The following is a 62,244-nucleotide window of genomic DNA, read 5'->3' as shown; positions in this document are numbered from 1 at the left end:
TTGAAGTGTTAATTAGTTGGTATATTCATTAGTTGAGATTAAAATCGAAGTGAAAATCTCATTATTGTAATATTTTGTAAGTAATGACGTAAAGCGAGAGAAAGAGACTGTCGTGAATTCGAATCTATCCATTAAAAAAATTGTGTCACTTTATATTCATCGGAGAGATAGGAAAATCTTTCCAGCGATGGTAACACCGATAACAAACCAAAAATTAATAAGAAAGACGGCATTAGACTCGCACCGTGTCACGATGGATATAACCCATAATAATTTATTCTTTTAATAAGTAATAAGCATGCAGAATGACTACTAAATGGTAAATGGCAACTAAATCATGTAATACCCATAATAGTACTCATGGGTTGCCATTTTGGAAGACAAACATTTCAAGGATGTCCTGTAATTTCTCTGCCTAGTCTCACACAACCGAAACACAGATACAGTAAAGCTAACTGCTGAGACTGTGGTACTCATGCAAGTACTTTTTACAAAATCTACCTCAGTAAATCTAGGATATGTTTTTTATTTTAAATGTTTTCCTAAAAAGAAAATACAGCATCTCGTTCAACTAATAACTATTTCTTTTGTACTGTTTTATTATATTTAATTACTAGAACTAGAGCAACCCACCCACTTATTCTTTGTCAGTCAGTAATTTATTTTAGTTATTATTATTGATAAAAACAAAATATGACTGCCTATATTTCAGTATGACTTTCTATTCCAACAATATTATTCAATTAACAACTTTAGCGTATGCACTGAAATTGTTACATAACGCGTCCCATATCATTTATATACAACATAGGGTTGCCAACCGTAATTTATTTAGAAATTACAATACACGAAAATAGAGAATACGAAAATAGAGACTTACATAATGTAACTGCATAAAATAACTACCACGGCATACTTTGTACCTCTGTTTCACCTATATCGAACAACAAACTGCTTATTTTGCTTTCTAAGATGTAATTGTCTAAGATTTGATTGAGGATCATGTTAGGCAGTGAAATTACGGGATAGGTAGTAAGATGACATCATAGCGGTACATGGTAAAGCATGAATCCTTACCGGAACCTGATGATAGGTGATGTTGACCTTATAGATGATGATTATGACGATGCCTCAGTTTGCCATTTCAAATTCTAGAGTATAAAATTAATTATTCATATAGGACATTTTCTGCCTATTATGCACGTAATCTTGTTATCACTAACTTTACAGTCCAGTTCAATTAAAAAGTATCAGCAAGAAATTCAGCTGGTATATTATTCGCGACTTGTGCGTATAACCTCGTCCTAACGATCTCTGAGCCTACGCAGGATTTGCACAGATCTTAATGTCTAATTTAAATTACAAAGAAAAAGAGTAACTCAACCCGTTAGATCGTTTTATTCAGTGAATTCTAAGGTTATGTTGTTTCGCCGACAGTAACTAACAGACAACCCTATGTACATATTATTATGAGTGAACTGTACAAGCGAGTCAGTCGGTCGCATTGTGTCACACTACACAAGAAACAATAGTTTACAGATACATCTATACTAACATTATAAAGGTAAAGTATTTTTATCTATTTGTAACCTTTTTACGACTAAACAAGTGAATAGAAGATTTTTTCTGAACTGGTTAATTCCTAGTGAAATTGTCACAATGAGCTTACTGACCTAATTTTATCCTTATGCTAGCTTGTAGGGTACCAGAGAGTCTACCAGATATCATTAAATAAGCGGGTGTACTATTCCATATTCATCCTTAAACATTTTTATTTATACTCTTTATTGCACTAATTACAGAAGAATTACAATGTCCCCATTTTAGAAAGTTATTATACTATAAATAAACATACCTACAGAATATAAATTATTACCACATTTTAATGTTAGTCTAGATAAATAAAAATCAAATATAATAGATAATGTACACAAGTTATTAAGTGCTAAAGTTAATCAGTCAGTACATTACGCTACGTAATTTGATGCGTTATGAATAACTTCATTGACGTGATGGTGGCAATAGGTTAGATCATTTGGTTGACCTTTTGATGTGTAATTTGACACTTTCAGTCATTTATTATGATGTGATCATAATATTTACTAATTAACGTTGACAGTTAAGTCACTTGGGAACCACAAGATCGAATATGGTATCAAACTTGTGAATTTTAACAAGACTTTAAAAGAAGTATTTAATGAATTAATTATAATCACTGAACTTAAGATATTTCTTTAAAAAATTGTATTAATAAGTTTTTTTAAGCAATTATGGAGTTTCGTAGGGCTCGTGGCAAAGTTATGAGATAAAGCTCTCCGTTTATTTTAGAATGGTACGTTGTAATTTCTTAAATTAATAAACCACTTTTAATTTATTGAGTTTTTTTTTAAACACATTTTATGATTTTTTACATCCTCCGCCGTCCTTGTCACTGCTGGTCTTATTTGTGGAATTCCCTTTATTCCAAATGTAACAAACGTCACATATTATGCATTCCACCAGTAAATAAGCAGATGAATTGGAAATAAGATATAAGATTTTCGTTTATAGTTCAAATTTCGTGTTATATTAGATTTTGAAATGTGACGTGACAAAATATAAGACTCCTCCCAAACCTTGTCACACAATTCCACAATTTGTCGAACCACTCCCCCATATCAAACTGTGACAAATTATTAATGGCGCCTTACTTTATAAATTTCGGGCGAATTTTACTTCATCTTCATAGCTACTTTCGTCTTCAACTAGTGCCTCGCCTGCATTCCAATAATTAAGCTCCGGTAAGACCATCATTCCAACATCATCCAAAAATCATTGAACACTTGATTCCCTATAACAGGAAAATGTGGGCCAACTATTACAACACTAACCAAATGACTTGGTCTTCAGCGCTTAATTCATAGTCATAATATGCGTGTTATTTTTAATTAACTAAGTCATTTTAAAATTATACTTTCTCTGAGCAGTAGAATCAGATTTGAATGGTCTGTCTCGACTGCGCCTTTGTATTCAAATTAGGCATGAAGATGTGTGCAAATCCTGGGCAGGCGCAGAGATCGTTAGGACTAGACTATACGGACAAGTCTCGAATAGTATCCCAATAAAACCAATTGAATTTCTTGACAATATTTTTTAAATGGAGTATCTAACCGAATTGGACCGTAGGGTTAGTAATAAAAAAAATATGAGCATAATAGCAAAAACAAAAAATGTATTGTGTTTATACTCTAGAATTTTTACTATTATTTTTCTCACTGATAATTTTCCAGTTTTTATAATATTCAGATAAATAGATACATTCTATTTAGTATTGGCTGACCCAAACAACTTCGTCTGTATTATATTTTCCCCTTTTAACATTTTTCATTGCAGTTCCGTACCTAGTAATTGCGTGATGTTATATAGACTATGACACTAAGAAATAGCATGACTTACTATTGATAAAATAATTTTCTAATTTGGTTCAGTAGATCCAGAGATTACCCCCTATATGTACACAAACTCACAAACTTTACCTCTTTATAATATCCCATAGTATAGATTACTTAAAATGATTATATTAAACAATCTGACTAAACAAAATGATAGCCGTCGCATAAACAACACCACGAATGTTACTAAATGCATTGTACTGTTAAAACGATTTTCCAACGAATATATATTTTATTACTACTTAAATATTTACGGGAATTTTAAACATTATGTTTTCGTCTTTCGCGACAATTGTTTTTTTTTTGCGATTTTCACATATTGAGTGAGTGTATCCACGCCTTTATATTAGCAAGTCGTATCACAGATTAAATAATAGTTCTGTACTAATTCAACGTGACAGGTTCTATGTTGAATTATCTAACCTTATGTTCTTGTCTATGGTAATGTAACCTGGGTATTACCAATACAATTAAGTCCCGGATCAACTTTCCTAGTCACTAATTGCTTATGTATGATTTGTTGTATATTTTTCCGTCGCCTATTTACATACTGGAAGAGTTACCATTCCAGAGAACTAGTGTTTTTTTAGAGGATGATAATGGAATGGTTTACACTGGCGGGGCACCAGTGGAGAATGATAGGATGAACATGAAGTCAGATCATTTAGCCCAACGTGACAAATTCACCGGGAATTTATCACGATGGTTTGTTTGTTTGTTTGTTTGTAATACTTTATTGTACAATAATATTATAAACAAAAGGACATAATTAACTTAGAAAAAAAAACATGCGTACAATGGCGGACTTATCCCAGAAATAACTTTCTTCAAAGTCAGTATTTCTGAGTTACTGAGAGGAATTGCGCAGTGGTGGAAATAGGTACAATAAATAATGGATGGTTTCTCAGGGGGACAAACCGCGTGGAGGCGACCTGACATTGTACATTGCTAGCAATGGGGTCATTAGTCCACATTACTAACAATCCCAATTGTAGCAGAGAAAAAAATCTCAAAGATTGGTCTTATAAAATATATTTTTGATTTGTATAAGAAAACGGGACTAATTTAAGACCCGAATTTTCCAACATACATTATACTAAATACGCACATAAATAGTACAATTCAGATGTATATAATAACCAATAGTTTTTATTTTAAACAAGATATATATTATAAAAATAAGAAATTGACTTCATGGTTAAAACACACACACCCAATATTTTTTTCGATTTTAATCGCAGACTGATCTATTAGGTAATTGCACTAGGGTGACCCAAAAAGATATGATTGCAATATTATTGCTTTTTTGTAGCACAAACGATGTTACGACTCAACTAATGGTAAGCTACTGTCGTGTCTCTATAGCGAATGATATACCATGTCAGGTCGACCTTCACGCGGTCCCCTATGGTAACATCGTGGTTAATCTCTAGTGAAATTACCATTATGGACTAACTGATCTGACTGCATTCATGCTTCTCGACGTTTATTAAAAATATATATTTAGGCATATGGAACGACTATGAAACCACAGTATATATCCACAGTAATTTAAAAGATTCTTGTGCAGTTCAATATTCACTGAATCTTTTAAATTATTGTGAAAACCGTAGGTACCTATATTGAAAAGGACAGCTTGTTTTTTAAGATATATTTATAGCGAACACTTTTCTTAGTTATAAAATTTCCATCAATGTTTACATTATATTCATAAAAATACATAAATTAAAGAAATCAATGCTCATTATAAGAATCAATCAACACTATAAATAACCGGCGATTGTCTAATCAATTAACATAAGTCGTTGACTAAATAAATCATCTAACGACCTTCTAATGTTTATATGACTGTATTATTTCAAACATTATATCCACTAACCTTAGTGGACTTTATAAAAGATTTGTCAAACACAAAATCCGTGTTTCTACTAAACGCTCTAATGTATTAGTGATAAAAATGTGTTTAAGTACAATCGAAAAGTAAGATTACAGCCAGAAAAAATAATATTAACAACCCTTGGCAATTCACACTGTGCCAATAGATATATTAATAAAAAAGTAAATAAAGAACAAATTTAAATTAGCACAGCTAAACGTAACATTGTATATTTATTTTCAAAACATAATTTTACAGCTTCAGTTATCTCTGAATGTTGGTTCTATTGACGAGCTCAGTTATCTAGCGGTTTAACACGCAGATTTGCTTACGATAGTCGCACGTGGATTCCTCGCCCGATGCAAAATATTTGTATGCATCAGTATGATTCATTGATCAGGGTGTTCTCTATGGATATTACGTATGTATTTACAAAAACAATATACTTATGTGAGTATTTCTATCAGTTGTCTAATAAACATAAAAAAAACTCTGCTTAACTTGTGTGACTTGTCCAGAATTATTTATATTACTATTATTATTAATTCAAGTACTGTATTTTTATAATGCTTTTTATACTTCGTTTTGTATTAGTGTTAATGTATATTTATCGTATCTGGAACATCCGCATCACTTACATACCGATCAAAATCATAACTCTCCTTTTTATATTGTCATAGTCGGGAAAAGAAATGGAATCATTTCTCTTTTAAAACCTTAGTTCTCGACAGTACATATCTGTCGGGTGTAAGGTCACAAGCGACATAGCTTCTGACCCTGACGTTGTGTGAAATTAGCCTTATGTGCAGTATCTATTGGCTAATACTATTGTACCAAGTGCCAGAAGTTAATTGAGGTGGATAGACTACTGTAGCTCTTTATGTATATCCTACGTCTGACAATAAACTGCAATAACTCCAAAAATAAATCTTTGGGAAATAGGCTCTAATGTTAAAGATTTAAAGTCTTATACCCAAAATGAGTAATGTTGTAGTTAATTAAGTGTGGAATTAATGGAACGCTTAACAATACCTAAAAATCATTAACTAAAAACTAAAATTTTTGTGAAATGAACTTTAAAGTCAAAGCAATAAATTTGGTTTTCTAAAATTCGTATTAGTAGTTAACCCAGTTTAATATTAAGAAAACCAATTTTTTGTGAGTGCATCAGGGGTAGTTGTTTGAAACTTTAAAACAAATTGACATTAATCCGAGAGATGGCGGTAAGCTCGTCACAAGTAGATAGGTTTTGACTACCCGATTTGGGATAGCAGTCGTGAAGGTATGTTATTTCACTTTTTTTACTCTTTTTTTACTTTTAACCAATAGGTGTATACTGTGTATAATGTATATTATATACAGAGACGTTCTACCATAACTCTTTAACATAGTAGAGTTACTTATGCCCTTTAACTAGTGATGTTGATGATTTTTTATTGTAATCACCTAAAATTACTTGAATAATATGATAGTTGAGAAATTTTAACAGTTATTCGTTGTTTACGAAATCACTTATTATTAATATTCATTGTTATTGATTTTTTATTTAATTCTAGTATCTAAGTTATGGTGGTGACCTCGCTGATTATTATTAACAGCACTACTATAATTTCCGATGGTCGCAGATTTGATCGCCACACAATACATTTGTATTTATAAATTGTATTGCCCTGGTAGTTTTAGGTCAGTTTACTATTTCCAATAGTACAATCTCTGCTTAGTTTACAACTAGATGGCGCTTATATATCATATTATCTCTATATAGTATAAAATAAAGTTGCTTCCACTGTCTATTCGCTTAAATCTTTTAAACTACGCAATGTACTTTAATGCAATTTTTAGCAAGAAAGAGTTCTACGAGAGAAAGTTTTATATGTATTGTACATGTATACTCGTACGAAGCCAGGGCGGGTAGCTAGTATACAATAAATGAGAGTATTAATAGTTTATTTTGCATTCTGTTAAAAAATAAACAGGCAAAGGAAACAGTGCACAGAGGCGAATTCATACAATAGGTGTGCAATCTATTGACAAATGAATATTAGTCCACAGGCAATAATGTACGAAATGAAGAAAGATGATACAATAGCATACTAAAACAATTTAGTATATAACCTCAAACAATATTACGGCATTCTTATAGATATGCGAGTACAGTAGAACCGCAGATCAGAGAGACAATATCTACGAAATATAACCTATTTGCAGTGTTGCCAGGTGAACATCTTTACTCCCCCTTAAATTATGTTATAAAATCCCCCAAAAAATGGTTGTGGAGAACAGTAGTGGTATCTTTCATTTTAGATAAGAAGCATGACCTATTTATTAATCCTCCATAAAAAGAGCTAATATTAGTACTGATTATTTCCCAATAAAATCATGTTGATTTTGTTTTTATCACTTACTACTTTTATGGTTTACATACTTATTTTTCTTAGAACTGATTATGTTCTTGTTTTTAGTTGTCTTTACTCCTTTATTAAAAAGAACCTAACCTACTCTCGTATGCCCTTTATTTACAATGACAATCCCTGTCATAGAAAATGTATTGTATAGAAATTGTTTTCCTTCTTCCAAAAATTCCCCCAAACAATTGTTTTTCGAAATCGCCACAATATCTCCTCAAATTTTGGAAAACCACCCTCAATCTGGCATCACTGCCTATTTGATGTATTAGAAAATTCAAATGCATTAAATGAGGAACATTTTAATGATTTTGTAATGTTGGACGGTGCGTAATATACGCAATTGAATAGTAATACCTCTCATAGAGAATGTAGGTTAAAGTTCGAATCATATTTTATCATTGGACATCTTATGCTAGCTAATGGTGTCCGTATTACTGTAATAATTACATATTATGTACAGAGTAAGTTACGTTATTTTTACGTATTATGTTTCTTTTTTATGTAATTGCAATGGTAAACAAGGTGAGTTCAATTGATGGGAGATGGCCACCATCTGAATATGAAGTAATAAGGACAGCGTGTGATTTCACGCCCGTGTCATTTATTCGCTCATGTTGCTATTATGCCTTTCGATATCTCAATCATTAAACAGAGGAATGTAAAGGATTGTTTATAATACATTTTTTTCGGACTACACCAATGCTGTTGGCCGCGGCTGGCTTTTTCAGCTTCATCGAACGATAGGGGGCGAGTGTAGATGGCACTCAAACCCATGGAAGGACTTATGGAGCAGCTGAATGCCAACTCCCGCCTGACAGATACGACTTTAGTCTGAGAGCACCGCCTAGGGGTTCGAACTACGTAATTTTTAACAGTTTAAGAAATTACGACAGGCCTTCGTAATTTCTATGCCCATTTGAATTTGACGGGGGGTCGATCAGATGGGCGCCCAATTACTAATCTACCATTTCAGGACGATGCCCACGTGTTCTCCCTGGAAATCATCGTGACGACGCCAGCGGTTATCGGACATGACTTCATGATCATCCTATGGCCTGCCAGCACAAATCGTTAGAGCACCTGTCCATGATGCTGTTCAACTGTTCATGAATAGGTGACGATTACCACTTACCATCAGATGGCTTGTTGGACATTCCTATTACATAAAAAACATAATTAAACCCGGTATATCACCTTTTTATTTGTTTAAATCTGACATATCCACCAATCGGCTATCAAATGATATCATACGTAGACATGTTAATGGGTATCATCAAATTTCACCATACAGTTCACTATAAATAATTGTTTAACAATTAAAAACGAAAGTGATTTTCCCAAGGTGGGGCGATGTTCGATCAATTCAATTTCACTCGTTAGTTACACAAATTATTGTAGAAACCAGTAGAAACTAATTTTAATGTAGAAGTGATCTGCTGTCAGTTGATTTGGTAATGCAGCATGGCAATGTGGAAGGTCACCCATCACTTATATAGTATTTTTAGAGTTCCGAACAAAATGGAATAATATTTTTTATTATTTAAATAAAATGTTTTATTTTTAAATTAGGATGACCTACCTGACTTAGCTTTAAATAAAAATAGAAATAGAAAATTATGTTTAAGCCTTATTAATTATTCATGCTCTCAACCAATGCTGTCTTATCACAAGAACCTTGTGTGTTTCTCCTTTAGTTATTGTTTAGTAAACTTAATGCACTTATAGCAAGAAACATAAAGCTGTATCAGATTGGAAAAGTTTTTTTTTTATTTCAAATTTAGATTACTGGATGTTGTTTAAGAAAAAATAATCACCGGAACCACTGCACCAATTTAAAACATTCTTTCAGCGTTTGAAACATGTACATTATTTCAGAGTGACAATATATGTATTTACATTTACAAAGTTATGAGCACCCGCGCTAAAACGGGGCGAATAAATAAATAAATTAAATAAGAATACAATACCCTTCTTTATACTTGTACCTTTGGTACAGGTACTACTTATGTTGACATTTCGTCTGTCTGTCCTCTAATATCATTTAGATTTCAGATTTGGATGATTATCATCTACGGTCGTATATGTTACAAAAGCATCATAGTTTTCTACCACTTTCTGTCTTGAACTCTACCCAAATTTGTCTGGAAGAGATTGCTTATGCGATGAGACCGCTTTTTGTACCTTATAAGTAATAAGATACAAAAAGCGATATCGTTTAATTTTTTTTATAATTTACTTCTGGTACTATAAAAAAAAAGTAATAAATAAATACCCTGAATGCTATCAACGAGTCGTAAAGTTCAAGTCTGGCCGACTGTAATGGAATGTCATAGTTTCAAAGCAGGTTGCCAAGTGTGAGTATGGTTTTCAAAGCAGTGGTATTACTACACTGCATAACAACCCTAATAAACTATTATTCTACGGAATCACAATGAACATTGGAAACGTATAAAGTATAACGATTACATACTCTGTAGTTGTACTTTCATCTATCCGTCATTCGATTTAGTATTTAATTACGTTTAATGAACTTTCTAATCGTTTTCTCGATAACCAACAAAAAAAAGCGAACATAAACAAAGACATTAGCGCCTGTTGTAAATTAATAGCAATAATATATTAAAAACATTTGTAAAAGTAATTCAGGATTTTAATTCGTTACTTAAAAAACAAAAAAATTCGCTTAACAGTTTGTAAGCTTATAATATTTAATTGAAAATAATAAATTAGTAATAACCCATAAGTTAAATATAAAAAAAAGCAAAAACTATGTTTCCGCCCGGGATCGAACCGGGGGCCTTCTGCGTGTTAGGCAGATGTGATAACCGCTACACCACGGAAACGATGGTTGTAAAGTCGAATATTTTGTTTACTATTCATAGTCTAACGTTAGGTTAAAGAAATAGATATAAAATTATTTTATAGTACGTTCATGACTTTTTGATTTTCTATTACTTAGAACTCAAGTTTTGTAATTTCATGGAAATTTCCCAATACAGTGAATCAATAAATAATTACGACCAGATAACACAGCCAAAAACAAGCCTCAACATTTTTAATAATTACATGATTTTTTTTTTCTTTCATTACAAAAAAAATCATTAATTTGTTTTGCATGTAAAGTGCTTCTGTATGATGATATCTCAATAATAAATTTTATATTTATATACTAGAGGTACTACTACTACTATCAATATTGTTAGAGGTTTTTACAAAAATGTATTTACAAGATAAACTAAATAATTCTCTCAAATTTTGTAATTATAATTAGGAATGTTAAAACTTACTGTATGTATCATAATATATTTACTTTGGTATTCCAAATGACATTCGTATAAATGGCATACATATCAAGTGCCTCATGAAATAATAAACACAATTAAATACAAAATAATTATTATAAGCATTGTACACATTATACAAATCATTTATTTGCCATAATAATATTTTAGAGACCAGGAAGTTAGTAACAGGGTCGAAATATCGGGAGGCCTCAAATAATATTAACATGGTAAACTAAATATTTTGTTTACATAATGTGTACAATTGTACAGCTGTGAAGAAAGTTGTGTATTGTATAAGTAAAAAAACCTAAGGTAAAAGTTGGCATAACCAATAACATTGTATAATAAAAAAATATTTGAAACATGTTCCAACCAAATTTATATACATAAAGAAAATTTTTTGTGAGAAAATATTAGAAGTTCTCAGAATAAAATGCTTATTGAAAACATATCATTTATAACATATATTTTGGTAGAAATGCATTAAGTATAATTTTGTGCCTTATAAGCATGTATAAAAAAATAGTAATCGTTTGGTCCACACATTTAGCTTAGATATGAATGTATATTTTATAATCATTATTTACAGGTACATTATGTAAAAAATATTTAGATATGTATTTTGAAATCATTTGTTCGATTGAAAAGATTTTATTTGCATCGATATTTAAAGTACAAAACATTATTTATATATGAAATATTAACAGCATTATTACTGCATACATTGGTAGAAAAATTATATTAATTTTCTTAATTGCTGTCTATATTTTTATGTTTCTTGCCAGTGTCATATAGAATTTCAACAGGTCCGAAAAAGTATGTTCATTAAAAGCAGATATACATTCCAAATTTAATATTTTATTTCTATTACATGTCAATATAAAATAATTAAGTACCATCCTACTTAATACCTACAGGTGTAAAATATAAAAATGATAATTAGCACACATATATTATTTTTAAACATAATAGGTACTTAAAAAATTATAATAAACCGTGACTATTTTATATTCCTGATGAATGGAATGGAATCATAAGTTTATAAATGATTAAAAAAGCATAAATGGTGTACAAATAAAAATATAGGCCACATATAGATTAATTCCTTTTTAATATAGCTATTTAGTTTACGGTAAATGTAATATAAGTACTCCAGATTACATTTTATTTTACATTACAGAAAGCTCTTTATTTTCTTAATACAGATGAATAATATATTTTTTAAACTAAAATTGATATTTGCTAAATTAATTGGAAAATAGAAAAATTTTATAGATAATCATTCTAGAAAACTAGAGTGTAATTAAATATTTTTCTACTCAATTCATGAAAAGACATGTTGTCAATTTCATAAATTTTTAATACCATTCTTTAATATTTTTAATTAATGCCCTGTTTTGTAATATTTTTACAAACAAAGATATACAAATTCATCTGATTTTTTTAATCAAAAAGGTTGAATTAGTACTAACAATGGACTACTCTAGATAATGCAACATAACTATGTTTTGTGTCCAAATCATAGTATCCCACTGGTCCAGCATCACAGTCAGCACATGTCAAATACTTATATGCTTCCACCTGATGCGTAAAACCAATATTTTCAAAGATATACATGTTTTCAACATAGTAATATCCATTTAACATTTCCTTTTGGATTTCACCTTCTTTCCTGTTGATATCCTGTTGCATTAGTGGCAGTTCTTTCTGTAAATTTAAATTTAGAATTATTTAGTTTCTTAAATATTTCTATATTAATTAATTAGTAAAAACAACAAAGCAAAATTTGAACATAGATCAATTCATAATTGAGATAGAAAAGTAATTAAATGATTAATTACTTAAGTTAAAGAAACGTAAATACTTAAGAAACTTACCTTCTGTGCAATGTATTTAGCAGTTAGCTTTTCTAATATTTTGGAACCACAGAATTGACACTTAACAGTCATCTTGTTTTTGCCGTTCTCCACATATTCTTTCTGATCGTCTTCCCCTGACGTGCTATTATTTTCCGTTTCAGACATTTTTAACAATAAAATAATGAATAAAGATCTTATAGTGTATCAGAAATTTTCATTAGAAAAATGTTCAGATATTATCAACGTATATTAACTACGTACTTATAACAGTTAAATGAAGCTAATTATTTCAATTTCAGTAAAAGTACAATTAAGAATACTTTTTAGTATACTTTTTCAATTCCATTTACATTACATTTATTTATCAATTTTGACATTATTAATTGAAATTGACATTTTGACTATGGCAACTGAAAGGCGGATTATTCTGACTGACAGTATTGATCAATCAATAAATTGACATATAGGTTTGCCTTGTGGTTGACATTAACTACATTACCTTTATAGAATAAAAGATTATTTTTACCCCTTATATTTCAGATCCAAAATTTATTTTAGACATTATTTTAAAACAAGAAAAGCTAGAATAAAATTGATTTGGATTATTATATTGTAGTTTAATTAAGATAGCTTCTTGAGGATTGAAAAAAAAGAAATCTATGTTTGCAATTACTTACAAATGGCATATTTTGCAGTACTAAAAATACAGATATTTGTATTAAAAAATAATGTGTTATGTGTAAATTTTGTTTCAAAAACTTCAAACTAGGTATATGCTAGATAAACCTGTATAACTCTTACATATCCGACAGCGATGTCTTGCTGTAAAACTGACAGCAAAATACAGATTAAAATGATAATCAGAGACTTTATACTCAGAGTCAGAGAGACAATCTGTAAAAGTGTAAATATGGCGACCCAAAACAAATATAATTTAATCAATTTTATTATTATTGTCTTAATAAAACTTTTGTAATTATCTAATTTATTGGTTTAGTTTCTTATGCTACCGAATAATACTCCTTAGCTTCATATTATTATAGTATATAAAATGGCGGAATTAAAAATATGTAGGATATGTTTACGTACAGAATCGAAAATATATAAATTCGATCGATTCCAGCTCAAGTATTACTATGAAGAAATTATGGCCTTAAAAGTTAGTATTTTAATTCATGTATTAAATTACTGTCTCTGCTTGTCAGCTGCTTGCTGTAATTTTAATAATTAATTAAATTTAGTCATACTAATTTTTGTTAATTATACCTTAATAAATATAGAATTCACAATACTTACCTTAATAGTTGCTTGATTGAAGTCGTCAAGGAGGAAACGTGAAATACGGGCGGTATTTCACGTTTCCTCCTTGATGACTTCGGTGGTTTACTAGTTTAGCAAACCGCCTTACCTCCAATGATCATGGGTTCGATTTCTTTCACAATGCAATCTTATATTTATAAGTATAATTTCTTTTAGTCTGGGTGTTTTCTATGTACATTATATATGTAATAGCTGTCGCGCTATATATTATTCTGATATACATATAAGCTTTATTGCTATAAAGTTTCATCAAAATCTGTTTAGTAGTTTTTGTGTGAAATAGTAAGAAATGACATGATGAAAAATTGTTTACAATAAAAATTGTTTGAGTATTTCTAACTGTTATTTCATACCCATAACACAAGTTCTGCTTAGGTCAAGACTAGATAGCTTGCATGAATTGTCCATGGTTATTATCCCCTGTCTCATTCAAACGGGGATCGAAATTATGACCACCTGGCTAAGGTTCGAACCTCTAGCTGTACCCTCAGACTTAAGTTGTATCCATCAGACAGAAGTTGGTCTTTAGCCTATTCATAAGAGCTTCTGCTTGTTTGGAGTGCCATCTACACTCGCCCCATATTGGTTGATGTAGCTGTAAATAGAAGCTTTGATGTAGCAGCATTAAAATAGGTAAAAAAATGACAGCCAGTTTTCAATAATTATGTTTTATTTTAGGTTAATATGGCAGATGGTCTACCACAATACTTCTGTTATGAATGTGCAACACTATTACACAAATTTCACAAGTTCAAGGAAAAATGCTATATTGGACAAAAAGTATTCAAAGAAATATTATGGAGAGGGCCTGTAGGTATATGACTTGTGTTATTTTAAGATTCATGTAAAAAGAGGGTAGTTATAAGTTTTATATGTCTGTGTGTTTGTCTATGGCTTATATTCTAAGGGAATAGACTAGTCATGATGCGGTATGAGATGGTTTTAGCTAATAATTTATTTATTCAGAAATTTACTTAAAATCTTTATTTTATTACTATTGTTCAATAATTTTATTTCATAGATGTTAAAGTGCTAAAAATGTGCTGACCCTTGTATTTCAGCTATTGAATTATTTTTTCATTTTTATTAGAGCTGTTTTCTTAATTTGAAATGCTAATAAATCATTATTTTTTAGTTATATAAATGACATTTAATGTTTGAATACAAAAATTTAATAATATAAGTTTACACCTGTATATCCTGTGAATTTAATCATCTAAGGTTTTTATGTGTTCCCTTCATTATTACTGGATCAGTGTTAAATTATTATTAGAATTAGTGGATAAGGGACCTAAAGCCAGAACAATATTATTACTATTACAGATAACCTATGAAGCAGTGTACCAAGTAGACAGAAAGGATAGATATCTCCAATCCTCATTAGACATAATTACTGTAAATACGCATAAAGTAAAAACTTATTTAATTAAAGTCAATACCAATGATCCTTCAACTGATGACAATGAATTTGAAGCAATAAATGAAGATGATTGTTATAGTGACCATAAAGATCCAGATATTGACCCAGTATACAATGATACAGATCATAATTTAGAGGCAAATGAACATATCAGTGATATAGCAGACATAAAAAATGAAGTAGAAGAAGAAATTTTAAGTAACAAAGAAACAGATATGAAATTACCTTGTAGCCCAACAAATATTTTTGTAGACGATAAGAAAGACATTGTACAAATTAAAACTAAAGAGATTAAACTTAAAAGAAAGAATTCTGTGGTAGCAATAACACCAAGTAAGAAGAGAATCTCATTTAGAGGTAATAATAAAAAGACAAATATACTTGAGGGTAAAAACTGGAAGAAGATCACATTGGCTGAAGAAGAGGCAACTAAAGAATTCAGAGCCAGATCTGAGGATCCAAAGTACATAGGTGCAGCATTCAAATGTACAGATTGTTTTAAAGGCTTCTCCAAACAGGAGATGTTAAATAGGCATAAAAAGTTAAGGCATAATGAGGTATTGAGTTTGCATTACATATCTATACATATAAATAAAATTGCAGTGTCTGTTTGTAATATTGAAATTACCGTTTTTTACTACATGCATATGAATATAAATACGGTACATACACCAAAATGACATTTTTTACAAATTTTGTCTGTCTGTCTGTCTGTTTGTTCCGGCTAATCTCTGAAATGGCGGGACCGATTTTGTAGGGACTTATTTTGGCAGGTAGCTGATGTAATAAGGAGTAACTTAAGCTACTTTAATTTTAGAAAAATAAAGTTTAATTCCACGCGGACGAAGTCGCGGGTACAGCTAGTTTAAAATAAAATCAGGATATTATTATTTCTATAGATCTATTTCTGACACTTGTGAAACCTTATATGTACATAGGTAGACTTTTTACAAATTTGTTTAGGTTGAAGTTCATGCTTGGCAGTTGAAATTATAATAATAATCTCAGGACAATTCACACAGCGCCATCTAGTCCCAAGTTAAGCTAGCTAAAGCTTTTGTTACTGGTACTAGATAACTGATACAAGTACCTAGAATATTTTTTTTTCGTAAATACATACATATTATACATAGTAAATATGCAGACCGATACAAACAATTATACTCATGAATACAAATGTTTGTGCCGTGCGAGGAATCGAACCCGCGACCATCGGTCGTAAAGTGGTGTGCTAGACCACTAGACCACCGAGGTCGTCATCAAATTGGTCGTGACATATGTATATTTCAGCTGCCAAGCAGTTTGCTTTGTGATCAGTTTTGATTATAAGCCAGTGAAATCACAGGATATGGAAGCATCCTCTGCAATGGCAAAGCATGAATTGTACCATGCGCATGACATTAGAATGTGACATCCATGGCACTGGACAAGCATATAGATAATGCCTTCTACTTACCATCAGGTGTTTACTATACTAATTTACATTATACCAACATTAACATAGCTTAAATCTTATACTTTGGACTGTAAAATTAAGTAACATAATTTAATTTACTATGAATATTTAAACTTTAGAAATATAAATTTCTTATTGATTGCGAATTTTGTCTAACCTGTATTGGTACTTTGTATTAATTGTTTATTCTTAGAAACACTTAATACTAACTAGGTAAGCTAACTTTATATGAACTCACAACCATGTAATTGCCGCATACATACACATTTAAACACGAATTGTGTTGCATGCTCAAATAACTGAGTTAAAAAAGCGCGCGCAAATGTAGTAACCGCTGGATTCCTCTCAAGTTTAAAGAGTAAAGTTGTTTACCATGATAATCTAATTTACATATATCTACTACAAATCCTAAATGGGGCAAAAGTGACATTTGTGAACTGTCATTATGATGAAATATCCTATCCTCATGATCAGTATTATATACTCGTTATATTGTTTGAAGCAAATATCACGCATTGGCGTCTGCAGACTACCCATGATTACAATCCTTGATAGGCCCACATTTCGTAATTCATATTCGTCCATATTAAATTAATTACAGTTTATTTTCAACAGATATCTTATTCCTATGAATGTCGCTTCTGTCGTATGACATTTTCAATGGACTGCTATTTAAGAAAACACATGCGACAGCACTATACCAAATATCAGTGTCTTCGGTGCGACAGGATCTGCCCATTAGAGTAAGTGATAAATTATTTATGACGTTATTTTAAGCAATATGTAAGCTTTGATGAGAAGAATAAACGTATTAAAGTCGAATTTTGTAATATTTTTTTGTAAAAAAAGAATTACGTAGTCCGACGGCCGTTGCTGGCCTGTACAATTTCACGGACGAAAAATGGAGGCGAGAGAGATGGCATTCCAAACCCGCGAAAGAATTTATCGTGTGTTTGGCAGAGAATTCCTCCCTCACGGATACGACTTTAGAACCAACGCTCATAACAAATAAAAAACCTTTTTAATAGAAAATAAAACATCCAAGTAGTATTCCTACGGAGCCGTTATTGCCGTAATAATAATAATAGTTATTTTAAATAAATGAAATTTTTTTTTATTATTCCTGATTCAATAATAATAATTTTAATTATATATTAATCACTAGATAGTATAAAACAAAGTCGCTATCGCTGTCTGTCCGTCCCTATGTATGCTTAAATTGTTAATACTACGCAACGGATTTTGAAGCGTTTTTTTTAATAGATAGAGTGAGGAAGGTTTATATTTGATTCAAGAGGAAGGTTCATATGTAGAATAAATGCATAGTATTTTAAAGAAACACTGAAATTAGACGTTTCTAATGTGATGTCGTAAATAACATCACATTAGAAACGTATAAATCACATTATTTGTGCTTCCATTGCAAACGCTGGCTGAACCCCACGAGATAAATCGAAAATAATGTACTACAGTATTGTACACCTTAAAAAGGTTAACAAAAAAGTCCGCGATGGTATATGTCTATCTCTTAAGGATAACCCACAATAAAAAAAATCTCCTTTACATTATACCAAGAAAAATGGTTTATTTACGAAGTGAATTTACAGCATTAATTTTTAGCCAATTAAGTACCTTAAATATATTGACCATTTAATATACATAAATATGGCCCTTTGCAGCCTGTAATTTAAATGAATATTTCCGAAGATATTACAGATTTAAAATGCAGGGATCGCAGGGTCAAACTTTCAACGTTGAGCGTTTTCGGCAACACAGAATCAGTAAACTTCACGTATATGTATAATATTTTTGTCATTTTCCTTATATTTCAGGAGCACAGCTTTGTTGCATGAAGAATATCATAGTGGTATCCTGAGGAAATGCATTCATTGCAATGAAGAATTTCGGTGAGAAGTTCCGCTTTTAATTACAGTCCCTATAGTGCAACACATTGTTAAAAATGTAATATGTGGTAACAGAGTAAAAGTGATCTTCAACCTCTCTTTTCTTCCAATAGTCGCGGGTTCGATCCCTCTTACAATGGAAACATTTGTATTCATGGGTATAATTGTTTGTATTGGTCTGAGTGTTATCTATGTATATTATACATGTATTGACAAAAAAAGTATTTATGTATTTCCATCAGCTGTATAGTAACCATAACACAAGCTCTGCTTGGGACTATATAGCGTTGTGTAAATTTCTGGGGTTATTATTATTATAATAACAAAATACAAATCAATAACTCAAAATGGAACCCTATATTCAGTCGACTGGCGAAAATACTAGTATTAAGCGAAGTTCTAATTGCCAGTAATAAGACAAAGCAAGTTACTCGGTAACTGAAGTGAATGGGACAGAAATGCCCACGTAAAATACTTTATAGAGTGTACCTAGGTCAATTGGATTGCGTTATTTGATTTATACAGTGATATTTATCATTTAATAATTTCTTATAGGCATATGTCAACGTACTACACGCATTTACGCACGCACAGAAGCGAACACGTGTGCACGCTGTGCGGCGTCTCGTTTGTTAGTGAGGCGGGGCTGCATCAGCATAAGAAGGTCAAGCACGTCAGCAATGAAATTGTTAGTGTTACATATCGATTATATATTACTAGTTGTTGCCTGTGACTTCGTCTACTTTTCACCCAATGTGGAAAAATTCCTTCCGTTCCTGAGGCCCGTAATTTTTGTTTTTTTATTAATAATATTTTTTTGTTTTTATTTAACAGAAAAACGTGATATTCATAATTATTGCTGAAAAATATATCAATTTATATATCTGACTGACTCTCCTGTGGAGGTAACACTGATATCAAACTAAAAGTTAATTCGAGGGATGAGGCAAACAATGTTTGTCATGTCAAGTGTTTCGTTCACCACGACGTCGACTATTAATAATGCCTCTGACCAAAGCATTATCTGGGATATATTTTATTTATTTATTTCAGTAACTCTAATACACGTAAGACGTAGTAAAAAGTACATATGGCGGACTTAACACCTATTGGCATTTTCTACGAGACAACAATGTTTTGTGCTGAGATTACAAACAAACAACTTATTGTTGGCAATGCAAATAATATTAATAATATATATTTTTTTTACATATATATTCCTATAAATATACATACACATACCATACATATCTAGTAATCAGGATATTTGTATGGAGTTCGCAATGTTTGCAGGAATGTCCTGATGATGATGAAGATGACGAAGTCAATACGTTCTGTGAACGTTGCAACATACACTTTGAGACGCGGAAGGCATACAAGGAACATCTGTTTCAATCCGTACTACATGCAGATGGTGAAAGGTATGTTTGTTTTCAAATTTTTTTTTAATTTAAAAAATATGTAGAAACATTTTAGTCAGTTATGCAAGTAAACATTTTTCACTACCCTTCTATTCAGACTGAATAGATTTAATTTAGAAGAATCGACTAGAAACTTGCTCTAATTTTTATTATAATTCAAATTATTAACATTTATTGCTTATATTAATGTCTTACATTGAATGAAAATACCATGCATAATTGTTTAGTGAGAAATATGTTTTAAGTTTATTTAAAAGTACTTCCAAAATTCCATACCTTTACAAACATTTTACAATAATATTTCTTTTATGTATCTGAATAATTAATACAAGACAAATAAATTTACAGTCCCCCCTGGTAATTGCTAACTGTCACCTATATACGTGAATAACACTGTCGTATGACATCTGTGGTTACCAAACATGTCAAGCATACCAACACACAAATAAGTGACACAAAACTGAGGCCTATAGAGATTTTTAAATTTGGAGCTATGACCCTATTAAACTAATGCTACCAAAGTGCCAAGTTTGGATCATTGTTACGCGATCTTCCAAGATCACATTGTTACACGATCTTGGAAACATTCGTTTTTAATTCCTGGAGAATTCTTTTTGCTCATTCTATCATCTACCACTGGTGCCTGGCCATCGTATACTGTTAGGGCAAGAACATGCACTATTCTTTTATCGCCCATTAAGAAATGCTTACTTTTTGTTTTCTACTTTATGTAGCTTATTTTAAGGTTTATATTCCTCATTTTTATATTGTACTCTTTTCTAGCAATGAATTACAGGAAGATACATCAATACCCCGTAAAGTACTGAGCAAAAAAGAGCAAGCTAAGGTGAGCCATATGAATGTTTAGTAAATAATATTTTTTTATATATTAGAATTCTATTTCGTATAGAAATATTTAGTTAATAATTGAAATCAACAAAAAAAATCCTATTATTATTATTGGGCTCTATTTTGCCATAAAATTGCAATAGACAAGTATATTGACAAATAATATAATTTTGTTTATCTGTATATAGTTTCGTGTAAGTGAAAGACTTTCTCAACTTACTCCATTATTCTCTGTCTTAACTACACTCATTCAATCTCTTTCTGCTATCTTTAATAACATCCGCCTATGTTTTCCTCTGTCTCCAATACAATTACCACATAATATTTTATAACTATATATAATGTAGGCACTCTCACAGAAATTAATATTTTTTCAGATTACAACTGAATTAAGGAAAAGGTAAGCCTATAATTCTATAAACACACATTATAGTTATGTATACTATTAGGTTGTTTTTGGAAAATATGCAGAGGAATAAGCAGCATTTTCGTTTTTTTTTACTTGTTCAACTTGACCGATGTGTGTGGAATTGTATTTTTTCGCTAAATTTCGCACTCACACTTAATAGTTACGAACTTGCGAAATTATATAGAATCTTAATAATAACCGAGATAGTAAGTATGGTAGTTTGTTATTCTTTCACGCAAAAAATACCGAACGGATTTTGATGAAACTTTACAGTAACATAGCTTATGCATCAGAATAACATATGGGCTATATTTTTTATTAAAATTTAACACGAGTGAAACCGCGGGCACAGCTAGTATAGAAAAGCCTTTATCACTTAGATAATATACTTTTCAAACAGTGAAATATTTTCTCAAATTGGGACAGTGGTTCCGGAGTCTACTTTCATCATACCAAAATCATCTGTCCCTCTTTATGATCTTAGCATAGATATGTAATATTATGTTAGTTGTGGTATAGATTTTAAGTATGTGTTAATACACCACTATATATAATATTTCTTTACAATACAAAGGGTAACACGCAAGTTTGTTGCTCGTTCTTCTTGTGACGATGTAGCTTCTCGAATGAGCGATAGATTAAAAAAGAACACATGAATAAAAAGTGCTTAAATGAAAGGTTATTTGAATAAAGAATCTCCTATTCTATTTTAATAGGAAATCTGATCCTGGCCTAGTAATCACGGGCGCTGTATCTAAATCTAGGCGAAGGAAAACTAAACGACTGCGGACCAAGCCTACAACATGCCACCAAGTGAGTAGATTGGAATGATACTGTAAAAGTCGACTTTGTAAAGACATGACTGCTTCAGAGTTCGGATATAGACTTTGTATAAATTACGCGTTATTTATAGGTTGATGGACTATACACTTCAATGCCCAAGTATATTTCGTAATATGTTAGTATTATAGCCACCAAACAGTGCGTTGTAATCTGTGATTCGGTTGTAGAGTGCAGATTTGGCAGTAAAATTGTAGGATATGGAGACATAATATCTTTGTTGTCCGGAATGGCAAAGCACACCAGCGATATATGTGGCAGTCAGGATACCATTTATGGTATCCTGGCTGCCACATGCTAATGTGGTCTTCATTGTGCTGTTCATGTAATTGGGGATGGTTACAATTTACAATCAGATTGGCTGTCAGCTTAAAAACGGTAGTTGTTGAAAATATTATTTTTGTTTTTCACTTTTTATCGCCCAACGCAAAATGAAGGGTGTAATAAGTTTGATGTGTCCGTATGTTTGCGTTTTTGTCTGTGCATTATAGCTTTTATATAAATGGGCAGACTATAATATTTTTTTTCTATGTAGTCTAACATTGATAAGATAATTATTATTTATATAGTTAATAGAGTGTTAACTGTATTAGCCAAGATCGGACCTTTATTTACCTAAAATTATTTGTCCAGTTAAAAATATAAATAATGTGCATTAAACACGAAAGTTTCAAAATACACTTTATTACTTTATTATTCTGCGGTTACTAATAAATTTATCGTTTTTTTTATTTTAGTGTGGGAAACATTTCGAGACGCAAGCAGCGTGTATGAAGCACCACACTTCGGAACACCCGCGCACTTCGTTCCGGCCGCCCTCCGAGAGGTACATATGTGAAATATGCGGCGCGTCGCTAGCGGCAAGTATATCTATGCTAATACACTAGCCTCTTCCCTACTACCCTCGTTTAAAAGAAACAGCAGATACTCTTGTCTCTCGACCATACGGAGGGCATAGCATCTGCCCACGATGTTATTTCTTTTTAACTTGACGTTCAGTATGATTTTCAGTATTTTATACTCATTTATATATTAAAACTAAAATAAGTTTGTTTTCCAACAGCCTGGAAGTATATCTGTTCATCTGAACATACACACTCGAGAGAAGGTGCACCCTTGTGATATTTGCGGACGGACGTTCCACGCCACCGTCGGTCTGAAGCGACATCTAGTGGTGAGTAGAATGTTTCTTGAGAATGTAACCTCGGTGTATTTTTTTTGTGGATGATAATGGAATGGTGCACCCGCCTGCGCTAACGGTTTACGCTGGCGGGGCACCAGTGGAGGATGATAATATGAGCATGAGGTCAGGTCAGTTAGCCCATCGTGACAAATTCACCAGGAATTTAACACGATGGTTTCCAGGGGGAACCGCGTGGAGGTCGACCTGACATGGTACATTGCTAGCATAAATTAAACCCGTAAATTAAACTGTTATAACACCGAGGTGGTGTTATAACAGTTTAATTTACGGGTTTTTTTTTCGATGATCGCAGATTCAACTCTCGTACTATCCAGACAGTTTTTTTTATCTATATTGGTCCAGACGAATACCAGATACAATTTCCAGGTGTGACACCGTTAGATGTTTGTACGAATGTATTGCAAACCACAGTTGCAACAGAAAGACAGCATCTTCAGATTTAATATGAAATTAACAATATTCTAATTTATACAGATTTTAATATGTAAAGTGCTGTGCACTGTGTATGTAATATATATTGTCAAATAGTACAGCGCCATTTACTGCCAAAGTACAGAGCTTGTATTATTGGCAATAGACAATTGACTTAAATACATGCATATATTCTAAAATACATATAATTGTTTTCCACCAAGATCGAAACCACCTGAAAGTGATGAGTGACAACTGTACTGTTATGTTCTTAACTTAATATTGTTTTTTAAAAATTGTTTCAGACTCATACGGGTGAGAAGCCTTTCGCGTGCACGCTATGCGACAAGAGGTTTACACAAAGCAACAGCATGAAGTTGCACTATCGCACGTTCCATCTGAAACAGCCGTATCCAAAACGGTGCGTATTTTACGATACTATCTTCTTTTTAATGGATGATAATGGAATGGTTTACCCACCAGCGATGATTTACGCTGAAGGCACCAGTGGAGGATGATAGGATGAGCAAGAGGTCAGGTTAGCCCTGGAAATACCAGGGGGAGCCGCTTGAAGATCAACCCTCACATGGTAGCAAGTTGTTAGTCTGTTTGTAATTTCAAATTAACAAGTTTACACTAAATACATGTGGACATATTCTTACATAAAAAAATGTGTGTCTGTTTGTTTGTTCTTACTAATCTTTGAAACGGCTGGACCAATTTTGATTAGACTTTCAATCGCAGTTAGCTAATGTTATAAGAAGTAACTTGGCTTATATTTATAAATATGACATTTATTTTATTAATAAATAATAATGTAGTGGCAAAGTAGATAGAGATAATAGAAGAAACTCAAATATTTCTTCATTCAGGTTTTTTATGTAATTAGAATGGAAAACAAGCTGAAGGTTCACCTGATGGTAAGTGGTAACTGTCACATATACATTAACTACGGACTACACTATGGATATTATATCGTCATTTGACGCCCGTGATATCACTCATGCGTTGCTCATGCTTAGGACTAAGATATCCTATAATTTTACTGACTTATTTGACTTTTACCGATCAACCGTATAAGCTGTGATAGCTTCCAAAGTAAACTGTTTGCCAGCTGATAAAGTGAGACTGAGGTCTGCTTACGCGGGTGCAGATGACTTTTTACAAACTGTACTTCGATTCGGATATGTAAAATGTAATAACTAATTAAAATCTATAATACTACAGAAATAGAAGAAAAAAGAAAGATATTCTACCAGATATGGATGCGGAGGAATCCAAAAGTGACGAAGAGTCTGACAGTATGCCCGAGCCGGAGATCCCCACACAGAAGACGGGTCTCGAACCCGTACCTGTTGCTGCCACTGTGATGAACGGACAAGAAGATGATATGCACTACTTAACATTATCATAAAGGTCAATTTAGTTGGTGGCCCATTTCCCGTTTTGATACATTTTTCTATTGACACCCCGCAGCTGCTAGTCATATCATGATGTTGTAGTCTATATCTTTCCTCAACTAAAAGGCCATCCAACACTAAAAGAATTTTGCCATTAAGACCATTAGTACCTGAGATTAACACAATCACCAGAGGAAGACTGTAAACATTCGTCTGCGTGGATACATTAGTCTGTTTCAGTCGAGATGCAGCTTGGTTTTTAAGATGTGTTTCAGTCAGAGTGAGAATAAAAGAGTAATAATTTTTAACTTAGGTGTGTTAAATTATTATTATTATAGTGTACTATTTAATTAGGTGGTCATATACAGTGAGTGAGATAGCAAAAAAGCGCGCTCCAGTTTGCAACCAGTTTATTTATTGTTGCGATAGCAGATAGCGCCTTGTGCGCAAATCATATGTGATGCTATAGGTATAACTCAACATATGTCTGTCACATTATTAACTATTTGCAGTTGTGATGGTACAAATGCATTAATATTTAAAAGGCGCTCGAGGACTGCCGCGGTAAAGCTATTGCATAGCATTTTTTATCAACTTATGCAATTATAATTATTTATGCAGTATTAATTTTTCTTTGATATTAATTTAAGTTGTTTCTTGATATTAATTCAAGTACACTTTTTGAGCGTGGTGACCGATAAGAAAACAATTTATTATACAGTAATAAAATAATGATACTTTCTTACAAACTGCTGCTTATGTATTCGTCAGATTTCGGAGCAGCTCGTCTCGATCTGTGCGAGCTTCGTACAGTATGTTAGTTGCGTGCGCACACAAACACCGTGCCGAAATCTGCCGAACTGAAACGACGTTAGGCGATGCACGGCTTTCAATGCAACACCGCTGTGCCGGAGTGGGGGGCGTTAGGTTTATTTTCGTACCGGAATTTCTTGATTCGGTCGCCGCATTCAAAGCCCGCGATAAAAGCTATGCAATAGCTTAAAAATATTTATTTAATCAGAATAATGATTCGATCATCCATATATGTTAATGGTTCTATCTCGGTAATAAAAAAAGAACCTTTTCATATATCTGACTATATGTATGTATAAATTGTTCGGGTTTTCCACCCTATATAGTTAATCTCTTGTGACGTTTAGTGAAACCACATCATTACATCTCCGCCCTGGTTTCTCTATACCACATTATTCAGTAAATATTGTAATTTAAAATGTACTCCACACGTTATTGAATGGTACAGATGACAGGTGAAGCTTTGCTATTTATTATTGTAAAAGAACTTAATGTTTCATATATTTGCTTTCCTGGGAAAGTTGTTCGGTTTAATGAATTTTGACTTATATATTATCCATATCAAATAATAGTTTATTTAAATTTATATAAAAGTTATATACATACGCTTTTATTTGAAGCTAATCTGTGCTGCACTGTTTATATTGAATATAATCTGCAACTAGAGCAATGTAAACCATAACCATAACATTTGGCCAAATTAACCATTGTGGCTGAAATATCTGTTAAGGTACAAATAATTTTAGCGACAAGTTTTTACCTGTACATTTTTATGTAACTGGAAACTGAAACAAACTAATACGCCGTCTGGTAGTAAATTGCAACCATCGTTTATATACATGGAGCGCGCCACGGGCAACCCACGGTCATCATGGGGGGCCTACGGTACACGTTTATGCGTTTTCATAGTAGAGGACTACGATGTTATGGCTCTATACGCTGTAATTTCAAATTATCCCATGTGCGTGGTTGACATTGCTGCAGCTGCAGAATTTCTTTTAAAAGAAAATGTATATGTTTTTATTTTGAATAAAAGTTAGGAACTGTGCAGCTTTTTAGGAATTGAATGACATCTGTCACACGAACCATTATACAACGCGCGGAATCTAATTAAGTAATTATTATTTATATATTATTTTATTGTCATTAATCTATTGATGTGGCATTGTCGAATATAAGATAAATTCGATACGTTGTGTTTCATTTCCTATATTATATAATATAAGGAGCATATATTTTAAACGAAAACAGTACAAAACTGAATATTAAATATTCCCAATGTTTTTCAGAATCGAATTAATAATGAAATTACTGCTTAAACTTAATTCTTTTGAAACAGAGAAGATGAATGTTGACGTACGTCTCTTGAACTGGTCGGAGTTTTCCTCTCTGCCACACTATGGACCCAGCACGGTGAATCCATAAAATACTAAAAGTTCGTTTTTTACTCAGAATCAGTAAAAAATTTGGGTACTACTTTGTTCAGCCTCCCTGTTTTTGTTTTTTTTAGGTGGAATTATCGATGCTGAACATCCATCTAGCGATAATATAATGATATTAAAAACTATGTAATATTATGTTATCTGTGTTAAAAACAATATAAAGAGTGACTTTTGCCTTTCCCTGAAATGAGAAAATCCATTCTACTTAAGAAATAACTTGACTGAAGTAGTCAAGAATAGCCCGGATATTCTATGAAAGTCATAAAACGATTTATGTACTAAAGATTAGTGTAACTACTGACTAGGCAGTATAGGCAATGCTCTTCGCCTGGCTAATTTGGACGAATTTTAAAACAACAACAACCGAACCAAAAAATATAAAGAGTGACGGACAGAATGACGGCCATAAGACTCACTCTGTGTATAATTTGTGAAAACAATGTTACAGACAGTCTGTAGTCCTTAAATTTGAACTTAATCTGTGAAGTGAATTATTATCGAATTTAATATTTATATTTGATTGAATTCAATGTGTTGTTTTGTTTTTCACAATTTCTCATATTTCTTTTTTTCTAAATAAGTAACAAGAATTATAAAATGAGTTCTGGATTTATTTCCGAAACAGAAATTATAGAAGCAAGGCGTCGCCGCCAAGAAGAATGGGATAAAGTACGCACCGAAGATCAACCAAAAGGTGAGGTTATTATATTAATGTTATTGATGTAATTAATTATATCTTGCAGTTATATTTATGATAAATAGTTTACGTTTTAAGTTCTCTGCATAATTGTGCCTTTTATTTAAAAATTTACCTAGTGTTAAACAGGTGAATTTAAAAACATTCGAATCCAAGTTAAATGACAGTTTTTATGAGTAGTCTTATCAAATCTTATCAATGTTTTATTTATATATATATTTATATACTAGCGACAACGGCTATGCAAGGGTATTTTAATTGTTTTACATTAAATTAATTGATGTATGAAAATGACACAACGGACGCTAATTATTTTTTAAGATTTTCTTGAATTTACAAAGAGTTGCGACTCCGCACCATCCTATTAATATTATAAACGCGAAAGTATGTGAGTATGTATGGACGTTTGTTACTCTTTCACGAAAAAAACTACTGAACAGATTTTTACGAAACTTTACAGTAATATAGCTTATACATCAGAATAACACATAGGCAAGTGTTATATATATTTTTCAAATATTTATACTTTGCAATACTTTGTGAATAAAGTTTAGTTTAATTATGACTTGTGTATGTATTGTTATATCTTTTAAATTCTATTTAGGTTTTATTCTTTTGTTGTATTGGAACTAACATAGAAGGGAAACATTTCATAATAATATCACTATTGGCTTATTGTCCTGACTTCATCCTAATTCAGTCATTCTGCATTGGTGCACTGCCAGTAATACTAATAGACAATTAGCATGGCCAAGTACTGTAACATATTCACTTAAATAAAAAAATGACGTCAGCAATTTGTATTTATTTCATAGAGGCACCAGAGGAGCCCTACGATACTCGGCCATTGTACCAGCGCCTTGAGGAGCAAAGATTGAAGAAAGAAGCTGAATATGAAGAAGCACATAAACTCAGTGAGTAATTGCCTTTGTGTGATATATGTTTATTAATAAACAGAAAAATTGGAAAAGTTGCACCTTGGGCTGAAAGGATAGTTTGACATTTTTAGGAAACTTTTCAGATGTTTATACATTATATGCTTTACCAAACAAAAACAGTCTAGTTGCTTAGGATTATGATAGAGATTATATGCCTAAGCAACTAGACATTTTTGTTTGTGTATGTTTGTGAGATTAGAGATGTAATAATGTTAAATGCATAAAAATTGGCATAATTTTTTTTTCATTGTTTATGGTCATTATTATTTTTTAAATTATGTAATTTGAAAGTGCAGAATAAAGTTATTTGAGAGGTTTATTACAAGTAAACTAGCGCAGAGCACAGTACTAAATGAACTTTATTAATGACATTAAACTTTCTGGTACCCACTGTTAAATAAACAAAAATAAAAATTGCAATGCTTTCATATACAACTACCTATGTAGAGCTTGAGTACACTTAACTGATAGAAAGCCACAGTTCCATATTCATCAATCAAAAAGGTACTTGATAATGCTACTCTTATGTTCACATGTTACAGAGAATATGATCAGAGGGTTAGATGATGATGAAGTTGGTTTTCTGGATCTGGTGGAGAGAACCAAAGCAAAAGCCGCCCAACAGATATCAATTGAAGAGCAGAAGGAAATGCAGGAGTTCAGGTAGTAAATGTAGCTCAATATTTATTGTAAATATAATAGATTATTGAAGTATTTCCTATGGTATAAACATGCTAAATTCCTGGTTAAAAGTCATCTACTTTCGTGGCAGATATAGAGATGTCTCACCTATTTTAGTTGCTATGCATCTTGCTTTGTAAGTTGTGTTTTAGTTGAATCAATCACATGGTGTGAAGGCATGATATTGTAGACCTCCGGAATGGTTATATGACAGACATTAAGAAATATATTAATAAAAATTGTACAGATGAATTCTATCTTTTTTCATTCCAACTGAAGTAGCTGGTTGAGATAGTGATAAAAAATCTGTCATGCACAAGAGGCTGAAAGGTCTTGTACAAGAATGATGATTAACACTTATCATCTGGTAGGCCATCAGCTTCTTTGCCATTCTAATTAAAAAAGACAGTTAAAAATATAAATCTATCATCCATGACTTTCTTTTTTTAAAGTTTGTTAATGATAACACTCTATTGCAGAGAGCGAGTGTCAAGCCTCGCAGAGAGTGAGGAGATGATCAGACTCCGCGCACAGTTAGCACCCGCTCGTAACACGCAACCCGCGCCACAAACGCAGAAAAATAAACTGCAAGGGGTATGTAACAAAGTCGATTTTTGTGTGACATCTTTCCTCTTGCTTCTCTGCAACTTGGTAGTAATTTCTTGAATAGAGATATTATAGAAGTGTATATCAATAAGCCGGAAAGCGAGCGCTATTTGATTAGATACGCGCGGACCACCGCGCGATCACCAAACTACCAAGTTTTGTCCGTCGGATCAGCACCGTCATGTTTTCCAAAACGTTGACCAAACGTCTTATGTTTCACATAAGGCTCTTTTTTCTATGTAAGTAGAATTTGGACATAGATAGATATTTACTTTATTTACATCAACAGATTCTACAACCGTGCAATTTAAAATAGAAGACTATATAAAAAAGAACAATCGAACACAAATATGTATAAAATTTCATACATGACGAGGAAAGAAAGTTTCCTCATTCTATAATAGCAATGCTATGGGCCAGTGTCTTGTTTGCTCAGGGAGACAAACCACTGTTTCTTATGTGGCACATTATCGTCATTTCAGAAATAAAATCAAAATGTATTGTTGAAGTAACACAACATTTTTTATATTAGTGAAAAGGCAAAGAAGTATCTGTCAGCCAGTTTGCTATACTTAATTTTTTATTATTTTTCATAAATAGGTAATTGTGCGGAAGAGAAAGGCTAGTGATGTTGATAACGATAAACAGGAGACTCCCACGCCAGCCAAGCTCAATGGTGTCATCAGGTAATTTAATACACAATTTATTTATACATACTTCTATACCAATATTATAGAAGTGAAGTTTGTAAATGATAATCTCTGGGTCTACTAAACCTATTTTGACAATTATTATACCAATAAAAAGCCACATTGTTTATGAGTGTCATAGGATATATAACATCACACCGCGACCAACAGGAGCGAAGCTGCAATGAAATATGTTGTTAAAACGAAGAATGTGACTTAAGCGAAGTTGCGCGGGTCAACTAGTTATATATACTCGTATATTTATATTTTTATGTAAAATTGCTGTTTATTTAAACTTGCTGTTCAACTGACATTGCCTGATTATATGGCACGTCTTAAGAGACGTAAAATACCAGACTTATATATATTCTCAATGGAGAATCACCTCTCACGATATCAGATAGTCAACAAATCTGCTTATAGTCTGGAAGACTGATTGCATGATAAAAAAAAAAAAGATGTAAAATTGCAAACCAGCTGACGGCCCACCTTATGGTAAATATACACATATGCATCAGATATGGATGATATTGAAATGATGCACCCACCTGCGCTAACGGTTTACGCGGGGCACTAGTGCAGTTTAATAAAATGAGCATGATGTCAGGTCATAAATTGGCAATTTACAACGATGGTTTCCATGGGGAAGAAGGGGGTTTTCAAGGGGGAAATTTCATCCTGAGATGGTACATTGTTATTATTCCACATTACTAACTATCCCTTTCCCCCAATTAGGTGTATTATAAGGAAGATTAAAACGATTTTTCGGTTGCAGTTCGGTGCCAGTGGGTAGTGCAACAGACGGCGCGCTTCGCTGTGTAGGCGTGCTGCCCGGCCTCGGTCACTACGACACGGACACCTCGAGTGACACAGACGACTCTAGTGACCCAGAATTGGTTGGTAATTATAATAACTGTTGGTCGCCCAGTGGTCGAAATTCCATCATAATAAATTTTAATTATAAGTTAAAGTTCTATTCTCAAAGACTGTCATACGTCTACTTATATGATTAGAGGTTATGTTTGACATTCAGTAAGGCTAGATAAATAATATTAAGGACAAACAAGATTAATGTATTCTCAAATTAACCACAGACTTTAAGAATAAACGTGTATCTATACAATTAATAGAATACTTAAGTACATTTTTTTGTAAATATATAAAAAAGGTGGCTAAAGCGATATAACACTTGAATTGCAATATAGCGACTATTGAAGCCATCAAACTTGTTATTATTTACATTACGGGACTGCTCTAACTATCCGCATTAAGTATAGCCCATTTTACTCGCTAATGTAGCTAATATATGATACCGTACCGGTATCTTAAGTTGCGGAAATCGGTCAAGCCATTCCAGAAATTCGCAAGAACAAACAAACAGACAGACAGTGTACTTACAGTATTAAAAAAAACTTATTTTTTTTATACTACAGTAAGTACACTGTTAATGCATTTAGTGATAAGCCGATAATTTGCAGTTTGCAACAGGTCATAAGTTTTATTTATTGGTATAGATTAGATTATCTAATGTCTTAATGATTAAAAAATAAATTATTTTCAGAATGACAATTGCTGTGTGAAACGCGACCTACTCGGACGGAGGCCGGAACAAACCGGCGAAAAAGCGAGGAAAGACGAAGATAAGAGTTAGACTGTAAATTTTTTATTTAGTAGAAAAAAAAACCGGTAATCTATTCCCTCTCTATCATACAGTTATATCTGGCAGTCTTATTCATAAACTAGTGATGCTAGACTTCGTACGCGTGTACATTTGTAGACCGCCATCTATTGATGGTAATCAAACAATATATAAAGCAGCTATGCATATAACGGCACATTTGATTTGATTAGGAAATTGGCATGAAAATGGTGTCGTATTCAGTAATTTAAATTAATTTATTATTTATATATATAATAGCTTAGCTTCTTTCATTTAACAACATAATCTGTAAATATTTCATGTTAATTCCTCTATCCATTTTTACGTGAAACTATAACACATAAACAGATAGGTTTTATAATATGAATGAAAATATGAAGTTATTATAAGTCTTATATAACAATAAATTCTTATTCAAATGAAATAAAGTAAAAAATAAACATATTCAAATAATATAAAGTAACCTAATGAATTTTTTTACTAATATTCTGAGAATTTCTTCCAAATAGTTTATTTTAATACATGTTTATAGTTATATGACCTCAGTAACAAACTGTACACCTGTGCGAAGCCGTGGCTTGTCGCTGGCAGTACAATAATATTAATTTTAGCATTTAATTTCTGACACCCTTTTAGCAAAGGTTGTATTACTAGAATTCCTATGCTAAAACTTATAGCTCACATATAGTAAAACTAACGCTGCTTCGGTGTTAGTACAAGTTGTTAGTTGTAAAGGGTTTAAAATTGAAAGCCACTAACAATATAATGTAAATTAAGAAATTGCACAGTCACGTGATAAATTTAGTGTGCATACTTCCCGATTCCCACTTAGTTTCTGGATTACAGTAGATCTATTTCGTGTTAATTTTGGATGTTTTCGATATTTATATATGTGATTAAAAGAAAAGAAAATAATCGGAGAACGGAGATTTTGTAGTGTGTTAAGAACAGAAGTAACAAAATAGTACATGTATGGGACTGTATATGGCGTTGGTACAGACAATGATGGTTTTGATTAAAGGTACAGCTAAAAATAATGTAATATAATAGCGCACAGTCGAGCAATGTATGGAAAACTGACAAAACAATTTTCTATACATTGCTTCTTTGTAATCATACAAAAAATATGAAAATAATAATATTTAAAAATAGGAATGTCGTGTCTGCCTTCCGGCCGATGTAAGGAGTCCTGTATAACAGGAACAGAAATTTGATTATTAGTATATTTGTAATTAGATATTTACAGTATTCGACATAACTTTTGGCCTTCTATACCCTTTATATTAAAAAAAACAATTTATGTTTAGAAATGTATGCCTATTACTTGCTTGTACATATTAATGCAGCTCTCCCACTATTACGTGCATGTTGTTCTTGGATTTATTAAATGGTATAAATTTTAGACTGTTTACCGTGTAATGGAAATACCGATATTAAAAAGGAACAACAGGCGACGATAGATTCGTCCCGTGCTTTTGTCTTTAAATATATTCAGTGAATGTGTAAATATTTCACGCAGAAGACTTTGTGGAAAGTCTAGTAGCCTTGTCGTAAGTGTAAGCAATATGTTGACAAATTTTATAATTATTGGATGAATAGTACGACAACGTATAAAACATTAATAATTGTATATTTATTTTTATATATAAGAATATATTGCAAGAAATTTTATATGTGATACTTATAATCTGTTTAATATTTTGTATTAAACCCAGAGGTTTCCCACCGGGTGTGTCGCCATCTTTAATTTCAGGCTAATATTAATTTGTACAATACGAATCATGATTATCCAGTTCTACACTAAAATTATTTGTATTTTTGTAACGAATAAACTCATTAATAACTGGACCGATTTTAAATATTCTTTCATCGTTAGAATGATACATTATCCCTAAGTAATATATTTATTTCTAGATGTTATTAGAGATCCCTACTAAAACTTTCACTCTACGTATATCCTAAAAAAATAAATGTCCGCCCGAGCAAAATCGGGACGGGTCGCTAGTGTTTTAGTCTTGAGAGCACCATGCCCTCTAGTTGTTTTCTACCCGAATTTGTTTAAGAAAAATAAATACGACGTTGACTATTGACAATGCGTCGTTATCTTCGGAAGTACCGACTATTATCTCAGATAGAGATATATTATAATTTGAGTAAAAGTATTTCAGGAATGAGTTTAAAAACTGATTCTATTCATAAGTTACTTGATAATCGAATGGTTTATTCTACCTTTTTCTCTAGTGGCTATGAATGTCTGTCTGTATTGATTAGTTGGCGCTGTTATTTAACTAAACACGGTAGTAGAAAATAAAAATAATACATTACAAAGAAATGCCCTGCCATTGCTATGATTTATGTATTAGAAATTAACGAAGGCGACCTAGAATTTGTTAATATTGTTACTTACGAAGGATGCACCTGTGAATATTATATTCTACGCTATTAGCTGTATATTATGTATTATTTATAAGTTATGCGCAAATAAAGGTTTTGAATATTATTTATGTTTCAATTGCTATGAAAAGAAGGCGTGATGATGATGTAATAGTTACATGATATCGTGATGTCAGTGGTGCTGTTTCACGGTTGGCCATTACTGTTAGGTAGGACATCAACAACGCCCCCCTCTATCATTTAATACGTCTAATAAAACCTTATTAGTTAACAGGTAAATAACTCAATATATATTAAATGAAAAATGGGTACTCCAATAAATGAAATGAAAAACACATTTAAGAAAATATATAGGTATATTTGAATACACATATAACTTAATAATATTAATTATGCATCATTATACATTTATATACAGGATATATTATAGGAAAATATATATGATTAAATCACGAGTCATTTAGAATAATTTATCTCCAAATATTGTATACAGGCTATTGAGAAACCTATGTATCACTTCTACTTTCTATATATCCTTTATATTTAAATATATAATGTAATAAGTACTTTTTCAGACGATATTTATTGTGGCAGCATGAGTATTATACTTAATTTAACATCTATTAACAATAGTTAAGTTTTGAGTATATGATAAAATTATTTTGTAATGTTTCTTTAATATATTTTCTTGAGTATTAACGATTCTTGGTTAGCTTAGCATCACTAATTCTAGGTGGAAGTATAATGATTCTTGCTTATCTATTTTATAACAAATATTTGTAAGTACAGTTTTAAACTAACGCAAATATAACCGTTTTATATAAAAAATAAAACAAATCAATTTATTAATTTGGAAGTAGTTTAGACTTTCTTGCTTAAAATAACATGGTACGAAAAGGACAAAACAATTCATAATTATATTCAGATGCTAGATATAATCATATTTATTATCCAGCAGACTTTGCTACGCTTTTTTGAAGACCAGCGGTTTAGTAATGAAATACGCTATAAATAGATGTCCATCAGATCATTAGTCGTAATCGGGCAACCTTACAACTTACCGCCCGTATATCAGCAGCCTAAGTCGTTGGACGTCTTTACATATAAGTACAGTAAGTACATACATTTCATTGTAATACAAATATGTAAGTACTATTATTACTGTAAATAATTAACTAACTAGTATTAATGTAAACTTTGAGTATTTTTATGTGTTGATCTTGTTAGTGATGCGTCTAGGAGATACATAAGATCTGAATCTGATGCTTCTGGGTGGTCTTCTTTCTTTTTCCTCTTGTTTCTGTGATGTTATAAACATTATTAAATTACTGAGACTTTGTAATAATAAATTATCTCCGTGGGAACCTCTCTATAACTCATTTCTGCAGCCAACCTTACTTTGTAGGAAGTGTCGCTTACAAATATGAGTAGCACCACGGACGTTACGTCGTTTTGTGACGTCTCTTACTATTGGTATTACTTAGCTTGTGAACTATGGTATCAAGTCTGAGTACCCTGTAATTCCACTGCTAAATTTCACTCCTCAAATAGGAACAGTTTATAAACCAACCTGCGGAAACAGGTCGGGCAAGTGCCCACCCATGCAGATAACTTTGTTCAAAGTGTACTTTGGTAAATAACCTCAATATAAAATAATAGATGTTTTATGGTAGGGATATATTCTTTTCTTTTCTGTACCCAAAGGTAATCTGGATGATAATGCTTAGTGATAAGAACGCATTTTGTAACAGCTCATGTATATTTCTTATTTTAATTATTTTCCGTATTTGGTGCAATAAAGTGTATAAATAGAATAAAATATTTATAAATATTAGGGATTGTAAACTTTAGTACAAAAAGGTGAACTTTATGAATTATCAGTGGTCAATTACCATATGAATAGTAATATGTATCACCTATTGAGCCAAACCATATAACTTTTTGTAAATTTATTGGAATAAAACAATCACTATATTTTAAGTAAAGCTCACCACAATAGGCTACGGTAACCATTTATCATCAGATAGGCCGTATCAAGCATACGCCACATTTGCCACCATAGTAGTATGAAAAAAAATACATTACATTGGTTTCACCAACCAAACCAAACCAAATCCCTAAAGCTGTTTCTGAAATTAGATAGCACAAACACACTTCTAAATTTAATTATTTCTATAAATAATATATATGTAAATAGTTACCGCTTGGGATAAGGTTGTTTCAGATGGTATGTGCGATAGTGAAGCTTCATACTTTGAGTTCTTGTAAAACGCTTGTCGCACAAATTACACGATATAGGCCGCTCTCCAGTGTGTACCTGAAAATTATTTTATCATCTTCGTGAGAAAAATTCTTTAGTAATATTATTGCTGAAGATTATTAATTGGCAACCCTAAATATAGAAACTACTAGTCGATCTCTGGTCTAAATTCGACCATAATTAACTTGAATTATAAGTTTCAAAATTATGCAGGTTCAATTGTTAAAGACTATATGTGTGTGTCAAATCAGTTGTAGTGTGTATAAAGTTTTTTTTAATTGATTTAATGTATTTTATATATAATATAAAAAACAATAGCATTCTACATTTTTTCTCTACAACTTGAAGTATGCAAAATTTCATATAGATTTCTTTTCTATATAGATAATATTATGCTGATAAATATATATATTGGGTTATAGCAACACACAAACGATTACCTCTAGTAAAAAATAGTAAGTGTTCAATTAAATTAATTAATATTTTAAATACATTAAATTAATACTTGCCAACATATGCCGCTTGAGTACAACGCTGACGTTGAAAGTACGTCCGCATATATCGCACGGGTACAGTTTCCGCCTTGTGTGTCTGTTTTGATGCGCCGCTATACTGCCCGGCTGTAAGTAAACCAAAAATAGAATATATTAGATTAGAAAGAATAGAAAATCATTTATTGAAATAAAAGTTTATTTTTTAAGAACATTGAAGAACTTTTGAATAGTCACCACTTTTTTTTTTCAGTTTATCGCTCATTAGGAAAACTGTCTAATCACACGAAGAATGAACTAGATGCGTGTTGCTCTTTTAAACAATTTTGTTGTTATTTTACATTTTAAAGTTGAAGTGTGGGAATACAAACTACCAACTAGGACTAATTCATGTAAACAGATTTAGTTTAAAACCAGTTCATATTTTTACCTGGTTTATTCAACTGTTAGTTACACAGCTTTAATGGTCTAGATTACACTGCCTTACTACCAATGCCCGCTTTTTTTTTCATGGATGATAATGGAATGGTGCACCCGACTGTGCTAATGGTTTACGCTGGCGGGGCACCAATGGAGGATGAGATGAGCATGAGGTCAGGTCAGTTTGCCCATCCTGATTAAATAACCAGAAATTAACCACTATGGTTTCCAGGGCCAACCATATGGAGCCTCAATCTAACATTAAGTTAATTGATTTTTTTGTATAAATTAATATTATTTCACTTACCGCTAGTGATACCCCGCATATTTCGCACACATATCTGTCGGTTGTGAAAGCAGTGCGCGGATGCTCCGCTAGGTGGTGCTTCAAGCAGGCGGCTTGTGTCTCAAAGTGTTTACCACACTGCAAATAATAAAGAAATAAACCCATTACCAAACAGGAACAGCAGCCATTTTCATCACTTGCATTGTCATTCGGACTAAAATATTATGAATATGTGCCGAATCACAGCTTATAAGCAAGCTGGCGGTTGAAATAGATGAGAGGGAAATACCCCCACAAACGACTTTGTACAAAGTGTTAAGTACACTTAAAAACACATAAAAATTATACTCACTTGCCGGCACGTGGTCGGTTTCGTTTTCATTCGCATCGGTTTCCTATATTTTGTTTTGCACGTGACATCCGTCACTTCTTCGTCTAAATCTGGTTCCCTGTTAAATACATTTACTCATTAAGTCTATGTAATATAAGACAATTTGATTACGTTACTTTTCATAATTTCCCATTCTAAGCTAGAGAAACATAGTTGACTTTTATTATTTGACGACCTCCGTGGTCTAGCGGTTTAGCACACCGCTTTGCGTCCGATGGTCGCGGGTTCGATTCCTTGCACGGTACAAACATTTGTATTCATGAGTACGATTGTTTGTATCGCTCTGGGTGTTTTCTATATGATATGTATTTATTTACGAAAAAAATATCTATGTATTTGTATCGGTTATCTAGTGCTCATAACACAAGCTTTAGTTACCTTAACTTGGGTCTAGATGGCGCTGTGTGAATAGTCCTTAGATTATTATTATCATAGGAAGACTGTAAAAAGCTAACTAGGGTATTTTTACTTGTTACGTTTAATTTCTCACTATACATATTGTTGATTGTATACTTAAGCCGTGCTTTGATACGGCATAAGTTTTAGTTCTATAATTCTCTGGAAGCTATCTAGTGTACCTCTGTCTCACCTATTTATTTTTAGATTTGCTTATTACGCTATGTGTATATACAACTTTCACCAAGACAAAGTGGAAATATGAATATAAATTTTGTACTTATCATACTAACTATAATTTTTAAAAGATACTTTAGAGTGACATAGTCCCTATACTATATCAATATATACACTGAAGGCGAAGCCGGGTCGGGTTACTGAGCAATATTAATATTATAAATGCGGAAGTCTGTCTGTCTGTTATACTCTCATGACTAAAACATCTAAATGCATTTTAATGAAACTTGGCGTGACGATTTATCTCTTAAAAACAGACCACTAGTTTTCCGGACTTAGAAAAATTAGTGTGATAATATAATAATAATACTTACTCTGCATTATCGACATGTAGCACTGAATGAGATAAATGCTCCTCGTATGCTTTGCGCGTCTCGAAACGTATATCACACCGTTCACAGTACGTGTTCACTTCCTGTTGGTTTGCTTCATCTTCTGAATGCTCCTGCAATAAATGTTTATAATTTATTTTATTAACTTATATGAATGCGATAATATTTAAGTAAAATAGGTTTTTAACTTTTATATACTTTAACTTTAACTTTACTTACTTACTTTAACGTTAACTTTAAAAAACTTTAAGTTTTATATACTTATTTAGATTTTTTTTTAAGATTTTGGCATGGATAAATCAGGCGCAACTCACACATAAAGCTGTGAAGTCACATAATATGAAAGTGTTACAATGTAGTGTATAATCTATTTATATATGTGGATGATTGCCATCCACATATATAAAGGAGTAGTATAGTATTACAGATGTCACATGATAATATGATGTATGTGCCACTTACATTTGAAATTGATAGAGATGTTCAGTGGTTATAGTAAATATAATTTATTTTATCACAGTTTCATATAAGAGATAACTGTTACTTAGCAACAATTACACTAATTTTAAATGTGATGATTATACTTTTTATTCCACAACCAATGTGCTTAATAACAATCAGATGGGTTAGTTATCTATCTATATATAGTAAAAGAGGGGCATGAAATATTTCTTTATTTCGGTATTAGAAACAACATTGCACCGCTAGTTACTATATAAATATAGTAGAGGTATACTTACAACTTCATTGTTTACATGCTTAACTTTCTTGTGCATATGCAGCCCCGCCATACTAACGAACGAGACGCCGCATAATGTGCACACGTGTTCACTTCGGTGCGTGCGCAGATGCGTGTAGTACGTTGATAGATGTCTGAAATATTAATACAATTCTATTATTATCCTTACCTAATTCTAATTACAAGTTTTTACACAAGTAGTGTAACAAACGAGCTCAGGGCCCACCTGATGGTAAGAGGTGCCCTATAAGCATGATCAGCACTACGGACATCACTTTATCATGTGACATTTGTGATACCACTCACATGTAGCCATTCCAGAGCACTAAGACATCTTATCATCATCTTCATATTATCATCTTAGATAAGCATGCCATCATGCCTCTTATTCTGTAATGTAACTGCCTTATCACACACTACAACCGACTGCTTAACGGCTGAAATACAATTTTTAGAGTTTACCTCTGACATTAGTCTCTTTATATAAAGATCAACAAGTCGATTTATAATTGTACAAAAGAGAACTGATCTGTGCACAAATAGACTGAATATGCAAAGTCTATCTCAATAAGTAAATACTTTCAATAAAGTGGACCTGCTAATTACTATAAGTAATTAATAAGCATTTGCTATAAAAAAAAACGTTATCACACAAGGATTTGATAGATTTTGTACCTAAATTCTTTGTTGCAATGGGCACACTTCTTTACATCGCCGGTATGAAACTCCTCATGTAACAATGCGGTTGTTCTGAAACAGATAAAAAACATATAAATTACAAAAATCTCTACTCATAAAGAGTTATATGGTTATTAACTGACTGATCTAGTAATTTTTTAACATCTCATTTACCGTTTACGGTCAACGGTCGCGGGTTTGATACTTAGAGTATGATTATTTGTATTGATATAGGAATTTATTATGTATGAAATGAAATGAAAAACATTGTTCCTCTGACAGAAAAAAAATAATTCTGTGTCTTTGTAATTTTACAGGATATTAACATTATAACGGGTCTAGTAGTTACCATTATTGATAATCGTCTTCTGCCTAGTTGTGAAGGTGTGATTTTTTACTTTAACATATTACTCACTCTAGTGGACAAATGCGTTGGCACCGTTGACATTCATATTTGGTGTAGTGTTGACGCATATGCTTTCTCAGGTAGCAGTCCATTGAGAAATGCATATGACAGAAGCGACATTCAAACCGGTCTGACTGTTGAAGACCAAAATTTAAATTATTAATTGACCTTACATTATTTTATGGTTTAGAGGCTTAGTATAACATCTCAGCTTCTGTTTGTTATGATTTGGGTTGTACAATACTGAAAAATTGTCTTCAAGACTTTATGTTTGAATGTTGTTCTATTTTTACTAAATTGTATGAAGTCAGATCAGAGTTTCTTGTTAGTTCTTTTCAGCTGTATCCCAAACTGATAATAGATTCGTTTGTAATTAGTCCTACATGAATAAAGATATATTTGGAAGGTCTAATCACAGACATAACACACAAGTAGAAGTAAAACCACTTACCTTATTATGTCTTAACTGCCTATGCCTGTTCAACATCTCCTCCTTTGAGAAACCCTTATAACAATCTGTACATTTAAATGCTGCAGCTATATATTTACGATCCTCTGATCTAGCATTAAACTCTTTCTGTGCTTCATCCTCACTCAACGATATCTTCTTCCAATTCTTACCTTCTAGTATATTCATCTTTTTATTTGTTGCTTTAAAAGAATCTTGTTTTTTACTCATTGTCACAGATATTTTAGTATTTTTCCTAATGTCCCTACACTTTTTGATCTTCACTTCTTTCTCTTTTTTTTTTCTTCCTTTCTTTTTCTTTTTACGATTGTCTTTACTTATTATATCTTCTTTATTTTCTATATTTATATCTTTAGAAATATCATTGCATCTTACTTCTACTTTATCATCTATAAACACTACATTAGGGTTGTATATTGGTTGCAGATCTAAATTTTCGTGTATAATATCAGTCTGTTTATTATCTTCTACCTCCATAACAGATTCATCAGTAACTTTATGAGTATTATTACAATCGGGAGAATCATAAACCTCACCTACAGGATCAATGTCAGGATCATTCCAGTCAACATCATTTGACAGTTCATCATCTATGATTTTCTTTAAATTATTTTTATTAGTATGTCTGTTTTCTTTAACAAAATATGTTCTAACGCGATTAGTATAAACAGTGACTATTTCTAATGTTGAATGTAAAGTCTTGCATTGTTTTTTCACTTTGCACACTGCATTGTATGTTATCTAGAAAATAATAAGTTTGTGTCAAAACATTTTAATATCAGAATTTCTGCATCATTAGCGTAAAATTTAAATGAAACAATATAATATTTTTTTAATATTGACAGGTTGATTTAACTACAAAAGTATCAGTAGAGATTTTACCTAACAATATTTATTGATGTTTTATATTTAAATAAATATTATTATGAAAAATCTTGAATACATTGAACTATTAGGGTATTATGAAAATTTTCCTTTTAAACTTAATCTGTTAATTAATATTATAAACTTGAAAAGTTTTATTGAATTTTAGTTTACTATTAGTACTATCCTACTTTATCCTTGATGAACATAGACAATAGAATATTTTCAAAAAGTTAGGGATCCATGTGACAATTTCAAAAATGCAACCCAATATGTGGAAAATATATCAATTAAAATTACACTTATTAGGAAAGTGATATACAACAGTTTTAGAGCGGACATTAATATTAAAGGTTTATGTATATGAAGTGTATTAAAATTCTTGTTAAATAATTTATTTCATAAACAAACAGCAGATTAATGATTTACTAAAGCTCTCGCCATACTTTATTCTGTAAAATACTCATTAAACAACTTATGTTTACAAGTAAATTTAATTGTAGAATTTGAATATTATATTCAATTTATTATTTTGTTCTTCCAAATATTTTATTGTTCCATGAATACTATGAACCAATTACTAATCATTATTATTATTGCAGATAGGGCATGATATTGTGTCTTCATTTGATGGCATTGTGTTCAATATTTTAAAAGTAACATAGTAAGGCCTACTGCAACAATATGCCCTAAAATATTAAATATGTTTAAGTGATTAGTTTTGTTAAAGGGATTTATATGTATTATATATATTTATATATACCAACAGGCTCATTGTGTAGTATATCAGTGAGCAGCTTGAGTCCAATGTGACATTTCTCCTTGAACTTGTGATATTTGTGAAGCATGGTGGCACATTCAACACAGAATGTCTGAGGCAGACCATCTGTTGTAAATACCTGGAAAATAGTAATAAAATTATTTAGACAACAATAATGCACTAAGATAATAGTGCTCTAATACAATGCTATTTTTAATTCCATGGGGCAATTCTTGGTAATACCAACCCCCCCATGCACCCTGACAGGTCAATCTCCATACAGCTATCCCTATCATTCATATGGTTCATTATGGTCATTAGTTAATTTCCGCAATGGACCAATTAACCTGACTTTGTGCTTAACTTATCTCACATCTTATTACCACAGTTAGATGCATCGTAATAAATAAACACAGTTTTACATTTGTAACTAATAAAAAGATACAATGTAAGGAAACTAGATTAATGAGAGGTGTTATTACGAATTAGTAAAATTTATTTCGGAATTTAATTTAATTAATAAATAAATTTCCGAAATAAATTTTACTAATGGGTAATAACAATATAAACTCATATTCATCTCTACATTTTCTATATGCTTATTGTAATAAATTCATTATAAAATTAGCCGGTCAATTCGTTAAAATTACTTAATTAAATTGCAAATAAAGTAGAAAATATAAATATCGTGTTTAATGTTCCGTGTTCATAATCTAATATTAATTAACGAAAATTCTTTAGCAGTCATTGAAGGTTATTAAAAACTTACTTTCGATCCCAAAATTTCTTCGTAATAATTCTTCAGTTGGAATCGATTGCATTCGTAACTTTTTGATCGTGTACGTAAACATATCCTGCATACATTGAGTTCAGACATTTTGTATTAGTCATTGAATATTTTAATAGTTTCTAAATTACTAGAAAATAGTATAAAATATTTAATTGCTTTACCGATACTTATTTTGTAAACAATTATTAGTCAGAGAAATCACAAAATTTGCAATTCAAACATCAAACAATTAAGTGAAGTGGTATTGACATCTGTACAAAAAGTTTTCAATGTCATAGCTGACTGACAGCTGACAGTGGCTGACACAGAGCAGTATGGTGTTTTTAATTACGGAACGAGATCATTATGTTCACAGTCGTAATTGATTTGTTTTTTCTTATGAAAATAATTATTACACTATTAACTGATTTGCAGAAAATTATACACACTGACATCAATATTCAATTATACTTAAAAGGTTCCCAATTAAAAATACAACGGCCCTTATATATTCAAGACATTAATATATTTTATTTGGTATTTTTAACAGTATTTTACTTAATAAAGTCTAAAAAGTTTTAATTATGTAAGACTGTTATTAACAACCACAATTTTGATATGGTAAAATTCATAGGATTCATATTTTGTACGAACAGTTTGAGAATTGCAGGTGCATATGATGCAGTTATAGGTTCGTGAAAGCAACTGTAAAAAAGTTCGTAGGTATAAACTAAAACGAATTCTTACTAATAATGTTACATACCTAATTTTACCCGGGGTTAGTTAGTACATCGTAACAAATTCACCAGAGACCTAATTATACAAACATATTATTAACAATTCCCAATTGTAACGAATGAAAATTGATGGGTTACAATTTTCTATAAAACATTTGAGAGTTGCAGACACGTGTTATGTTATATGATTCACAATTTCAAACGATTCGTTTTTAACAGCAATATTGTAGATTTTAATCCTTTGCATTTGAGATTAGTTAGTAGTACCGTTACTTAATTAATGCCCTAGAATAATCTACGATAGTTTTCAATGGACCTGTATCCTCTGTTGGTACTAATTCAACTTCACATTTGGGATTTTAAATTGAATTTCGTTCTGAAATGACGGCCAGTGGACAAAAACAAATAGACACGATTACACGGCACAAAGAGTTCTAGAGACTGGAGAACTTTGTGAAGCTCTGATTTACATAGCTTGGAATTTATTATTGTAGCTCATTAAGAAACAATATTTATTTAAATAAACTTAATATAAACTTTTTGAAATCTTTTTATTTATTTTACCGCTCATTCTAAATGTTGACTCATTCAAGGAGAAAGAATAACTTGCCCGTTACTTTTTTAAACAGATATTTTTGTATATTTGTATACAACTATAAATAGCCTTGCATATATATTCATAAAACTTAAGAAGCCTTATGTATTTTTATGTAACAATAAAATAAAATGGCAACAAAGCTGACAGCTTAGCTGATAGTAAGTAGTAATCGTTGCTTGTACATATGTATTCATGAACAGCTCTACAAATATGTGATGCCCATTTGACGTTCTACCATTCATATCTTGCCATTCCAGAGGACAAAGATGACATACCTTTCTCCTGTAATTTCACTATCTACAACGCTGTTCAGGGGAAAGGGAGTTTAAAATCGCAAGCTGTTTGACGATTGCCATAGGTGAGACTGAGACGCACGCAGACGAGTTTCTTTTTCTATATATCTTTCTGAGATACAGTTATAAAAATTAGAGTAGTCGTGAACGTACATTTATTTTCATAATAGAACTGGAGTTGGGCGAACAGTTAAATGCAATGTTTGTGTATACCTACAGATAGCGCAATCTCAACCCGACTGATCGACCCGATGGATAGTGACCTTCATAGTTGCATTAACTCGAAATACAGAGACAAGTAGTTTAAATTTACAGCATTAAGTTATCTATGGAGTTAATAAGCGGCTTTGTCCTCGAGAGCATTCAAAGGAAGTCATACCGCCCATTGTCGAAGTTTGAGAAATTTCTAACTATACTGTAAATATAGGTACTTGTGCAAGAACAGTCATAAATTTTGTTTAAAGAACGACTAATTGTTTTACCTTAGCTCTTATTAAAAATAATAAAAAACTATATATAAAAAAAAAAGTAACTACACAGATCAACCTGCGATTGAATAAAAACTTTTACTACAATTTCATTTTTATTAACTCATTGTGTTGTTGAGACTGATGATTGTATAGGTCCTCACACCCTTATATCTATCCTTTTTCCTCTTAGGCGTTTACTATATTACGGTTACGGTCGCACCGCCCTTCAGTGTCAAGGTTTTCACATCTGCAAAGAATTGACCGAAGCCCATCGATCAGTCATCATTTTGATTGCGCCGGATTTTAAATATATTTATTTAGTGATTTTTGCTCCGCTAACTACTGTAACTGCATAACCGCCGCGTGAGGATGCAATTTTATTTATAGTGCATATACTGTTTATGTTTAAGTACGAAGTTTACAAACAAATAAGTGTACAGTGTTTCGGTGATTATCTGCTTCAGGCCTACCTTGCTTAGATTGGAAGAAGACCAATTTGCTGCAGAAGACCAGCAGATAAAATCAAGGTCAGTGAATGGCGCCCGATCTATTATCTTAATTTCATTGTGTTTTCCCTAATCCGCAATTCCGCCTCCACGCAACTGCCTGGTCTTTTGAATGAACTGAATCAACAACTGATTCACAGAGCCCGCCGCCCCTGCGTGCATAGTGCATACATTTTATTTTAGTCTTAGTCTTCTGAGTCCCTGAGAATAAGAAGTAGGACAATTATATATTTATGTTGCATTGTAAAATTATGATTGAGTAAATTCATACATCTTGTTAGGTATAGCAACGTGGAAGAGAGGCGGACGTTTTAATTTAATTCCCTAATATGCTTTTTTTTTCAACATTTGTTTTAACTCGATAACACATTGATTATATTTATTTTCCTTTCTCATTATTTCAGGTAATTTATTAGTAAGTATATTTTTTATTGACATAGGATAAGGCGATGAAGGTGAACGGCGTGTTGATATAATTTTTTTTGTGTTATTAAAAATTGGGTACTTTGATACAAATTAACGATATTAAACGATTTAAAATGAGGTTTACAGCATTCAGTTCATTTAAAGTTTGCGAGTATCGGGATACCTATATTTTTTTTTGTAGAACTAAAAGGTCGTGCACATTTGTATGGTAGATAATATAGTCGTATTTTGAAATGCAAATGGTAGACACATGGTATTATTTAACTTTTAGTAGAAAAGGTAGTTTAAAATACTACTACTTATATTACCAAAGTAATAATAGGAATATCTAAAAGTAAATATTCATCTAATTTTGACATTTTATTGCTTCTATAATTCTATCTTCAGCCATCGTATATTTCGAGTTAAAAGCTTCCGATTTCACTTACCCACGTACGTAGCTGAAGTCTATTTGCCGGAAATCGATAAATTTTGAATAACAGCAGTGCTAATGGAGGTGGACCCAAATAGTATCTGATTGATAGCACAGTGTAATAAATGTTGAGTATTGATAACCGGCGGCTCCTAGAGCTGGATGCCAGACGCGACGAGCTGAAAGCCCGACCACCTGCGGCTATCAGCTATAATTATTTGAGCGGTGTGCTCTCATGCCCGCAATGTGCGAGAATTTTTACACACAAAATAGGCTACATAAGTCACATGCGAGTACATCAACGACAAAATCGGAATTGAAGATAGTCGCCGTGGCCGAAATCGGCCGGGATTACATCATCATCATATTAAAAAAGGAAAAAAGGGCGGGAAAAGTAAAGTTTGGTGGTCGTATTTTTTGAGGAGTATATTATTAATATTTAAATATTGATCAGATAAGTTTTAAACGGTATCTTTAATTACAGTTATTTATCGTGTTATTGTTATTCATTAGTTTCGTAATAGCAGCAAAATTAGGTAAGACTTTGTATTTTATTGATATATGAACCTACCGGAGGACCCCGGGGGTATTGACCCCGAGGTCGCTCTACATGTGTCTACTTGTGTCTGTCCATGTCTTGTGTCTGTCAAAGTCTGTCCATGGAATCTTCATTGTTACTTATAGTTATAAGTAACAATGAAGATTCCATGGACACAGACTGTTTATTTAATTTATCTGATCATTCTGATACAAAAAGTAAACGTAAATTATTGCGGTAAGTTTACATTTAAAATCATCTTCTGTGCAAGTTTCATTATCTTTGTTTATTTGTTCAAGTTACTTGCACTTGTTTCCCGCGGAATGTAGTCATAGAATATTGAATAGTACCTAGGTCTTGTTTCTGTAGTTTGGAGTGTTGCTTATAACTTTGCATACAAACAGCATTACGTAAGCGAAGAAGTTTTTTTAAAGTAGACGTTATCGAGTTGATTCTCAGGTATAATTTTTGAAAATCTCTTCAGACGATTGGAGACTCAACTCATTAATAAGAATTTAAGCAACTTAGGGAATATTAAATTTTTCTTCACGTATTAATATGCTATTAATTTGAAAGATAGTTATAAAACGCTCTAAATTTAGATTTTATGAACTAGCTATCGTATAATGGTTTTATTTTAATTTTTCTGACGTATCTACGTGGAGAAAAGAAAAATATATCATCTTTTTATACGACATTCCATTTCACATTCCGAAACCATCGCAAATGATATGAATATTAAAAGTAACCCTAAAAAACGTAAGATAAAGTGACATCCATCTAGAAAATCGTCACGAAATGTCACATCATCTATTCTGAATTTACATAAAAGTGTCTGGATTGTCGAGGGTCTGTAGGTAGGGAGGGTCAAAGCAATATAATGTAAACCTTCTTGTACCTCGTCACAATAACGTTTTATTGATGATAATCTAAAATGTTTGGGATTTTTTAATACTTGCACTAAAAAAGTATTAAATGTGTTTACATTTTTTAATGAATGACGATAGTATAGACGTCTTCCGATTCAAGGAAAGACAGATACAGGGTTTCCGCAAATCTTTAGGATGGGATGGTTAGGGACTCGGCCGTTTGATCCAGCATCAACTTCAGGGGCAACGACCCTCGGGGAGCAATATGTCTTAGTGAATACCACCGACTTGACTTCATGTTTATCTTTTAATCCTCCACTCCACAGGCAGGGCAATAGAACCACGATGTTTGACTTCGTGGAGGTACATAGTAATATCGAATGTCTACCAAGCAATTGGGCCACTTGTCCTTACAATTTTCCAAAGCACAAATAAATACGTATGTACGTACGTATTACCTACGTATTATTTCTTTTTTTCTAATGCTCAATCTAAAGTTCTTATCTCATATAAACAGTTATATTTAAATACAAACCAATCAATATTCTTATCGCCCTAATGCAACACCACCCATCTTGACAATTACACCCCAAAGTGCTACATCAGCATTCGAAGTCGGCAAATTAACGAATTGTAATTCACGATCCGTTCGACCACGGTTCGATTCTTGCGTGGGACAAATTACACGAAATGTTTACGTAACTTGAATTGCTAATGTTTTGAGATGCGGATAATTTGTAAGGACCCTGTTTTGGGTGTCCCAATTAAAGGAAATAAAGTAGAGTAGGTTATGTAGATGAATAAAGAATCCGAAGCTTCGGTTGTGCGGAATAAATTGTTTGTACCCGTGCGTAATTCTAGTGAATAGTTTTAACATGGTTAGTACTGATTTATAAAAAATAATACTCATAGACAATAAGAATTAATATTTTTTAAATAGAAAGTAATTGTTTAAAACTGTGTAATAAATAAAGCAACTAATAAATCTTTCATAAGTTTTAACATAGACTGTAATAAAATAAAAATACCTGTAAAAATTTCACAATACAATTCCCGACTAGACGATGGTCCCTATAGTCGATTTTATATACAACTAGGTAAGTAATCATTATTGCGTAATTCCGAACGTTTTTTTTTTCTTTTCGAACAACCTTTTTAAATTTGGGCGCAATGTCACTAAAAGGTTGGGTTTGAAAGGATAGAAAGACATGTATTTGATTGAAGCATTCTTAATTTACTTTCTTAGGCAAAGTACCCTATCCTATTTAGATCAACCCTTTTCACCACTTATCGACGAGAATTGTAATGAAAAAAGGAATATTAAATTATTAAGATACTTCAGTAAGTTATTCGTCTGTTTATTTATAAGACATTTAATTATTCTTTTTAAATGAAGTATATTTATATTCTAATATTGGTCCCGTACCTATTATGATAGAATTAAACTTTTTTGTGGAATAAAATATTTAAACTTATCCTGTACCTACATTTATTTAAAAGATAAAACTTCCTTACTGTTTTCTATTCGTGAAATGTTATGAGAGTGGCAAGTGAGACCGGGAGTAGGGGTGAATTCCTAGTCACTTTTAAACAATTCAATACACGAAATATTTTTTAGTCTTACACTTACGAATAAAGTTAGCATAGTAACATTTTCCTCGCTCATTATTGTTAGAAGCAAGAAATCGCTTGATGTTACAAGATGATTGTACAAAAAGTAAAGTAAAATACTTAGGTACTTATGTTTGGAACTTTCTTTGTATTACATTTGTTTTGTTGTGATGGCCGCTAGGTAATGACATAGAAATACATTTTGCGCGCGATTAATAATCAAATCGAAAACATTTCATATGGAAATTGTATTCTTGCTTCAGGAATGTACTATACATTTCTGATTCTATTCTTTAAAACTAGACTCATTGAATTAGACGTAGACTTTGTCTATAATTGTTTTGCGTCATCTCTGTCTCACATTTCAAACCACTGTACACTTTCTTTGTATGCTGCGTTTCGAGCGAGGGTGACATAACATAGATATTATAGAAGACAGACGTATATGCATACGCATATTTCTTTACTTTCATTTCATTCCGCCATCTATCACCTTCTGTCTTTTCTCCTTTATCGAATGATTGTCTGGAAGAGATTCCTTAAGTGATATGATCGCCTTTTGTGCCTTCATACTCTATAAATTATATGTTCATTTTATTCCAGTTCAGCTGTAATAAAAAGTAGTTAAAAGTAAACGAATACGCATAAGAGGTCATATATATAGGTGATCACATTATGAAGCGATGTGCATGGAATTATTCACATATATAAGCCACTGTTGCCTGTTGTTATTCCAAACTACATGGTTGGAAGCTTGTTTGTCACTTCCATTGCATAATAAAACTGTATCTGTAATACTTACTGTAAGAATAGAATGAGAATGTGTAGTATTGGTTCTGTACAATCGTTTTACCACGATGGGTCGTAAAACAGTTTTTATTTTACCGTTTTGCTATCGCTGTCGTCATTGTTAGAGAACTACAAGCTTTACAGGTAATGTTGGAGTTCGGATCAAATTGAAATTGGAATTGAAATCGTACTGGTACGTTTCATTGCAATTTTATTTCTATTTATTTAAATAAAATATATAACCTCTATAAATGATGTAACCCTGAATAATTCACACTGCGATCTACACCCAACTCAAGCAGAGTTTGTGAACAACAGATAGAAATACTTCAATAAATATATACATAATATACATAGACCCAAGATAAAATCTAGATTTATAAAATACAAACAATCATGCTCATGAATACAAGTGTTTCCATCATAAGAGGAATCGAACACGCGATCATTGGAAGTAAACCGCTAGACTGCCGATACAGTCAAAATATATTTATTGACAAACTAAAAGTTCTTAAAACAAAAGGACTTCATGATACAGCGTTTGCATTCTGTCATTCAACCTTTGGGATTTCTTTTTGTAATGGAATAGAAAACAAATTGATGGCACACTTGATGGTAAATGGTAACCATCGCCTATATAAATGAACAGCGCTACGGACCATACGTCGTCATGTGACGCCAATAGTATTCCTCATGCGTTGTCATTAAAAAACAAAATTTAAGTCGTCATTATACTCTGTATTTTCATGTATGAACAGAAATACAGCTTACATAGGAGTTGCTTTGCGGCTGGCTGAAATAGTTGAAACAGGTAATCTAATTCTGATCACACCTACCTACCTCTGATCTATATGATGTTTGATTGATTGTAGTGAATAAACCGATCGTCGTTAAAAATTAATTAACAACAGTGTGTATTCATGTGTAAATGATATTAAATTCCACTTTGAATTAAATGCGGTTTTATATATCACTAGCTGTGCCCCCGGTTTCACCTGCGTGACATTTATAGCCTATGTGTTGTTCTAATATTCATATAAGCTATATTATTGTAAAGTTTCGTTAGCATTTATTTAGTACTTATTGCATGAAAGAGTAATAAATTACCTTTAAATTCATCCACACTTACAAACTTCCGTGTTTATAATATTAGTAGGATACTAACATTCTATTTTATCGACAATAATATATATGCCAGAGCTTGTCTGTCTGTGCTTCTGTCTGTCTGTTTGTTATCTTTTTATGACCGAACGGCTGAGCGGATGTTATAAAGTTTTACATGAAGATAGATTATGTCACGAGGATAGACGTATGCTAAGTTTTATCTCAAAAGAAGCAACGTCGCGGGTAACAGTTAGTTAGTCAATAAAGTAAAGCTTAAGGCTGGAACAAATTATTGGATCAAGTTGTGTGGTTATTAGAATAGCAGTAGTCGTAAATATTAGTACAAATATTAGTAGGTACTGAAAATTGCGACTCTTCTACTGAGATCCTCGAAAATCTCTATGTTTCTTTCTATTTAGACTTGCTAACTCACGGAACTTTATTTTCCCTGTTTTTGCAACATTTCATTGCAGCTTCGCTACTATTTGTAATAGTATGATGTTAGTATAATTCAAAATCCAATGGGGAGTATTGGAGATTACACCAAACACATAACCTTATAAGTATAGATTTGTAGTACATTGATTTTATTAATCTTAAATAATGTCAATCAACACGCGCTAATAAAAGGGCGGTCGTCAATAGACAATTTTTTCCAGAATACCCTTTATTACTAAGGAAGGCACGTTATTTATTTTGTGAAGCGCCATGACTTAGCGCTATATGAATTATGGTAATACCCATTACGTGTCCTCAAAGAGACCTTGTTTGCATGTAGATTAGGTTAGAAATCTATTGTGTTTATTAAGACTATATTTATCAGTGTCACAACGATAATATAATAAAACAGGAATAATAAAGAGAATATTATGTCCCAGTTTTTTACTACTCTGAATTACGCCCATGAGGTCATAAGTTCAAAACTGCCCGACACCAAACATAACTTTGTGTATCAAGTAATGTTTTTGACTGACTCTCCGGTGAAGGAAACACCGATCTTGAACCAAAAATTATTCTGAGAAATATTGTGTCGGTAGACTATATTGGATTCATGTATCCCTAGAAATGTGGACATGTCAAGTGAACGCAATTTACCACAACATCGACAGTTATCTTGAGAAAAATTCATGTGTCTTCTGATATGAATAGTATTCTTTACTTATTATATTGCAAAATCGTACAAATGTAACACGGCGATATCTGTATGTGCTCTAATTATCAATGTGCTCTAAGGTTTCATGTAAAAAAGTCTGGAGGAGTTTGTTAAAATTTTCACAAAACATGTTTTTTAAAATAAAATCATTTCATCATTTACTTTTGTAGGACATTTTAGCTGCTTATCGAAAGTCAAGTTTATTCTATTAAATATTTTTCCCTAATATCCAATTTTTTAATACAGATTCTATTGAGAGGAACTAGTAAGTAACTCAACTGAATTACTTTTTTTTATAAGCCAGTTTATTTACATTGTATATTTGTTTATGTTTTATGTCTAAAATTCAATGATAATCCATTGCAACAACTATTGCCATGCACGCATGCCCATGCATTTATCATTTGAGTAATCGTTTAGCGAGTAATAGTATGTTGTATTATGTTATCTGTGGTAATAGAAATCTTAACTTAAGCTACAATCTATCTATGACTCCACAGTAGACTTTACCTGTATCTCGGAAGTAAATAATATTAACATCGGTAGATAGTAAATTAACATTTCGTTGTTTATTGTCTTTCTTTTCTTAAATGGAATAGCAAACAAGATAAGGGCTCGTGTTACCCGTTATGCGTTGCCATTCTTCAGGATTAAGTTGCTCTGTGCCCGTATTCTGATTAACTAATTTCACTGATTACGTGACTTGTTTGACTTGACTATTACACAAAAAAGTATTTTTTTTTGTTTCTTCTGTTATTAGTTCGAAAGAAGTCGATTTATTCAATATTCTGGATACTAAAAGAGCGACATATGTGCTATCAATAAAACATTAATTAAATTCAAGTCCTGTAAACAGTAACATATGGTAGGACTCTTCAAAAACAACCCAATATCTACACGTTTTTGGCTTTATGCCCAGTTGGTAACAAATTGAGATATAAAAGAAAACTTTTGTTGGTCGTGCTTGCGCAAATTAAACGGGGAATACCTTTTCCATTGAAGATAATTCCCCAACGACGAGAATTTAACTCCAAAAGTTTGTTTTTAATTTGAATTTTTATGATCACTACATATTGTAGACATAAAGATATTTTTGCCGACCAATCTTTTTTCATGTAACTGGCATAGTAAAGAAAATGACCTCTCAATCCTCAATCCTCTCAACCCTCAACTTTTCACCGTCCAACTTTAACGGATTGTCTTTACAGGTTGGAGGTCAGGAGGGTTATTATTGTAGGTGTCATTACATCTGGTTTGAATGGGCAGCTTCCATGTGTTATATCATCAGTATGAATTCTGAGGAGTTTGGTAACTAACATTGTGACACGAGAATTAGCTTTTACCCGCGGCTTCGCTCGCAATGAATCCATTAAATAAAAATATTGCTTTTTTTTTTAATAATAATTATCCTATGTTTATTCTAATACCTCCAACATGTGTATAAAATTTCATGATGATCGGTTCTGTAGTTTTTGCATAAAAGCATAACAAAAATCACTTTCACATTTATAATATTAGTAAGGAAATAACTATATAAAATTCTCGTGTCACATTCTCATACTCTCTGAAATGGATTGACCGATTTTCATGAATTTTTTATGCATAAATCAGTAGATCTGAGTCTCGGCTACTGTCTATTTTCTATACCACTAAGTGATAAGGGTTGTCCACCCCTAAAATTCATTTTTAAATTAGACAAATATTTAGTTTTTATAATGTGGCTTATGTTATGTTATGTTAAAAATACATTCCCCTCTAAATTTTCACCCTTTTGTCATCAATCCCTATTTTTAATAGTGATTTTAATTTATATAGCAAAACAACGTTTTTGGGGTCAGCTAGTATAATAAATATTAATATATAAAGTTTACGCTGAAAAAGAATAAAAAAGTACCTACAAATACGCCTTACGTAACCTTACGTATGTTGACGCTTGGTCTTTATCAGATGATCTAGTTTTAAACATTTTTAACTATACGTATAAAAATAAATTAAATAAACTATTCAATCTTATCTATGGTATCTAAATCTTAATACTGCGTAAAATATCGACATTATATATTTCATAAAGTAAGGGCTCTAACTTTTTTCTTTATTTTGTTCTTACGGACAGACGACGACCATGGCTCATTATGCGGCTTTAATAAAATATTGGCAAAGATTCATATTATTGCACAATTTCATTTATCGATTAATTAGAACTAATATGCTAATTGCGAGACAGTCTATTTTCCTCAGTATAATTAAAATGTAATTAATTGGGACGTGTTAAATTAATTTACGGTCTAGAGCCGTTACTAATTAGGTAGGTAGATGCGTCTTATTTAATTAAATCCAATTAAGTTAGCTAAGCAATCATAGACAATTACAATTTTAACAGACGCGAGTTCTTGCTAATTTGCCATTTTAACAACTTAAGGTAACTGAATATAATCCTTTTTTGGTATTTGATACGTTATATTTTATTTCTTTTCAATATTTACATGTGGTGATCTAGTAGTTAAGCACATCGCTTTATTAACGATGATTGTGGATTCGATTATTGATCGATATAGACATTTGTATTCATGAGCTTGATTGTTTTTATTGATTTGGGTATTATTATGCATATAAATTAAAATTTATTAGAAAAAATATTTCAGTTATTTCTTATAAAGTACAATATGTATATAATACTAGCTGTCCAGGCAAACTTGTTTTGCCATAAAATAAAAAATAAAAATTTAGGGGTGGACTTCTCCTAACATTTAGGGGGATGAAAAATAGATGTTGGCCGATTTTCAAACCTACTCAATACGCTCACAAAATTTCATGAGAATCGGTCAAGCCGTTTCGGAGGAGTATGGGAACGAAAAGTGTGACACGAGATATTTTATATATAAGATGTACATATTTTAACTGATCCCTCACTGTACATGCAAGATCTATGAGAAAAATTGTTATAGCGACCCCTTTGTTTGCAATGTACCCTATCAATTCGACCTCCACATTGTATCTCCTGGAAACCATCCTGGTTAATTATTGGTGAGTTTGCAGCGATGGGCTGACTAACCTGAACTCATCCTCATCGTATTACCTTGTTAGCGCAGGCGACTGCACTTGAAATAGTATCATATTAATATTATAAACACAAATGTTTGTGAGTATGGATGGATGTTCGTTACACTTTAATGTAAAAACTGAACGAAATTTGATGAAACTTTGCGTAATATATCTTATACATCAGAATAACACATGGGCTATCAATTTCACGCGGTTGAAACTGCAAACAAAGCTAGTCTACCATAAAAAAACTGATATGAAATTCATAGACAACCGAAAATAAATATTACTATGACACGTAACTGAGGTTGTGGAGTTTATTAACACCCAATAGATGGGCGCGAAAAGGGGTGGCAGTGATTAATGTGCGTGACTGTACTTTTAGTGTGGCCATGCAAATATATATCTATGGTCCGAACCTATTTGGAAATTGGGAAATAGCTCGTTATTATTCCATTCTATGCAACAATACCGTGTTTGAGTCATGAAATAACTGACTCCAATCGCATTATTAAGCATAACTCAAAGACTACCGGTTAGATTTTGATTAAATTTATATGGAACCTCGCGTGAAGTACCAGCTTTCAAATGAGAAGAGAATTTTCAAAATCGCTTTATGTATGGTAACAAACATACCTAATAAATACAGTTGAATTAAGAGCCTATTTGAAGTAGGATGAAAATTTTATTTGACCTTACTACACTTGATTACCGTTCCCAGTATTGGCGATGAGCCAATAAAAAATATGGTATAGGCAGGTAAATTAAAAATGTCGGTATTTGAAAGCCATCCCCAATGCCTTTAATATACACAAATTGGGTACCGTACAATGGAGAGAGAGACGGAAATCTCATCACATGTGAAAATCAAGGACCCACAAAATATACGGCGCGGGAGAACGTGCGTGAACGCTCAAATTTATATTTTATGTTACTGGAATAGCAGTCTGGCTGACGGTTCACTTGATAAAAAAGTGTAACTGTTGCCTAATACATGAATAGCACCATAGATAACAGAAAATATATTGTGTTGTCCGTGCTGATTTGCATAAGAAAAATAAAACATAGAACAGCGGCAACACACACAAGTATATTATTTGACAATTAATTATGATCAAATTTCGACTACTAGGTCACCAGTAGTATATGTAATTATAGGTACATGTTAGAAAGATCATAAGCATTGAACAGAAAAATATATAGAATTTATGTTAAAAAATATATAAAAAGACTAAATCTCTCCAGCCAATATTATCAACAGTACATAAGTCTAGCACGAGATAAAGTGAACATGTATTTTGTGACACCGTGGTGCAGTTCAAGAACTCGTTTGTATATAGGCGATGATTTCATTCCGAATTATATAAGGTTACAGAAAAGGCATTATTTTTATAGTAGATACTAGCGAGTTAAGACGTTTATGAATTCAATTTTGATACGTATATTTTCCCATTAAATTCAGGAGCATGATAAAAGGGGTAATTAAATTATGTTCGCACATGCACTGACGCTTTTGTGATCATTATTAACTTAAACTCAGATTGAATCTTCCATGGCGAATCAATTAGGTGTGAACCTTTGTACCGTAAATTAGTAGCATACTGTCCTTCAAATGTACAGTGGTAGGTTCAAAATTATGTGTAGGTATGTTGAAATAGAAGTGTAAAATTGAAGACTTCATGATTTTTTATTATTGTTTAATGGCCCATATGGTATGTGTCCGTTGCCTATATAATTGAACAAGATCATGATCATTACGTCATCATGTGACGGCCGTAGTATGTATCCCTCATGCCTTGCCATTCTGCAGGACTAAGATGTTATGCCTCCGTACTCTATAATTTCACTGTCATATCTCACCATCTAATTGCAAATCAGATTATGAAATAAGCTGCTCGGAGATTAAAATAGGTGATAATACGGAGACAATTTTATACAGAATCTACTTGTGCGGAAGTGTGAAAAGAAAAATTCTTGTTAAAAAAAATCCTTTTATGGCCTCTATTTTGTTAAAAAAATTAATGAATTGAAATCGTATAATATTAAATAGTAGTATATTTTTTACTTTAAACTTAAAATTTAACAGTACGTTTGGTCTTTTTACCTGTGTGAAAGCAGAGCGATTTACAACTTTTTATTTTTTAAATTGTTACGCAAACTGGGAAACAAAAAAATGTTCTAAATTAGACAAGGCGAGAACGTGATTTCATTTGACTAAAGCAACGTGCCTACAGAGCCGTCGAGGGGGTATATTCCTTTATATACATTCTTAGGCATAGGCAATAGGGGGCAAGAATGGGCACCACCCACCTTAGAAGACTTGACCTTCTAAGTTCAATGGAAATTTTGAAAGAGAGTAATTTCCGGTACCACTGTACCTATTGAAAAATACTTTCGCCATTTCAAAGGTAGTCTACATTGCTCTAGACGTATAAGACTATATATTGAGTGCAATGATTCACCCGGGCGATGTCCGAACTGGCGGTTAGTTTATCTTAGTATAGAACTAGTGGTACCCGCGACTTTGTCTGATTAAATTAAAACGATAATAATTTAAAAAATGAAATTCAGTTGATCTTCTTGCCAGGTCTTCTCAATTGAATCTGTATTCTGAACTGGACGGTACGGAAAAAATATGAATACAAAAATTATAAGTTTATAAGTGACTAAAATATCCTGCATGAATAAATGACTTCTCATTTGATTTGATAATTATAAAAATGCATTTACAAAGCGCCATCTTTCATTTTATTAATGAACTATAGAAAATGGCTTATTTTAAATTAATGAGAAACAATTACTAATTATCTTACCCTTTGAGGAGTTTATATAATATTTTTTACTGTTTCCTATGATATGTGAAATGTGCTAAGGGCATAACTAAAGTGTAAACCTGTTCGGGCACAGAAGAAGATACTAGAATGCTAAGTATGTATATGTTTTTTATTGATAAGTTATAAGGTTTGTTAAGGCGCGATGGTAACAGATATTTAATTAAAGTAGACATTGTAAAAAGTTCTGCCCTGTCCCGCCTATTTCAGCTGCCAAGAAGCTTCCTTTATAAGATGTTCACCTAAAGGGCGAGAGTCGGTGGAATTGGATACGAATGTATAATATCTTAGTTCACCGTGTAATGGCAAGGAATGAGAGGAACCACGATCGTCTTAACCGAATTATATATATTACTTATACCATCAGGTGGACCGTCAGCTAGTATGCCATTCCAGTAATAAATATACTTAAATTGTACATGCACGAAGTCGCGGGCAATCATAAAGCTACGATGAACCCTTTGAAAAACATGCTAATCTTTTCCACTTGACGAACTGAAAACAAATACGACCTACATTATTTACAGTGACGGGCGGTATTACAGAAAAAAGCAATGCGGCATGATTTTATTTTTAATTATATTTTCAATTCATTGAATCTTCATAATTAAGCTTTTCATACTTTTTACTTTTTATTCTTTTTGGAATTTATAATTTTTTTTTTAAACTTTTATGTAACTCATAGCTTTATAGTTTGATATAAAGTTTTATTATTAATAAATGCGAAAGTTTTTGAAGATGTTTGACACACGGCTGAATGGATTGAAATGAAACTTTGTAGACGGAAAACTATTTAATTATATTAATTTCAGTTTAAACAAACTTGTACCCAACTGGAGTTTTTATGGTTGGATTAATAGTATCTTTATTGTAAACTACTTATAGAATAAATCTTTTTGAGCTTTTGAACTACTTAGTTTTCGACTATTTTCTTAAAATACCGGTACCTAAAACGCTATTAGGATTAAACTAGAATTGTAGTTTTTAAAAGTAATATTATAAAAACATTTGATTAGATTTTTTTTGCTTATAATATATTGTGGTTATGATTGACAAATATAAGAAAACTGGTTTACCAATAAACTTTACCAGAGGTAGACTATAAAAAGGCGTTGTGTGAATTGTCTAGAGTTATTATTACTATCATTGTACGTATTTACTACTGTTAAAGACAAATGTTGAACTGTCTATCAATTTTAAGTAGTGTTAGTAGTGCAGTTCCAAACTAGAACATTAATATTACTAGATTTTGTAAACTATTAGTGAATAATTAGGTTTTGATGATGAAAACGTGTTTAGAAACTTCAAAAGCAGAATATGAAGTAGGTGTTAATCTTTTAGCTCTAGATTTATGTGGAGAATGTTCTATGATTAATGATTTAGTTGGTTACCGAAATACTTTTTAAGTAAGCATTCATAAATTTCGTCTGGATTTTTGAGATAAAATATAGCCTATGTCCGTCTTCGTAATAAAAAATATCTTCACGCCTTTCATTAACATGCGTTTAGAGCAGGGATAAGCAACATGTGGCCCGCGGGTTGTTAAACATGATAATGCGGCATTATTAAAATTGAATTAAAGTTTTCGACTTTCTCCCATCAATATATTGTTATAAAATTAATTATATTAAAATGGTAGTACATACTAAATTGAAACAATTCTTCAGACGAGTTACTTACTTGTTCAAAGATGCAATATTAAAACAATACGTCTGCGTGAGTTTTTATTTTGCATTAAAATTTGTATATGAAATCTTCACTTTTCATTAATTTTATATTATTTTATTCTGATATTTATTATAAAAAAAGTTTTGTAAATGATTAATAAAAGTTACTTTATGTGCGACCACAAGGCTGACGGCAAGCTGCTTATTTTTTAAGCTGCATCCGTTTTAAAGAGTGAGATATGGTAGTGAATCCGCAGGCATGGCAGCCCATGTGAGTTATCATTGGCG

The 62,244-nt window shown here is 31.9% G+C and overlaps 4 protein-coding genes and 1 non-coding gene across 5 annotated transcripts; 2 read left to right on the top strand and 3 right to left on the bottom strand.

Annotated features, from left to right (window-relative positions):
- Positions 1-10,485: 10,485 nt before the first annotated feature.
- Trnav-aac (transfer RNA valine (anticodon AAC)) lies at positions 10,486-10,558 on the bottom strand. Its single transcript has one exon. It is a non-coding gene; the product is annotated as a tRNA-Val (tRNA).
- A 1,159-nt stretch (positions 10,559-11,717) lies between these two features.
- Positions 11,718-13,247, bottom strand: LOC131849563 (guanine nucleotide exchange factor MSS4 homolog). Its single transcript, XM_059199655.1, has 2 exons — positions 12,877-13,247; positions 11,718-12,706 (listed from the first exon to the last, which is right to left on the bottom strand). The coding sequence occupies exons 1-2, from the start codon at positions 13,021-13,023 to the stop codon at positions 12,467-12,469; spliced, it is 387 nt and encodes a 128-aa protein (XP_059055638.1). The 5' UTR covers positions 13,024-13,247; the 3' UTR covers positions 11,718-12,466.
- Positions 13,248-13,751: 504 nt separating this feature from the next.
- On the top strand, positions 13,752-26,321 carry LOC131849564 (zinc finger protein 431-like). The gene is made up of 14 exons (XM_059199656.1): positions 13,752-14,017; positions 14,857-14,988; positions 15,502-16,155; positions 17,670-17,797; positions 18,887-18,961; positions 19,514-19,646; positions 20,252-20,379; positions 21,163-21,226; positions 21,606-21,628; positions 22,354-22,450; positions 23,215-23,337; positions 23,541-23,651; positions 24,398-24,513; positions 25,320-26,321. Exons 1-14 carry the CDS (start codon positions 13,910-13,912, stop codon positions 25,504-25,506), a joined length of 2,079 nt encoding a protein of 692 aa, XP_059055639.1. The 5' UTR covers positions 13,752-13,909; the 3' UTR covers positions 25,507-26,321.
- Positions 26,322-28,220: 1,899 nt separating this feature from the next.
- Positions 28,221-33,054, top strand: LOC131849562 (PSME3-interacting protein). The gene is made up of 7 exons (XM_059199654.1): positions 28,221-28,441; positions 29,260-29,358; positions 29,925-30,045; positions 30,543-30,657; positions 31,270-31,355; positions 32,134-32,254; positions 32,920-33,054. Exons 1-7 carry the CDS (start codon positions 28,345-28,347, stop codon positions 33,007-33,009), a joined length of 729 nt encoding a protein of 242 aa, XP_059055637.1. The 5' UTR covers positions 28,221-28,344; the 3' UTR covers positions 33,010-33,054.
- A 3,185-nt stretch (positions 33,055-36,239) lies between these two features.
- LOC131849565 (zinc finger protein 726-like) lies at positions 36,240-45,151 on the bottom strand. Its single transcript, XM_059199657.1, has 12 exons — positions 44,911-45,151; positions 44,149-44,280; positions 42,500-43,258; positions 42,058-42,182; positions 41,640-41,714; positions 40,966-41,098; positions 40,208-40,338; positions 39,222-39,318; positions 38,891-39,007; positions 38,182-38,292; positions 37,614-37,729; positions 36,240-36,712 (listed from the first exon to the last, which is right to left on the bottom strand). The coding sequence occupies exons 1-12, from the start codon at positions 45,016-45,018 to the stop codon at positions 36,598-36,600; spliced, it is 2,019 nt and encodes a 672-aa protein (XP_059055640.1). The 5' UTR covers positions 45,019-45,151; the 3' UTR covers positions 36,240-36,597.
- Positions 45,152-62,244: the final 17,093 nt, after the last annotated feature.

This window comes from Achroia grisella, unplaced genomic scaffold (assembly GCF_030625045.1).
Source record: "Achroia grisella isolate CSIRO2021 unplaced genomic scaffold, CSIRO_AGI_Agris_v1 utg660, whole genome shotgun sequence".
NCBI lineage: Eukaryota > Metazoa > Arthropoda > Insecta > Lepidoptera > Pyralidae > Achroia > Achroia grisella.
The sequence above is the reverse complement of the archived record's forward strand: the minus strand, read 5'-3'. Positions and strand labels throughout refer to the sequence as shown.

Coding starts and splice junctions, on each gene's coding strand:
- LOC131849563 (XM_059199655.1), bottom strand. CDS start 13,023: ATGTCTGAAACGGAAAATAATAGCACGTCAGGGGAAGACGATCAGAAA. Junction 12,707..12,876: donor CTAAATACATTGCACAGAAG/GTAAGTTTCTTA, acceptor TTAAATTTACAG/AAAGAACTGCCACTAATGCA.
- LOC131849564 (XM_059199656.1), top strand. CDS start 13,910: ATGGCGGAATTAAAAATATGTAGGATATGTTTACGTACAGAATCGAAA. Junction 14,989..15,501: donor AAATATTATGGAGAGGGCCT/GTAGGTATATGA, acceptor TTACTATTACAG/ATAACCTATGAAGCAGTGTA. Junction 18,962..19,513: donor CATTGCAATGAAGAATTTCG/GTGAGAAGTTCC, acceptor AATTTCTTATAG/GCATATGTCAACGTACTACA.
- LOC131849562 (XM_059199654.1), top strand. CDS start 28,345: ATGAGTTCTGGATTTATTTCCGAAACAGAAATTATAGAAGCAAGGCGT. Junction 30,658..31,269: donor AGAAAAATAAACTGCAAGGG/GTATGTAACAAA, acceptor TTTCATAAATAG/GTAATTGTGCGGAAGAGAAA. Junction 31,356..32,133: donor AAGCTCAATGGTGTCATCAG/GTAATTTAATAC, acceptor TTTCGGTTGCAG/TTCGGTGCCAGTGGGTAGTG.
- LOC131849565 (XM_059199657.1), bottom strand. CDS start 45,018: ATGTCTGAACTCAATGTATGCAGGATATGTTTACGTACACGATCAAAA. Junction 40,339..40,965: donor AGCATGTAAACAATGAAGTT/GTAAGTATACCT, acceptor CATTTATTGCAG/GAGCATTCAGAAGATGAAGC. Junction 39,008..39,221: donor AACCGACCACGTGCCGGCAA/GTGAGTATAATT, acceptor TATTATTTGCAG/TGTGGTAAACACTTTGAGAC.